This window comes from Narcine bancroftii, chromosome 3 (genome assembly GCF_036971445.1).
Source record: "Narcine bancroftii isolate sNarBan1 chromosome 3, sNarBan1.hap1, whole genome shotgun sequence".
NCBI classification, from domain to species: Eukaryota; Metazoa; Chordata; class Chondrichthyes; order Torpediniformes; family Narcinidae; genus Narcine; species Narcine bancroftii.
Window position 1 is genome coordinate 165,941,223 of NC_091471.1, and position 72,089 is coordinate 166,013,311.

Here is a 72,089-nt window from a genome sequence, read left to right on the forward strand (position 1 = left end):
ATTAATTTTCCCTGAATTATGCAAAAAGAATCATTTCTGTGGACTTTTTTTTAAAGAGTCATAGTTGACAAGTATAATATTAATGATTGAGAAAATTGCCAATCTCAATTAATGGTACTTTTAAATGCCAGATGGCTTGGAGCTCTCTCAATCCATCCAGCTGTGCTGGGTGGGTCACGTCTCCAGAATGGAGGACCATCGCCTTCCCAAGATCGTGTTATATGGCGAGCTCTCCACTGGCCACCATGACAGAGGTGCACCAAAGAAAAGGTACAAGGACTGCCTAAAGAAATCTCTTGGTGCCTGCCACATTGACCACCGCCAGTGGGCTGATATCGCCTCAATCTGTGCATCTTGGCGCCTCACAGTTTGGCGGGCAGCAACCTCCTTTGAAGAAGACCGCAGAGCCCACCTCACTGACAAAAGGCAAAGGAGGAAAAACCCAACACCCAACCCCAACCAACCAATGTTCCCCTGCAACCGCTGCAACCGTGTCTGCCTGTCCCGCATTGGACTTGTCAGCCACAAACGAGCCTGCAGCTGACGTGGACTTTTACCCCCTCCATAAATCTTCATCCGCGAAGCCAAGCCAAAGATTTGAGGAATACAAAAACCACATTAGAACTGAAGTGCTGTCTAGAGCCCATTTCAGGTGGTTTTGCCTGGGAAATGCGACTCTGGAGCCAGATGTGGGTGTGAACTTTCCAGGTGGCAGTGCTGAAGGTGCGGTTCTGCCACCTGAAAGGTCCACAGCGGGGAGAGGTGCCACGAGGCAAACTCTGGCTCCTGGGGCTGGGGCGGCTGGCGCAGGATGTCAGGGCTGGGGCAGCTACCCGACAGCCCCTTGGGGCTGGGGTTGCCGACGCAGGACCTTGGGGCAGGGGCATCCTGCACCAGCCGCCCCAGCCCTGATGTCCCATGGCGGGGGTTGTCAGGCGTGGGGAGTTGGATCACCAGCTGATTATCATCAGCCCGCCCCCTGCTAGGCAGCTGAAAGCAGCTAGCTACTTTGCCATGCCGCTTTCAGGTGCCTAGGGGGAGCGCTCGGAAGCAGAGAATATACCTCCCTGAGGTGGGTTGAGTAAATACACCTCGGGGATGGGTTCTCTGCTTTCAGGTGGCCTCCCGACAGCTGCATTTGGGTATTTTAGGCAGCTTTACATTTGGGTATTCTGGCCACCTGAAAGCGACTAAACAGAGAAAACACTAAAAATAATCAAAAATCTGCTAATTCTTTAAATATGGAATTAAAAAAAGATATGAACACAACAGTTCAAACACTATGCATGAAAAGAGGAAAATGATAAGTTTCAAGTTGATCATAGAAAGATTAGATGTTTTCTGAATATTCTTCCCCCAAATATCAAAAAACAAGCAGTACAACCTAGCCAGCTTACACTGAATGATGCAAGTTCCATCAGTCAGTGTGTACTGAATGTTAATCATTCTATGTGTGGTCTCTACACACACACAGTCAGTCTCTCAGAAATATAAATAGGTGTATCTTCTCTCTTTGGCTTGGCTTCGCGGACGAAGATTTATGGAGGGGGTAAAAAGTCCACGTCAGCTGCAGGCTCGTTTGTGGCTGACAAGTCCGATGCGGGACAGGCAGACACGATTGCAGCGGCTGCAGGGGAAAATTGGTTGGTTGGGGTTGGGTGTTGGGTTTTTCCTCCTTTGCCTTTTGTCAGTGAGGTGGGCTCTGCGGTCTTCTTCAAAGGAGGTTGCTGCCCGCCGAACTGTGAGGCGCCAAGTAGCAAGCAAGTAAACACCTGCTCACAAACTGAGGAAGACTGACACACATCCTCATGTCCACACCAGCCTCTTGCACACAGCCAAATAAAACAGAGGCAGGATCAGCCTATCCTTCAGTGGGCAAATCTCAAAAGACACATTCAAACACACATGCCAGACATGTATACACCTGCCAATGTTGCGCACAGAGCTCTACAAAAAGATTCTTAGAGTCCGAACAAAATCAGACAGCGCTGTTAGGCACGCATGCCTACAGACAGACAATAGCACACGCACAGTCATTGACATACAGATGCGGGCGGACACAGGCACACACAGAGTTCAGACGCAGGGTTGGACACACATCCACAGCCACAAATCTCATGCCGCGTTTCCTTTTCCTATTTCAGGCCCTGTTCGCTGTTTTCTGTGCACCGCGAGCAAGCAATACTCATGGTTTGGTCAAAGCCAAGGCACCGCTGGGCTGCAGCCTTCTCGATCACCCAGACGCGCCAGCAGCCGGAGTGCTGGAGAGCTCCCAGCGCGCCGCACTGCCACCGACCGACCAAGCGTGACTCCGGGAGGGAGCAACATTCCACCTGTCCCACACCCCTCGGTCCTCGGGATTTGTCTGGACCGAGCCTTTTTAACTAGACGCCCACACCCCGATGCATTTGGATTTCCCCTCCCAAAAGTAAGAGGGAAGTCTGTTTTGCACAAATGCCAACATGCAATCGTGCAACCGAGCAGGAGAGACCCCGCAGGGAAGAGACTGCGGAGAAATGCAGGGAGGGAGGCAGGGTCCTTGAAACACACTTACCAGGCTCCTCTCTCTCACTGCGTCTCTCTCCAGCCGTCGTCACTGCCTTTCTCTCACAATCAGAGCCCGACCCTCCCGGCTCCTCAGTGCAAGAAAGATGAGAGACCTGTCCGTAAAACCCACGAAGGATTTTCCTTCTTTTACCAAATTCAAACAGGTTTGCTCTTTGCAATTTTAAAAGGGCTCCGTGCACTCAGCGCAATCTCCAGTGCAACAAAAGAAGCCAATGAACGTCACTGATCAAGGAGCCGGGACGAAGACGTCAGGCATAGTGCACCAACCGTGCCCGTTCACTTCTGCGTCCTTCGAGACTGAACGCTCGCGTTCTGTCCTCAACTCGAGCGAGACCCTCCGGGAGTCGATCTCTTTAGTGCTGCCTCCCTCGCCCCACACCAGACACAAAAGATTGGGGTCACTGAGTAGGAAATGCTGGAACCGCTCAATACCCTTGCAGAGGGTTACATTGCATGTCAGGTCATTGGCCTGTTAGCAAAACACTTCTGGTGAAAAGTCTGCTATTTCTACTCTACCTCTTTCTCCTTCCAGCCTATCGACAGTAAATCAGGCCCTTCGTGCCTATCAATAACCCATCTGAACAATGGTTTACAAGAGAGGCTTGCAATATTTTGTGGGTTGCTCCATCTAAATAATCCAGCCTATCACTTTTGATCAGTACCTGTTGTTCCTTGGTGATTCGCATGTTGATCCAGATGCTTCATATTCCTTGTAAGAGTTACTGCCTCCCCTACCACCAGGGCTGAGATTCCTGTCACGCAGACTTTGGGACATAGACTGGCAGCCCAGGTGGTAAAACCGGCAGGTGCGCCATGGTGTTAAATAGATACAACTTCAAACATCTCATGGTAGTAGTTCAGAGGAAATCAGACAAATCACTATCCATCACAGATGTGGAAAGAAGCCAGTGCCTCCAAAGGTAACCTGGGTGGCCATAGTGAAAATGTGCAAGCTCCACGCCTGAAGCCAAATGGCGTGGCAGCAATGGTAGTACCACTATATTGTCCACATCGAACAGACGGCAAAGTTATTTGATTAGTTATTGAGGTTGTTAAGGTACAAAATCCATTCAAGTTGCGTATTTCCATCTGTTTATCTACAGGTACACTAGAGAACCAGAATAAATTTGTTATTAATGCACAGCTCAGTTGTTTTTAATATCTAATTCTCATTAGCTGTTTACCCCAGTAACTGTAGAGTGCATTTTTAAATGGTTTCCATGGTTGCTGATAAGTTATCTTCTCTTAGCAGAATGCCAAGTTTGATTATATGATCGCTTCCCTCACCTGAGTCAGCACTCCCATCTATCATACCCAAGCAAAACAGATTTAAACCCCTCACAGTGTTTAGAAAACACTGCCCTGTGCATAAAACACAGGAAGTGGGCCTAAGCCCACGATGTTAGCACCAAACATAATGTCAAATTAAACTAAATCTCTTCTGCGTGCAGTTCTTGGGAAGTGCTGAAGTGTCAGAAGTGTAATCTTTCAGATGAATTGATGAACCAATGTATATTAGATTTCTCTACTCTGAAAATAATTCACTGGTTGTTAAAGTGTTTGGGGAAGATCCCGAGATTGAACTTAAAAATTGAAATAGGTTCACCAACAATGTTACACAATGATTCTTATGAACAAATCCCTCCATGTTTTTTTTCTCCTCAATATATTGCCATACACCATTAAGATTCAAGATCCAATTTATTATCATAGTACTAAAACAGTGTCAAATTATATGAAATTTCTTTTTGCCTGCTGCAAGGCAAACACATTCACTACCAGCAGATATTGCCTAACCACCATTTGTAGTCAAGCTTGCAGTCAGGGAGAGAGAGAGAGAGAGGCAGAGACAGAGAGAGACAAAAGACAGTCTCCTCCAGAGTCACCTAATCTCCATAGATTCATCTCCAGAGTTTCCACTCCCGAAATTTTCTCTTTAGAGCCTATAACTTGATCCTGCTTATACCAAATATCCAATATATGTTTTAATACTGGTAATTTATCAAGATCTGAACCTCAGACACAGTCAGGAGGTGCCATACAAGCTCGTGAGTTATGTTATGACAGGGAAGTGGCCATTTGACCCATCATGTCTACACTGGCACCCAGTGGTGCATTCCCATTTGACCAATTCACCCTCACTTATTTCACTGTTCCTCTTGTTCTCACATCCAGTCAGCAATTTTTGATTCTTCTTCTCATTATCTTGCATGAAACATTTACACTGGTCAATTGACCTACTAGCACGTCTTTGGGATACAGATGAAAACTAAATTAATTTTAACCTCATTGTTTATCGGTGACAGCTGCACCTTTTTCTTGGATGGCTGTCAGTGTTTGGAATTCTTTACCAGACAGTGGAGGTCGAGCCATTAAATATATTTCTAAATCAAGGGTTATGGGTCACAGGATGGACAATAGAATTGTGACAAAGATCAGACCAACCATGATCTATTCTAATGGAATGATTTTGCAGCTCAAGGGCAAACTCCTGCTCCAGTTTAACCACTTCACATTACTCCCCCACTTTGGGATGCCCTTCAACATTTCACATCTGATCACCTGCCTGGGCATCACTTCAAGATTGATGATGCCAACCTGGTGTTATTGCTGTATATGAGCCTGATGATACTGAGAGAAAAATTACAAAGAAGGCATGAAGAAGGTTTTGATTTGGCCTTGCTCATTCTGTGGTGGCGTAAATATCCTAAATGAAGCAATGACTGAAGAAAGTGAAGGATGCTACAGTGGTCAGCCTCAAAGTCCCAGAGACCTAGTTTGATCTTGGTTGTTGACCCTCTCTGTGGTTACGTGGGTTTTTGAAGTGTCCTCCAGTTTCTTTCCTCATGCCATAGACATGCTGAAGGTTCATTGGCCATAGTGCAGGCCAGTGACAGAAACAAAAGGAATTTTAAATTTAGACATACAGCACGGTAACAGGCCCTTTCAGCCCATGAGGTCGTGCTGTCCAATTACACCTAATTGACATACAACCCAGGTATGTTTTTGAAGGGTGGGAGGAAACCAAAGCACCTGGAAGAAATCCACACAGATATGAGGAGAATGTACAAACTCCATGTAGACAGCACCAGACATGAACCCCGGTTACTGGTGCTATAACAGTGTTGTGCTAATCTCGACACTAACTGTACCACTTTGTTTATGCACAACAGAATGTATGGAGTGGTAGGGAAGTGAAGACAGACCAGCAGGACTAATTGGGCTCCTTGTTTGTGAGTGGCATGAACATAATGCGGGTGAATGGCCTCCTTTTTCATAATAAGTAAACTAAATTAAGATTTGAGTGTATGGCTAACACAATGATGGCTGGGTAATCCATGTGCAAGTCTAAATAATAAGTTAGCCAGAGGACCTTTAATTGTAGACAACACCTCAAAACAGAACAGCCTCCGTAAGAACAACTCTTACAATTTTAAGACAAATTCCATGCAGCAAAGAACATTTTATAAGATGGACTCAAACTTGAAATCTCAATGATAGGGGACTTGATTTCAGGACAATGAAACTGAACATGAATGACAGTCAGGAAGAATGTCTTCACATGAAGAGGGGAGAATGTTTGCAAGTCTCTGCCTCAGAAGATTCTGGAAGCTCAGATATAGGTTGTATCTAGGGCTGGCGTTCACAATTTTTGAAATTCAGGATGTTTAGGAAGGGACATTTGAACTGAAGGAGAAGATCAGCGTGATCTTATAAAAAAAATCATAGGATCAGGGGACCATGTGGTTTTCACCTGCTCCTGGTTGTATGTGTTTATGTGAGCTGAGTTGTGGACAATATTTTCAAAGGACTCCGCAGCAAGTAGACCAGCTGGAAATATGGGGAGAGAAATGGCAGACAGAGTTAAATCTAGACAAGTTTGTGATGGTGCTCTTTACGAGTTCAGATGTGAGAGCAAAGTTACAGTAAATAGGATGACTCCCTTAGGAGTATTCAAGTACAAAGGATCCTGGAATACAAGTCCATAGCTCTCAGGAAATGGCAACACCAGCAGGAGAGGTGTTGAAGAAGATGTATAGCATATATGTCCTTCAGTTGGTTCACTGAGAATTAAAGTCAGGAAGTCACATTGCAGCTGCATTAAACTTCGATAAGACTCTATTTGGAGTAATGTGGAGGCTTTGGAGAAAGTGCAAAAGAGGTGCACCAGATATTGCTTGGATTAAGGCAAACACTCATCTGTAAAGGTGGAGGTTCTTCGCCCTCAAGCCTAAAGACTTACTTCTCTGAATACACCCTGGCCAGCTCTGAGGCACCAATTCCAACCCTTCTCAGGAAAGGATCATCAGCGGAGCGCTGTGCTCCGCTGCCTGACCTGACTGTACAACCGCTGCAAGCAGCTGGTTAGGGGTGGGCTGATGGCATCTCCCCACTTACCCTTCTCTCTCCATGACCCTCTCAAGGCAGGGGTGGTGGGCGGGAGCTGTTGGGGCAGCAGGGGCTGGCAGGAGCGGTCAGGGCAACAGGGGCCGGCGGGGGTCATCAGGAGGCAGCCAGTGCAGGCTGTGACAGCCACACCGGGCCACTTCAGCCTTTGGTGCCACTCTCTGTGGCTCAAAGTGTGGCAGAGCAATGGCTGTCTTCCCTACCCATAATCCCCCATGCAGCTGGAACTGTTCTGTCGCTTATTTATGATGGGTGGCACTATGGCACCAGTCACCCCTCCTCCATCGGATCCAGAGGGCACTATGAGGCACTGTTCAGCCTGAGTGTGATGCTGGAGCAGCCTTTTAGGGCTACTGCCTGAAAGGTAAGTTTTGTTTTTGATCCATGAAATGACCTTTTGAGAGTATTCACTATAAGGAAATACACGAAAGTGCTGGAGAAATTCAACAGGCATGCAACATCCACAGGAGGCATAGATATATAACCAGCATTTGAGTCCTGAGACCAAACCTTGAATAAGGCCTCAAGCCCAAAGCATTGATGATATTTTTTTGACTTCTATGGATTCTGCAGGACATGCTGAGATTTTCCAGCACCTTTGTGTATTTTCAACAATCACCGCATCTGAAGACTTGTTTCACTTCATTTGCTATAAGAAGATATTGTACAAACTTGAATTGGTTTTGCTTCAGCTGCAGAGGCTGAAGGGCGATCTGACAGAAGTTGCAAAATTATGAGAGGCTAGTTAATAGGTAAAGAGTTGGATATTTCCCCCAAGGTGGAAATGTCAAATATTAAAGGGTATAGTTTCAGATAGGAAGGTTAAAGAAGATTTACAGGACAAGTATTTTACACAGAGAGTGGTAGGTGCCTGGAACATGCTGCCAGGAGAAGTGGCGAGATCAGATACAATAGCAAAGTTTAAGATGCATTTAGACAGGTATATGAGCAAGCAGGTAAATGAGGGCTAAAGACTATGTGCAGGCAGATAGGATTAATATAATTTTGCATTGCGGTTGGCACATTCATTGAGCACTGAACAACCTATTTCTGTGCTGTTACTTTGCTGTGTTTTATGTTACAGTGATCCATGCTTTGAGTATATTTAGAGCATGAAGGAACTCACTAGGTCTTGCAACAACCATGGGTTGAAATGGATCCTGATAAAGTGTTCAGACCTAAAATGTTGACTGACTGTGGACGCTGGCTGATCTGCTAAATACCCTCCATTGTTTGCTTTAAATCTGTTTGTTTCCCTGCCTTTTCAGTACTCATTTAAATGTCATTAGTGATGTAGTTTTGCACATGGCATTGCAAAGCATATTTAGTAAATGTGTAAAATTTACTAAATATGCAAATACTTGTTAGCACTGGAAATAAAAATTAAGATGGTAATATTGTATCAAAGTATTCCCAAATGATTTAAACCATTAAGAGGATTAAAAGAATTGAGATTCAGCACTTCGATCTCAATGTAATTTTACATTTCTCTCTGGTGGTTGTGTCTTAAATAATGAATGATTGCCATAGAAACCATTGTACCAGATATCAATGACATCTGTTATATTCGCACATTTCATAAAGGAACCACAAATGTACAAGATTCTCAAAAAAAACCTGTAGGAATTTTTTTTGTATATACACATGAGGAAGAAGAGCTGCATTAAAGGTGGTGATGCTATAGTGAGCCATAAAGAATGATTTTAAACTTCACCATTCTGTCTTCCCCAACGCTTGAATGGACTGCAAAGAATTTCAGGTAATGACATTATTGAGGAATGAATTTCATTATCAGGAAAGGCACTGAAGGAGATTAAGGGATTAAAATGGTCATTATTAATGGTTTGAGCAGAGGCTCTTTCAGAGCACATGGTGCTTTTGGGGCAGACTCTGGTGGGTAAAAGGATCAATGAGCAGTGCAATGAATAGGAGCAAATTGGCACAGTGTTAGCTTCAAGTGCAATGCCGCAGTTCAGAAGTGATGATGGTGCAAAAAAGTAACTAAGTATGGGGGAGCTGGTAAAGATTTTCTGACAAACACTATATTATATAAAGTTGACTTTGAAAGTGCAGATCACCAAAGTGCACCTTGCGCCATGTGGAAATCCATGGAGACTTTCAGTGACCTTGATACATGTAGGAAATGTCCCTGGTTACAGTAAAGTTAAACAAGAAAGTCTGCATATGCTGGGGTCAAGGTCAATTCACAAAAGTGCTAGAGAAACTCAGCAGGTCCCACAACATCCAAAGGAAGTAAAGGGTAACCAATGTTTCAGCCCTGGGCCCTTTGTCAGGGTATAAGAAAAAAAAACAAACACCTAAATAAAATGGTGGAAGGGAGGGGGAGGAGGAATGGAGAGGAGGGAAGGTGAGAGGGGGAACCACAGGCTAACAGGTAATAAAGGTGGGAGGGATGAAGTGACAAAAAGTGAAAAGTGATAGGGGAGCAGGCAGAGGGTAGTTGAAGCCCACACCTGGTTGTGGGCTGCTGGAGAGGTATCAGGATAGGTTTCCATGAGGATGTCGATGGCAATTAGAGCTCCAGAAAGACTAGAGGGTTAACAAATTCGTGATTGTATCCAAAGTTCGGAATCAGGAGCTCAGGTTCAACACGGAAATGGGTGGGAGGTGATGGGAGTTCAGGAGGCAAACCCATAGGTCTCTCTTCTGGCTCTCTTTCTCTTATTGGTGGGGGCACCAGGCTAGTAGCACCCACTTGTCTGCCTTTACAGCAAACACAACTTAACATGGTAATAAAGGAACCTTAAATCAGAAATTAAAGGAAGAAAACTGAGAGAACAATTTTGACATTAGCTAATTATATGGCCATAGATGTGATCCTGGCATAGTACACTGCATCCCTAATGCCAGTATCAAACATAACCTAATGCACTGCCAAACCGAGGCCATCCACATATTGGAGAAACAACACCTATAATGTGTCTTGGCAGTCTCCAACCAAATAAAGGATGAGACATCAAGACACTGATCATATGTATGAGTTAAATAGAACTATAAAAGGGAATGTAGGTTTGACTAATCTATGAGAGTTCTTTGATGTGTATCTAGTAGAAGGAGAATAACTTGCGGATATGGTCCACCTGATTTTTCAGAGCGTTTTCCGTCAGGTCCCACACAGGAGGTTAGTGAACAAAGGAAGACAAAGTGGAATCATGGGTAACATACAGATGTGGATTAAGGCTTGAATAACATATCAAAAAGAAAGGAAGAGTAGAAATAAATGGCAGGCTATGTTTAATGGGTGACCACAGGGATCACTGTCTGGATCCTAACTATCCATGTCGATTGACACCAAAAACTGGAACTGCTGGCAACACTCAGCAGGTCAGACAGCACCTGTGGATAGAAAAACAGAGTTAATATGTCAGCAGGTTCAAGATGCTTTTTTTCAGATCTGGGCAAGAGTTAAAAACTAATTGACTTCAATTACTGAGAAGGCGAAGGAGGGATGTGAAGTGGAACTGGAATATTCAGGGTGAGGTCAGGATTGCCAATGGGGAAAGTTGCAGTGGTCAAATGGGATAACAAAACAATGAGAGGGTGATAATATGGGTGAATGTATGTCTGTGGGGCATACAGGTCAGGCTGTACCAATGAGCCAGTGTCACAGATGGACAGTTCAGGTACATATAATTTGGAGAATTTGACATTGAGTCCAGAAAGACACAGAAGATGAAGTGTCCCAGAAAACTCCCATGTAACTGCAGGAGGCCACAAGTAGATGATCGGAGCTGGAGTAAGATGGAGAATTAAAGTGGCAGGAAGCAGGAACTCAGGGTTGGCCTTTGCTCCACTAAGCAGCCACCAAAACTGCATTGTTTCTCTGATGTAGAGGAGACCACATTGCTCACCAAATGTGGCCCGCTAGTTTGGAAGGAATACAAATGAAGCAGTTATGCACTTTGAACATAGAACTCTAGCATAGTACAGTCCCTTTGGGCCTCAATGTTTTGCTGACTGATATATTCCTACCAAAAAATCAAAGCCCTTTCTATGTTGTAACTCTCATAAGTATTTAAGAAAAATATTTTCATCCATGTGCCTGTCTAAGAGTCTTTTAAACGCTCCTAATTTTTCAGCCACACCTGGCAAAGGATTTTTTTTTAAACTTACCCTGATATCTCTCCTAAACTTTTCTCCCTTCACTTTGTACAGATAACCTCTGCTGTTTTCTTCTCCTGCCCTGGGAAAAAGTTGCTGCCTCTCAGGATTTTGTAAACCTCTATTCAGTCATCTCTCATCATTTTTCACTCCAAAGAGAAAAGTCCTATCTCTGCTAATCCGGCCTCATAAGACATTTTCCAATCCAGGGAACATCCTGGTAAATCTCCTCTGCAACCCCTCCATAGATTCCACATCCTTGCTCTAATAAGGTGACGAGAACTCAACACAATACTCTTAAGTGTGGTCTCACCAGAGATTTGCAGAGATGCAACCTGAACTCTCAACTCTTAGAAAGAGCCTTTGAGTCCCTGGATAGTGGAAAGGGAAGAGGTGAATGTGCAAACAATCAAGGGGAGAATGTGTGAGAGCAGAAGAGAGGGATAGAGAATAGATAGTCAACAGCCCTGTTAATATTGATAGGAGGTTGTGGTTTGCATTGTAGTTGTCCATCAGATTAAATATGAAAATCATATTTTTATTATTTATTATATAAAATTAAACTATACATTTAATTAGAATGACTTGTTTTCTTTATCTATTTCCTCTTCTTTCAATTATTTTGTACTGGTTTTTCAATCTTCAATCACTGCCTCCTCTCCTCTCCCACCACCACATGTGCTCTGAAGCACAAGCTCTGCTGCTCAAGCAGCTTGTGCAGAGCCAAAGTTAACAGTTCAGACTGGAAAAAGATAGGAATTTAAGAGTTTGTACAAGCAAAGAGAGGGGTAATAGGGAAAGAGGAGCAAGGAACAAAGAACATTCCACTGTTGACTGATTCTGTCATAGCACACAGAAACTGGCTGTACAGCCCTCCATGTTCCTGCTGACCACCAAGAATATACCAATCCCAATTACTTGATCTGAAGCTTTCTGTGCATTGGCAAGTCTCGCACACATCTGCATAATTCATACAAGTTGCAAGTTCCTGCCTTCAACCACTGGCAATTTGCCACAGTCTCAGTATTTTACATACCTTGCCTTTCTATCCTTGATCCACCATCTACTGCAAATGGGTCTTTTCTTTACCTCTCCATTTGCTTCACCTGTCAAATCTCCCATGTTTCTAATTTGATTACCATTGTTTGCACTGACATTTTTCATCAGAATCAAATCAGTTTAGTTGCCTGTCTTCATTTTACTCAGTGATTAAGGATTTCTAAGAATCAGGCAGTATTGCGTGATGTAATGTTCCATGGTTCTATCAGAAGCAGGAATCAGTAATTAAGCCCATAAGCTCTTTTTGGCAATACTATGTTTTCATTTTATACATGTTGGTGAAAAGAAAGATTATTGTGGGTCAGTCTATAACTCCTTCCCCACTGAAGTCAATGTGTCAACAGTTCAAGTTCCTTACACCAGGGACTGAGGTTATAATCTTGACTCACTCATCAGCTTCGTGCCATCATTCGATAAAGTATCAAACTGAAGCCCATTTTCCCTCTTGCGATCAACATTAAAGATCCCACAGTGACGTTAAAAAAAAATTCCCAGAGTTCTGACAAAGATTTATTCTCCAATCAATATTACTGAAATTGGTTGTCCAGAACCTTGCCATGCACTAATTGTCTACTGTTTTCTACAATGCATCAGAGTCTTGTTTGAAAGCACTCAATTGTCCATAAAGTGATTTGAGACTCTCTGAGGTGCATCCTTCCGTTAATAAACATGGTTGGAAGATATAACTAAAAGAGGATGCTTGTTCCATCAAATGACATGATGCAAGTGGACATCCTTGACACCACAGTGAAATCTAGAGGCAAACGGATGCTGACCTACTTTCTACAGCCTGTGTAAACTCCCTGTAGGATTGAAATGACAGCAGCTTTGCTTTTCTGGTGAAAGCTAGCTGGAAATGTTACCATAAATATGCACAGAAGAAGACAGTCCTTCAAGGAATTTACTAAAATCAATTTAATATAAAGAAATGAAATGCAAGAGAAAAAGAAAAGCAAATTGATATTGAGTAATGGAAAGAAATTAGACAGAACGGTTTGGGAGAAATGCAGTTGATGGAAATGACTGTGGAGTGCAAGTGATAGGCAATCATTATATTATGCATGTTAATGTATTCACTGGTTTTTAGCCAGCTGCCCATAGTCATTGAGAGAAAGCAAAAAATATCAAGAACCTGAGATAAATGGGTACTGGTGCTTTTAAAACTGGAGTCCAAATCAAGTGGACTACTTCCAACATCCAGCATGGAAAGGATTTATGCAAGTACGTCAAGTGTCTTCTCCACATCACTGTCACTACTGGCCTTCACTAGGGTTTGCACCATGGGTTTATACACCAAGCCATAGAGATTCAGACCTCAAAGGGCGAGTCCTCTCTGCAGAATCCTGTTGAGTGAAATGTGTCCACTCCCTTGGCTCTGATAGAAGGAGGGTGGTTAGTTAATTCCAGCTACCAGAACATAAAACACAGGACAGGACATTCGAGCAGAAAGAGGAATGTGTGCTCCATCAATTATGAAAATAAACAAACATAAAGAATGCAGGTGGCGGAATCCTGAGCTGCTGGATGAGGTCAGTGGGTCAGGCAGCATCCAAGGATAGAAATGGTGAGGTAACATTTCAGGTCAGAATCCTTAATCTAGAGACAAGTAAAAGGATGGTGATATTGTATATTTAAAGGAAGGAAGAAACTGAGGGAGGGGCTGAGGTGATAGGGTATTGCATGGAAGATATGAGAGGTGGAGATGCAGTTGAGGGAAAGACCACTAGGAAGGTTGGGAGGGGTGAAGGTAGAAAGAAAAGTAAACAAGGTTCAACATTCCTTTTATCATCAAGTAATAAACATAAAAATAAAATATATATGATATACTTCAATTTTTGTCTGCCATAAGGCAAACAAAGAGTGGCCAGGAGCATTGCCTGGTGCCTTTAACAATGAAAGAAAGAGAAGCAGAAGAAATTCCCTTCAGAGACACTGAGCACCCGTGGATTTGCCTCCAGTGTTCCTGCAGCCTTTGCAACCTCACAGACTCCTGGTGAATCTATTGGCAACCTGAAAACCAAGTCCAAACCTCCAATACATTCAGGAAGTCTTCTGAGCCTGAGACACTTCAGGAGCTCTTCTTGCCCTCAGCACCCTCTCAAATCCTGGTTCCAGCAGCCTGCAGCTTGTGTGGGTCCTTCAGCCACTGAGCCCCTCGCTGGTCTGCTGTCATGGTCACCTTTCCTGTAGGGTTATCTCAAAGGTGAGGGGGTGGAATGTGGTGTTCTCTCTGATTTTGGTGCCTTGTGCTAGTTCGCTGCTCTCTCATTATGCTGCCTGGCTCAGGCATCGCCTTCGTGGGTACAGACCGCAATGATTGCAGGATTTGAAAAAAACACTATTGCTCCTTTCACAGACCATTTAAAGACAGTATGGAGCACTTGGAATCAGGGCCAGACAGTAGGACTCTGAGGAGCAGCACTGTGTATCCTGCTCTCCCAGGTATGCAACAGCAGTACCGCTGCCGTTACAACCAATACAAGAGCTGATGAAAAAGAATGCAAGTAGGAGATCCAGTGGAGGTAGGTGCTTCCTAACATTGGTAAAAATCAATATTCCTGCTATTAGGTTTACGACAAGCCAAGAGAAATATTATGTGTTGTTCTTCAAGTTTATTTTAAGTTTTTCCTGCTTCACAACTTTATCCATATAAATGCCACATCACCTTATCCTGAATTCCCTAATATCGTCTATCCAACAATTTACCAATCTCAGTCTGGAGTGCACTCAGGAACTGAGCATTATCTTCCCCTCGCCTCCAAAGGCTTATAGCCATCTGACTTAAGAAATCTCTCCCTGACTGCATGCTGAATGATTGTCATCATACTGTGAGATGTCTGATCCTATCTCTAAATTCTCCAGCCAGAGTAACAGTGGCTCAGTATCTACCCCGACTATTCATTTCAGAAGTCTGCAAGAATCCCTTCTCTTTCTTCATTGAGGTCGACCTATTCAAACCCTACTCACTGGACAACCTTCCCATCTCAATAGTTTTCAGCATCGTGACTCTAGGGCAAGCATTTCCTTTGGTTGCAGGAATAACTGCACATTCTGCTCCAGTTGCAGTCTCATCAACTCTCCACGGGGATGCAGCAATGCAGCAAAGGCTCTTCTATTCTCTGCAATGAAGGAGATTTAGTCTGTTCCTACTCTATGGGTATTGCCATCACATCTAGGAGTTGCCTGGATCATTCTTCATTAAGTCAAAAGCCACCATTGTCACAGCCTCTGATTGCCTCAAGACCAGGGAATGAGCCTGATTGTCTGACAACATGGATCTTTTCACGAGTGTTCAGCGAATGATTCATGGAAAGTAATCTCTTAAACACAGAACATAGAACATTGGCCCATGATGTTTGCTGACCTATATAAGCCTAATCCACAATCCAAACACTCCCTACCTCATACCCCCATAACCCTCTATTTCTAATGCATCCATGTGCCTGTCTTAAGAGTCTTTTGAATGTCCTTATTGTATCAACTTTCACCACCACGCCAGCAATGCATTCTATTACTCTCATTATAAAAAAGCATTCCTGACATCTCCCCTAATCTTTCTTTCCCTTACCTTATATAGATGTCCTCTGGTATTTGTGACTGATTCCTCAGGAAAAAGGTGCTGGCTGTCCACACTATCAATAGCCCTTTTCAGAATGGCTAACCAGTAGATTGGTCGTTCAGTGAACCAGTTAAGGAAGGCGTTTTTGCCTTCCACACTGGACCACTATTAACCAGTTCTCTGTGTCTTGTCACACTCATCACAAGCCATCCCCAGAGATAGGGGATTCTATCCTCCAACGGTGACGTCTGAGTGACGCATTGAGCAATGGTGGACCGGCCCTAAATCTTGATCAATGTATTATGATCTTGTATTTAAACAAAATTATTCATGCTTAATTATAACATAATTAAGCATTATGTACAGCATGGTATGAGCCCTTCAGCCCCTTATGTTGTAAAAGACTGTGGGAAGGTAGAGCCACACAATTTATATTTACTGTGGGAAAATTCTAGCGGCAATAGTACACAATTTATAAAGACTGAGAGAAAGAGCAATGGCAGACCTGCCCTCCCAGAATTCTGTGCGGCAGGAAAAGGGCTATATTCACAGAGCACTCATGAAAGGTTCCTCTGCCACACGGAATTCTGAGAGGGCAGATCCGTCAACTCTCTCTCTCCCACTGCGACTTGCCCATGGTCCTTCCGTCATTTATAAAGATTTATATAGGTCGGCAAAGTTTATACCTTTTTAATCTTTTGTTTTCTTTACATTCCTGCACTTACACAAAAACGTAATCAACGTGTCACTACCCTATGTCCCTTTCAAACTGGGCTAATTGGCACGTAGACATCAACAGATGCTGGAGATGATATTACCTACTTAGGTAGTAATACCCATTATTAATGACTCCAAAGGCTGAGTGAGGAACGATAGGCTTTAATACACATTAGATTTCAGCTGGCCCAACTCCTTGTGCTCAAATGAATGGAAGGGAGCTCGACCTTTATGGCCAGGGCACAGGGGGAGGGGTTACAGGGGATTGAGTCATCAGTGGGTATGCCAGCCACTTATAGTCAGAACAGAACAGTATATTCATATCACCACAGGTAGTATCATCTCCGATGTTTGACGACACCTGTGTGCTGATTAAAGACTCTTAACTGTTAGATTAGCTGTCAATTACTGGAACAAGGTGCCAGTGTGAAAGTGGCATGTACCTCTCCTAAAGTAGGAGAAGGTCTTTCTCAGGCTATATTTGTTTCCCTGAGGAACACTTCTGCTCTAGCACCACCCTTGCTGAGATATTCTGGGAACCAAAAAGCCTATTTGTTTTATTTCACCTTCACACATTATTATTGATGCTTCTCCAAGGAGACAAAACGCATTAGAGCAGGCTGGAAGCAGTCTGACAACCAGAAGAACCTCAAAGCACTTTACAGTCTGTAAAGTACATGCAAAGTACAGACCTAGTTGGATCGCAGGGTAAAGCTGACAGAATGTTTCTGCACAGAGAGATCCCAGAAATAGAGATGAGCAGACAAATTATTTTGGATGGACAGATCCCTCTGCTGCTTTCAAGGTAGCACAAAGAGATTTTGTGTATGCATCTGATACAGCAAATGAAGCATCAATGTAATGCCTAAACTGAAAAGCAGCACCTGAGAAAATGAAGTTTCCCTCACGACTTTCTCCAGTGCTCTCTGTGTGCGGAATTCTCCCTGTAACCACAAGGGTCTTCACCCACATCTCAAAAACATCCTGGTTGGCAGGTTAATTGTCTGCTGAAAATTGTCCCTGGTGTGTAGATGAGAGGTTGAATATGTGGATGCAATCAAAATGTGAAGAGAATGAGATGGTTTAGAGCCATAGAAGAGCATCACACAGAAACAGGCCCTTTGGCCCATGTCGTCCATGCCAGACTATTATTCTGCCCATTGACCTGTACCTGCACTATAGCCCTCCTTACACCTCTCAACCATGTACCCATCCAAATTTTTCTTAAATGTCAAAACCAAAGTTTGGGAAGAATTGGTAGAGAAATGACTCGTTGTGCCAAAGGGGTTGTTTCCATGACCATATAACCATACAGCACGGAAACAGGCCATGTCGGCCCTTCAAGTCCGTACCGGTTCACTTGAACAACTCCACTAGCTCCTCCGCAAACTCCTGAGGAAGTAGAGGCTTTCTTCATGATGCCATTGGTGTGTTGGTTCTAGGAAAGATCTTCCGAGATAGTCACTCCCAAGAACCTACATTTGCTCATCCTCTCAGACAATTAAAATTTGACTTTAACAGTATATGTCGTCAAATACAGTATCTCCATTGCAGTACAAGGCTCACACAAATGGTGCAAATTTGAAGGATGTAATGCAGTGGTTCTCAACCTTTTTTCTTTCCACTTCCACACCACTTTAAGTAATCCTTATGCTATTCATGCTGCATATTTCTATAACTATGACTGTACTGGGAGTAGCTATGTCAGTTAGTCATTTATTGGGACTAATCATGTAATGGATTATTAATGAAGGCTATTCAGAATTTATTGTCATGAGCAAGTCACGATATTCGTTGTTTTGTGGCAGCGTCACAGTGCAAACATTCGTATAAAACACCTTACAAAAAAATAAATAAAAATTGTGCATAAAAAAGACAAAGTAAGGCAGGGTCTTTAGTTCATTGATAATTCATGAATCTTATGGAAATTGGCAAAAAGCTGTCCTTGTGCCATTGAGTGCTCATCTTTAAGCTTCGGTACCTGTGGCAGAGTGAAGAGCGCATGGCCTGGGTGGTGGGGGTCTTAGAGGATAGAGGCTGCTTCCTTAAGACACTGCCTCTTGTTGATGTCCTTGTTGGAGTAAAGTCTGGTGCCCATGACATCACAGGCCAAGATAACAACCTTCTGGAGTTTTTTCTTGTCCTGTGCATTGGCACCTCCATATCAGATAGTGATGCAACCAACCAGAATGATCTCCATGGTACACCTGTAGAAGTTGTTGAGAGTCTTCACTGAAGTACTGAATCTCCTCAAACCCTTCACACAGTATAGCTGCTGGCAAGCCTTCTTTGTGATTGCATTGACATGGATGCTCCAGGGCAGATCATCAGAGATGTTGACACCCAAGAATTTGAAGTTCTTGATCTTCTCCACTACTGAACCCTCGATGAGAACTGGATTATGTTCTCCTGACTTCCTCTTGAAGTCCACAATCATGTCCTTGGTTTTGCTAACATTGTGCAAGGTTGTTGGTGCGATACCACTCAACCAGCTAATCTCCCTCCAATGCGCTTCCTCATTGCCATTTGTGATTCTGCCGACAATTGTGATGTCATCAGCAAATTTGTAGATAGCATTCAAATTGTGCCTGGTGACAGTCATATTGAGTGGGCTAAACATGCATCCTTTTTTTTTTATTTTTTTTAAATTTTTCACACTATGAACCATATTCTCTCTTGAATATACACAGTGGCATTTTCTCCCCCTTTTTCCCCCCCTACCTTCCCTCCCACCTTCCCACCACCCCCCTCCAAACCCATTAAACGTTCAACCTATACGATACATTAAACCCATTAAACAATGTCATCACAAAATGAAAATAAACAAGAAAATTGTGTCATCTACTTTTACACACTGGGTCAGTTCATTTCGTCTTTTCCTCATTCTGCCATTTTAGGGGGTGGAGGTCCGCAGTAGGACTTCTCTGTTGTGTTCCATGTACGGTTTCCAAATTTGTTTGAATACTGTGATGTTATTTTTTAAATTATATGTTATTTTTTTCCAGTGGAATACATTTATTCATTTCTATGTACCATTACTGTATTCTCAGGCTATTTTCTAATTTCCAGGTTGACATTATACATTTTTTTGCTGCAGCTAAGGCTATCATAATAAATCTTTTTTGTGCTTCGTCCAAATCGAGGCCTAATTCTTTGCTTCTTATATTACTTAGAAGAAAGATCTCTGGATTTTTTGGTATGTTGCTTTTTGTGATTTTATTTAATACCTGATTTAGATCTTTCCAAAACTTTTCGACTTTCTCACATGCCCAAATTGCATGTACTGTTGTTCCCATTTCCTTCTTGCAGCGAAAACATCTATCTAATGCTGTTGGGTCCCATTTATTTAACTTTTGGGGCATGGTGTATAGCCTGTGTAACCAATTATATTGTATCATACATAACCTCGTGTTGATTGTATTTCTCATAGTTATGGAGCATAGCTTTTCCCATTTTTCAATTTTTATCTTTATGTTTAGATCTTGTTCCCACTTTTGTTTGGGTTTACAGCTTATTTCCTCGTTCTCTTTCTCTTGCAGTTTGATGTACATGTTTGTTATAAATCTTTTAATTATCATTGTGTCTGTAATCACATATTCAAAACTGCTTCCTTCTGGTAACCTCAGCCCACTTCCCAATTTGTCCTTCAAGTAGGTTTTCAGTTGGTGGTATGCAAACATTGTACCATGAGTTATACCATATTTGTACTTCATTTGTTCAAAAGATAATAATTTATTTCCCGAAAAACAATTTTCTATTCTTTTGATCCCTTTTCTCTCCCATTCTCTAAAGGAAAGGTTATCTATTGTGAAAGGGATTAGTTGATTTTGCGTAAATATTAATTTTGGTAGTTGATTATTTGTTTTTTTTCCTTTCTACGTGAATCTTCTTCCAAATGTTGAGCAGATGGTGCAGTACTGGTGAATTCCAATGTTGCACCAGCTTTTCATCCCACTTATATAGTATATGTTCAGGTACTTTCTCCCCTATTTTATCTAGCTCTAATCTGGTCCAATCTGGTTTTTCCCTTGTTTGATAAAAATCTGATAGGTATCTTAATTGTGCTGCTCTATAATAATTCTTAAAGTTTGGTACCTGTAAGCCCCCTTGTTTGTACCATTCTGTTAATTTATCTAGCGCTATCCTCGGTTTCCCCCTTTCCATAAGAATTTCCTTATTATTTTCTTTAGCTCCTTGAAGAATTTCTCTGTGAGGTGAATTGGTAACTATTGAAATAGGTATTGTATCCTTGGGAAGATATTGATTTTAATGCAATTTACCCTTCCTATCAGTGTTAGTGGTAAATCTTTCCAATGTTCTAAGTCATCTTGTAATTTCTTCATTAATGGCTGATAATTTAATTTGTATAGATGGCCTAGATTATTATCTAGTCTAATACCTAGGTATCGGATTGCTTGTGTTGGCCATTTAAATGGTGATTCTTTCTTAAACTTTGTGAAATCCACATTATTCATTGGCATCGCTTCACTTTTATTTGCGTTGATCTTGTACCCCAATACTTCTCCATATTCCTTCAATTTCTTATGTAATTCTTTTATTGATAATTCTAGTTCTGTTAAGTATACTATGATGTCATCTGCAAATAGACTGATTTTATATTCCTTCTCTTTTATTTTTATCCCTCTTATTTTATTTTCTTATCTTATCAGTTCTTCCAAGGGTTCTATAGCTAATGCGAACAGTGAGGGAGATAGTGGGCTAAGCATGAATCCTTGAGGTGTAAGTAAGGAGGAGACGTTGTTTCCAATTCATACTGACTGTGGCCTTCAGATGAGTAAGCCAAGGATTCAGTTGCAGAGGTGAGTGCAGAGGCCCAATGTTTGGAGCATATTGACCAGCACTGAGGAAATAATGATATTGAAGTCTGAGCTGTAGTCTATGAAGAGCAGCCGTATGTATGAGTTGTTGTTTCGAGGTGATCTAGAGTAGAGTGGAGAGCCAGTGATATTGTGTCTGCTGTGCAGCGATTGAGATGATAGGCGAATTGCAGTGGGTCTGGACCTTTGCTTAGCTACGTGTCCTTGATGAACCTCTCAAAACATTTCTTCACAGTGGATGCTCATGCTAGTATTGATCTAGAGGCAAGATGACAAATACCATCACAGCACCTTGATAACTTAAACTCAAGAAATTCAAAACATCTAAATGCAAATGGCCAGGAAATTTTTGTATTGTAAAAATTCATCTGTTTATCATTGTCCATTGGGGAATGAACTTTGGCATCATTAAATCCTTGGCCTACATGTGATTCTGGATCCAACACTGTGGTTGCCTTTTAATTGTCTCTGAAACAACAAACCAATAATTTCTGTAGCCATTAGAGCAGAAGTAATAGGCTGGAAAAAAAAATGACTTAAAAAGTATCTACACCAGGGTTTGAACCTACAGCTGTCAATCATGTGAGCTGATTCACTGAATCAAAGGCAGTGTCTCATTTTATTATCATGACCTTGTTATTGCTCAACCATCTTCTTCAATCAAACTGCTCATTTCCAGGGAGGCCCAACTACTAAACAGACCTTGGGCAAATAGTCGAATTAAAAGTGTTCTGAGTGTTTCAATTTTAATGCAGGAGCTCAGATCCGCTCGGAGATTTGATTAATGGGGTTCGTTTCTGATGCCTGCAAGCCCTAGGAACTGTGTCCTAGTTTTGGATTTCAGTGCTGTTGGCTGGCATGGAAACAGGCTGATGATTGGACTCTCTCTCAGACACCTTCCTTTGGTCTGAATGTGGCAATAAGATGTTAATCTGGATATGTCATTTGTTCCAATGGATGAGTTGAGGAAGATTATCATTCAAAACTTTCAGCGTCCATCTCAAGATCATTATCACTTGATAGTACGTATACAATAAGATCAAACAGTGTTTCTCCAGAGCGCACACAATACACAGCACATAATAATTATATATATAATTTAAAATGAATATATAAAAATACTGTATATTGGAATGATTTACTTAGATATCTTTATGTACATATATGTAATTATTATGTGCTACAGGAAGAAGCTCATTCCCAGCCAAGCTGTCCTGATTTTGATCCTCCTGTACCTCCTTCCTGATAGTAGTAGATCGAATACTGTGTGCCAAATGGAAAGGGTCCTCAGTAATTGTTTGAGCCCTCTTTAAGCAACTCTCCAAGTACATGTCTTCAATAGAGGAAAGGGAGATCTTTTTGGCTGTTTTGATTATCCTTTGTATTGACTTCTGGTCTGATGCTTTGAGGCTATTGTATGATGCACAATGATGTAGCAAGAGTCTGGAAAACAACCACCTGAAGAAACACACAAAGTTCAGCGTGTACAGAGCCATTGTCATACCCACGCTCCTGTTCAGATCTGAATCATGGGTCCTCTACCGGCATCACCTACGGTTCCTAGAATGCTTCTATCAGCGCTGTCTCCGCTCCATCTTCAACAGTCATTGGAGTGACTTCATCACCAACATCGAAGTACTTGAGCTGGCAGAGTCCGCAAGCATCGAGTCCACGCTGCTGAAGATCCAGCTGCGCTGGGTGGGTCACATCTCCAGAATGGAGGACCATCGCCTTCCCAAGATCGTGTTATATGGCGAGCTCTCCACTGGCCACCGAGACAGAGGTGCACCAAAGAAGAGGTACAGGACTGTTTAAAGAAATCTCTTGGTGCCTGCCCCATTGACCACCGCCAGTGGGCTGATATCGCCTCAAACCGTGCATCTTGGCGCCTCACAGTTCGGCGGGCAGCAACCTCCTTTGAAGAAGACCGCAGTGCCCACCTCACTGACAAAAGACAAAGGAGGAAAAACCCAACACCCAACCCCCCAACCAACCAATTTTCCCTTGCAATCGCTGCAACCATGCCTGTCTGTCCCGCATCGGACTTGTCAGCCACCAACGAACCTGCAGCAGACGTGGACATACCCCTCCATAAATCTTCGTCCGCGAAGACAAGCCAAAGAAAAAGAAGAAAGAAGAAAGAAGAAAGATGCAGCCAGTCTGGACACTCTAAATTGTGCACCTCTAAAATGCTGTCAAGATTGTCACTTTGTGTAACCCCCTTGTGTTCATTGAGCTGGCTGACTGTCTTCCAGTGGATCAATTCTGATATGATTGTAGGCTGCTAAATGTTAACTCAACTTTGACCAAAGCAGAGTGTTTCTAAGATGAAACACTTATTGTCCTGATTGTCAGCTGTAACACCTTACTTACTTTTAGTGGCTCGTTGGGTGCAGGTGATTATCGCACAACTTGGCAGTGGTCATACACGTCTCTGATATGGCTGTTGCGGCGTTTCCTTCCACCAAGGAAATATAGCCTCCAATCTTAGAGATAAATTGACAATGATGAATATAAAATCATAGATTTTATATTTAATTAAATAGATTTTATATTCAAAATCATAGATAAAGTGAATAGTTACAGTCTTTTCTCAAGGTAGAGGAGGCTAAGACTCAAGGGCCTAGGTTTAAGATGAGAGGGGAAAGATTTAAAAGGGACCTGAGAGGCACTTTTATTTACCTATATAGAATAAGCTGCCAGAGGAGGTGGATACAGTTACCCACCTTTTTTCCTCAAAAACCATCCTGGGTCCTCAATGCAAAGGTGACATTTTGGTGCCATCATTTTGCAAGATGGCAACAGGAGGAAAGCACTCAAACTATTCACCCATGCTCTCCGGAGTCGCTGCCACCGCCGTTCACTTCCCCCATCAACAATCACAAAAGGCTGATGTTGTGAAAATATCAGGCTTTTATTAACTAAAGATAGGAACTACCAACAACCTCATCAATTGATCGAAGCATAGAGAAAGGGAAACATGCAAGGGGCTGTGGGTAGGATCAGTCTCAGGAGGCTTGTCCAGCCGGCAGCAGCCAATCATGGCATAACAAACAGGTAAATGAACAGGGAAGGTTTGGAGGGATCCAGGCCAAACACAGCTATATAGAACTTGCTCACAATCAAATTGAAGCAAGAGCCTGTCTCCATACACTTTAGCTCTCTAAACCTTTGACTATTATTCTGTTACAATGTGTAACGTGATTGACAGTACTCAGAGACTTGTGCGGAGCACAAACACGCTTTTATTAGTTTGCAATTAACGGCCAGTATCTACAATGGTCTTCAGGTAAATTGGAGGTAAAGCGGGAAAACAGGGTTTATATTGCGACCAATGGGGGTGGAGCCAAGAGGAGGGGCTGGTCATCTAATCTACCTATAAACAGTGAATTCCAGTTCACTGCACAATGTAAAGGATAAAACACCTAACTGATTAACTTCGAACTCCTGGAAAGACAGAGCAAGAAAATGTGTTCTGGTGAAGCTGACAGAGCAAAATTCGAGTCATAAATCCTTTGGCATTAACATGAAATCTTTTAAGCTTCCTTCAGACTTTGAGTCACTCTCATCCAAAAGATAGAATGAGAAAAGTATCTCTAGGTCAAAGGTAATGCAGCAAGCAGGTTGCATTTATAGCATGAATTCCATTATGTTGGACGTAGATTCCTTCTATTGTCAAAGTAAGAGTAATTAAAGCTCAAGGTTTGCTGGTGAGAATTAAGTTGGATTGGGTTGTCAGTATGGGAGAAAATGAAAGCAGGCAGTTGTCACATTTGTGGCCCGAAATGTGAAGTAAATAACACTAATAACGCAGGTTTTACCAGTTAAACATCTCCGTGTCTTTATTCTCCAGCTTTCATTGTTCCTCCACTTCGCGCTCTTCTCTCTCTCTCATACCATGTGACTTCCGGTCAGGTGAATACATCTTATGCATATTCATTATCATGACATCCCTCCTTTTACCAGAAATAAACTTTACACCTTAATGTTGAAATGTAAACACCGTCACCTTAACAATATCCCTCGGAACCAACAATGTCTCACAAACAAACAAACAAGTTAAAACTCCTTCTACACACAATGTAACATGAACGTGTCATAACTAACTGTAATACAATAACTCAACTAAATAAAATGTACTACATACAGCACTCATACACGCACTTTATGATATATGATCAAATTACTGTCCCAATGTTCTTTTATCATTCCAACCGTCACAAACTTTCCCTTTTGTGATAATGCGGGCACAATTAGAAATACGGCACAAAGTCTTCGTATCGTTTAGGTGCTTTCCTGTCTCGTTTCGGCCTTCCTGCGATACTATCGTCGCTACTCGGTTGTTCACTCTCAGCGTCGGGAACACTGCTCGCCACGGCCTCGGGTGCTTCTGGCCCTCTAGTCACTTCATCAGGAATGCTGGTAACCGCCTCGGGAACATCATCTGGTCTCTCAGGTTGAGCATCTCGTATTGGACTTTCAACCACCTCGCTCGATGTCTCTCTGGACTGGTACCTTTTTACACCTGACACATTTCTTTTGTACAGGATTCCAGCCGGAGACTTTACTGTTACCATACTGCCACTTCTGGATATGACAGTGTAGGGTTGATGGTAATAAGGTGTGTCTAGCTTACCACCATTCTCATGCCTCACCAGAACATTATCTCCAGGCATGATGTCTGAGTACCTGGCTCCACGTCTCGAGTCTGTGTACAGCTTTGCTGCTCCTTTCTTTTCAGCATCGTGGTCCCTCATCTCCTGGTCGTCCCAGATTTCCTTTATTTCGGGCATTTTTGTGCGGATTTTTCTCCCAAAAAATGCTTCTGCAGGACTTTTTCCTGTGGTTGCATGGGACGTTGCCCGATAGACAGCCACATAAGATAGCAATGCTTCTCGCCAATTTTGTTCTTCTGCGTGAGCAATCCGTAATCGTTTTTCAATAGACTGATTTTGTCTCTCTACTTCCCCGTTGGCTTGCGGCCATTTCGGAGTTACTTTATGATGGTGGATACCTGTGGTCCTCATGTATTCAGCAAATGTCTCTGAAATGAATTGTGGACCATTGTCAGAGTATAGCGTAAAAGGCAATCTATATCTTGCGAAGATCTCTGCTAATGCTTGTATTGTTTTTTCAGTGGTCATGGACCTCATCACAGCGTACTCATAGTATCTGCTGTAGTAATCTATCACTACCATGATTGATTCACCAGTCGGTAAAGGTCCAAGAAAATCAATGGCTACGTCGATCCACGGTCCTGTCGGGAGTTGCGTACTCCGGATCGGCTCTGGCGGATTACTCCTACTTGTGATTTGACATCCATGGCAAGTTTTGATGAATTTCTCTGTGTCTTTATCACAACCTGGCCACCATACTTTACTCCTGAGGTTTTGCTTGGTACCAACAATACCTAGGTGTCCTTCATGAGCTAAGGATACGATCTTCGGTCTAAACCTCTGTGGTATCACCAATCTACAACCTCTCAATACACACTGTCCGATGCAACAAAGTTCGTCTCTAATGGGAATGTAAGCCTTGTGAGTACACTTATCCCATTGTCCACTCTGGATACATTCTCTCACTTCCATGAGTTCTGGGTCATGTTCGGACTCTCTCTCGACTTCCTTCGTGGTCACAGCTTTCGGTGTCGACTGAATAGCTACGAAGCGTACAAAGCTCTCTGCTTCTGTCCCCAATTCTGACTTGGATTGTGGGCATCCATCCTTCACCAATCTGGACAGCGGATCAGCAATGTTTGCTTTCCCGGCAATGTGAACTACTTTATATTTGTAGGGTTGGAGTCGGAGTACCCATCGCTCTATTCTGGCACATGGTTTGGATCTAGCGGCATAGATCACCTCTATGCCGAGTGTGAGGTGCTTCATTTTGGTAAGAAGAATCAGAACAGGACATACGTGATAAATGGGAGAGCATTGATGAATACATAAGAGCAGAAAGATTTAGGAGTAACGGTACATCGTTCCCTGAAGGTAGAAACTCACGTGAATAGGGTGGTGAAGAAGGCTTTTAGTATGCTGGCCTTTATCAATCATTGCATGGAATATAGGAGTTGGGAGGTGATGTTGAGATTGTATAAGATGTTAGTGCGGCCTAATTTGGAGTTCTGTGTGCAGTTCTGGTCGCCTAATTATAGGAAGGATATAAACAGAGTGGAGAGAGTGCAGAGAAGGTTTACCAGAATGTTACCTGGGTTTAAGCATCTAGAGTATAGGGAGAGATTGGACAGATTAGGTCTTTATTCTTTGGAGCATAGAAGGTTGAGAGGGGATTTGATAGAAGTATTTAAGATTATGAAAGGGATAGACAGAGTGGATGTGGATAGACTATTTCCGTTAAGAGGAGGAAAGATTAAAACAAGAGGACATGAGTTAAGAATTAAGGGGCAGAGGTTTAGAGGTAACATGAGGGGGAACTTCTTTACTCAGAGAGTGGTAGCTGTGTGGAATGAGCTTCCGGGAGAAATAGTGGCGGCGGAGTCAATTGTATTATTTAAGAAAAGGTTGGACAGGTATATGGATGAGAAGAAGATGGAGGGTTATGGGCATTGTGCAGGGAGGTGGGACTAGAGAGGGGTGTTTGGTTCGGTGCGGACTAGAAGGGCCTAATGGCCTGTTTCCGTGCTGTAATTGTTATATTATGTTATGTTAATGGCTTATGATCTGTGATGAGTTCAAATTCAATGCCATACAAATATGCATGGAAACTCTCACAGGCCCATACAAGTCCGAGTGCTTCTTTCTCTGTCTGAGAATATCTTTTTTCCACATCTGACAACGATCTGCTGGCGTAGGCAATGATTCTTGGTCCTACATCATGTATCTGGACCAACACGGCTCCTAAACCAACGGGACTAGCATCCGCTATGACTTTGCTTGGTGCAGCCGGATCATAATATCCAAGAGTATTAGCTTCTGTCAGACTTGGCTTCAGCGTTGTGAACGCTTTCTTCTGCTCCGATCCAAAATGAAATGGTACACCTTTCCTGGTTAGTTTCCTTAGTGGTTCTGCCACTGTAGCAAAATTAGGGATGAACTTTGCACAATAATTGACCAATCCTAGGAAACTCCTCACCTCCGTTGCGTTCTGGGGTGCACGTGCATCTGCAATAGCCTTCACCTTGGCCCCTGCTGGGTTTAGTCCTTCCCGTGTAAGTCTGTGTCCCATGAAGTCCATTTCTGACACACCGAACTGGCACTTGTTTCCATTCACAGTAAGGCCTGCCTCCTGTAGTCTAGATAGTACACGCCTCAACCGTCTGTCATGCTCTTCCTTTGTAGGTGCATGGACTATGATGTCGTCAGAAATGTTGGCAACTCCAGGAATGCCTTGAATCACTCGATGGATTTCATACTGGTAGATCTCAGAAGCTGCATTAATGCCGAACGATAGTCTCTTATATCGGTACAATCCACAGTGAGTCACAAATGTTGTTACGTCTCGGGATTCTGGGTCCAGCTCTAATTGATGATAGCCCCATTTTAAATCAATTTTTGAGAATATCTTACTGGTAGTTAACTCTTGAAGTATTTCCCCCACTGTTGGTATAGGGTGTCGTTCTCAAATTATAGCTTCATTGGCCATCCTCATATCAACACACAGTCTTATGTCACCCTTTGGTTTGGACACAATCACTACTTGGCTGACCCATTGTGTCGAATGTTCCACAGGTTCAATAATGTCTTGCTCGATCAACTCTTTAATTTTGGCTTCGACTTTCCCACGAAGTCCAAACGGAGTTCTGCGCACTGGTTGCACCTTGGGTTTGACCGTTTTGTCCACCGCTAGCTTTAGTTGTCGACCTTTCAGCTTTCCTACTCCTTGGAAGACTGTGGGGAATTCTTGCTTCATATCCTCGTATGACTGAACTGAATTGACACGAGCTCCAATATGAAGTATTGCCAGGTCTTACACTGTGCGTCTACTCAGCAATGGTTCTCCCCTCTCCTCTATGACAACAAACTCTGCTTTGGTGTACTTATCACCAGCTTCAACAGTTGCAGTAAAACATCCAATGGTCTGCAATGGCTTGGTTGCTGTGTATGGATACAATTTCTTGGAGCACTTCTTTGAGGTACAGATGATCTTTTTCCTTTTCAATTTCTCCCATAAATGTCGATCAATTACATTACTGTCACTGCCTGAGTCTACAATGACCTGAACTGTCACACCACCAGTGATCACTGGGACCTTCTCTTGATGTACATCATTCAATGTAAATTGATAATATCTCTGTCCATCCTGGTTATCATCATCATCATCACTTTCTGGGTCACCGTCTATATGGCGAATAGTGTCTTTCTTTCCAGGATACTTTCCTTTCCCCCAAGCTTTGCCTTTGGAAGCTGTGCTCTTCCCCTTCTGGTCTGCATTGGACTTGCTTTTGCACTTCTTTGCAAAGTGGTCCTTACCTCTGCACTTTCTGCAAACTTTGCCTTTTGCTGGGCAACATGGGTCTTTTCCAAAATGGCCTCTGTTTCCACATCGATAACACTCCACGTCATGTGTCGACGAATATCTTGGCTGGTTCTGGCGATGCGAGAGCCTCTTAACTTGCTGGCTTGAGTTGTCCTTCAGGGTCATGGTATGAAATTTCCCCTCAACAGCCTCTAATGCAGCAGCAATGGCTAAAGCATCGGTGAGCTTCAACTCACTCCCTTTTTCCAGCAGACGTCTCCTGAGCTTGTCTGATCTGCAGTGCTGCACGACCTAATAATTGGTTGTCCAAATCAGCTGGCAGGTAATTGCATCCAACAGCCAGCTGGTGCAATCTCGTCACGTACTGAGCAATTGTTTGTCCATCTTCTTGTTTCGTTCTCCGAAACAAATGGCGTTGAAATGTAGCGTTCGGTGTCACTACATAGTGTGCATTCAATGCATCGATCGCTTTCTGGTATTCATCCTTCCTTCCTGTATTCAAAAGTGTCTTAAAAGTTTCCCGAACTGCGGGTCCTGCGGTGAAAAGAAGTAACGCCCTCCTCTGCGCTTTTTGTTCCACCGTACCGCTATCGAGAAATAGGCCACGACTGTCGGCGTAGGCTTCAAATTCTTCCAGCCATGCCTTCCACTTCACACTCACAGTGCTTGCATCACCCGTTGGGTCAAAATGAGGAACACCTCGAAGTGTTAGAAAGTCAGCTTCTGCGCCTGCCATGAGGAAACTTTTTTCAGCCCAAAGCCACTGAATCAAAGATCAAAATTCTTATCACATTGAAGTTCCAAAATGTTGTTTAAATCCTCGTCGCCAATGTCACATTTGTGGCCCGAAATGTGAAGTTAATAACACTAATAACGCAGGTTTTACCAGTTAAACATCTCCGTGTCTTTATTCTCCAGCTTTCATTGTTCCTCCACTTCGCGCTCTTCTCTCTCTCTCATACCATGTGACTTCCGGTCAGGTGAAAACATCTCATGCATATTCATTATCATGACAGCAGTTTGTGGGAAAAGATTACCACCTGATGCATTCAGTGGGCTGGATAAATTAAAACCGGAGTTATTTGAACCTCCGCAGAAAGGCCTGTTGGTGATGAACTGTTGTTTGGAAAAATAACTTAAAAAAAAAACAAGAGAATGCTAATCTTTCCCCTCTCACCTTAAACCTATGCCCAAGAAGACACTGAAATAAGAGTCAATCATGACTTTCAGGATGCAAATGCAGAGGAAATTGAGAGCAAATACTTTGCACTTCAACATGGAGAGGACCTGGGAATTGAGACCACATCATGTGACCCTGCTGGAGTTGATGGGCTGAACCTCTTCTTGTACCAAACAAAACAATGATCCTTCATAGAACATAGAACAGTACCATGCTGGAACAGGCCATTCAATCCATAATGTCTGCACTGAATGTTGCCAAACTAAACTAAATCTCTCCTGCTTGCACATAATACATATCCTCCCATTCCCTGCATATTTGTCCATCTATTGAGAAATCTCTTAAATTGTGCCATAATTCCTGCTTCAGTCATTGCCCTTGGCAGCCCAGTTCAGGCACCAACAACTCTAAAAAAACCTTGTCCCTTAGAGAAAAACTACATCCAAATCAGAACCTGTGTTTCATGTTAATTAAATTCCTTCGATATCAAGATAGAGAGAAAATATTGAGCCTTGTGGCAGAAGCGGCAAGAGCAACGAAATTCCTGCTTAAGTATGAAGTTTGTTCTACCCTGATTTAAGTGCAGATCTATTGAAGAGAAGAGAATTTAATCCTGTTAAGAAGGCTCTTGTAGAAAACGGGTATTGATTCATGCTACGTCATCCTGCAACCTTGAAGATTTCCCTGCCTGGAGGTCAAAATAAATTATTTTTTGAATTTTGTTCAAACAGAATAATTTGTGCAAAATCTTGAAAGAGTGCAGGTGGAATGAAGAATTGGGAACTCAGTTGTTGCTACTGTGTCCTAGATGGACTAAATTTTTTCTAACAGCTCTGTAGAACAGTATTATTCAGAATAATGATTATTCTCCCTTTGCTGAATTTGGAAAGTTTTTCATTTATGAATTAAATGATTAAAGATCATATGGTAAATACCAGGGGGGTGGGGGTGAAAGATGAGGTAGTAACTTCTATCAGATTGTGTGTGGAAGCAGCCCATAAAATAGGTAGTATTATGTATTACTCAAACAACACTTGCTGGGGTGGGAAAAGGGGGTCCTAACTTTGTCTATATATAGTTAGAAATGTTGTAATATATATCCTTTAATTGTATATCTTTTTTTCTTTTCTTTATTTGGATTGCCGGAGGAAGTGTGAATTGACACATTGGACATTGAGTAATGGAGTTAGGGGGAGGAGATTTGGAGGTGGAGGTGGAGGAAATAAAACTAAAGGGACTGAATCTGGATTATTAAGATGAGTAATATTGTGAAATTTGTAAATTTTAATGTTAACGGGTTAAATGGACCAGTGAAGAGAAAGAGAGTATTAGCATATATAAAGAAAATGGAAGTTGACTTGGCTTTTCTGCAAGAAATCCATTTAATGAAAAAGAACATATGAAACTAAAAAGAGAGAATGGATTGGTTATGTAGTGGCTTCTTCGTTCAATTCTAAGGCAAGAGGGGTGATGATTTTGTTGAAAAATAATCTTTCAATTAAAATTCAAAATGTTCTGACTGACCCTGCATGGAGATATGCGATGGTACACTGTCAAATATATTTGGAATTATAAACCCTTTTGAATTTGTATGGCCCTAATGTTGATAATGCAAAATTTATTCCAGAAACATTTCTTAATCTAGCAGATGCATGTGAAAATATACGAGGATATTTTAATTTTTGTTTGGATCAATTTTTAAATAGATCTACTAGAGAAGTGAGGTGAGGTAAAGCAGCAAAGATTACATTGGTATTAATGAGAGATTTGAATTTAATAGATGCATGGAGAAGAATTCATCCTCGAGAAAAGGATTACTCTTTTTATCCGAGTAGGCATGAATCTTTTACTAGAATTGATTTATTTTTAATTTCAGCACAGATGCAGGGTAGGATTTTTATTTATTTTATTTTATATTTTTCACACTATGAACAATATTAACCAAAATACACACAAACATTTCCCTCTTAAATATACACAGTGTCATTTTCTTCCCTTTTCCCCCCTCCTTTCCCTCCCTCCTTCCCACCCCCCTTCCTACCCACTAAACGTTCAACCTATACGATACATTAAACCCATTAAACAATGTCATCACACAATGAAAATAAACAAGAAAATTGTGTCATCTACTTTTACACAGTGGGTCAGTTCATTTCGTCTTCTTCTCATTCTGTCATTTTAGGGGGTGGAGGTCCACGGTAGGACTTCTCTGTTGTGTTCCATGTATGGTTCCCAAATTTGTTCCATTACTGTGACGTTACTTCTTAAATTATTTGTTATCTTTTTCCAATGGAATACATTTATTCATTTCTATGTTCTCTCAGGCTCTCTTCTGTTTACATGTTGACATTATACATTTTTTGCTACAGCTCAAATTATCATAATAAATCTTTTTTGTGCTTCATTCAAATCGAGGCCTAGTTCTTTACTTCTTATATTACTTAGAAGAAAGATCTCTGTATTTTTTGATATGTTTCATTTTGTGATTTTATTTAATACCTGGTTTAGATCTTCTCAGAACTTTTCCATTTTCTCACATGCCCAAATTGCATGTATTGTTGTTCCCGTATCCTTCTTACAGCGAAAACATCTATCTGATACTTTTGGGTCCCATTTATTTAACTTTTGGGGCATGGTGTATAGCCTGTGAAACCAATTATATTGTATCATGCGTAACCTCATATTTATTGTATTTCTCATAGTTCCGGAGCATAGTTTTTCCCATTTTTCAATTTTTATCTTTATATTTAGATCTTGTTCCCACTTTTGTTTGGGTTTACAACTTATTTTCTCATTCTCTTTCTCTTGCAGTTTGATGTACATGTTTGTTATAAATCTTTTAATTATCATTGTGTCTGTAATCACAAATTCAAAGCTTCTTCTTTCTGGTAACTTCAGCCTGCTTCCCAATTTGTCCTTCAAGTAGGTTTTCAGTTGATGATATGCAAACATTGTACCATGAGTTATACCATATTTGTACTTCATTTGTTCAAAAGATAATAATTTATTTCCTGAAAAACAATTTTCTATTCTTTTGATCCCTTTTCTCTCCAATTCTCTAAAGGAAAGGTAATCTATTGTGAAAGGGATTAGTTGATTTTGCATCAATAACAATTTTGGTAATTGGTAATTTGTTTTTTTTCCTTTCTACGTGAATCTTCTTCCAAATGTTGAGCAGATGGTGCATAGGTGAACTCCTATGTGTCACATTTGTGTCCCGAAATGTGAAGTTAATAAAACATTAAACACAAGTTTATCAGGTAAACTTCTGAGTGTCTTTATTCTCCCGTTTCCTTTGTTCTCCTGCTTGTGTTCTTATCTCTCTCTCTCATACCACATGACTTCCGGTACATCTCATACATATTCATTATCATGACATCCCCTCTTTAATCAGAAATAAACTTTACCTTCACTTACCAATATCCCTCGGAAACATACAAACATCGTACCTAATGGTAATACTATAACTCAACTACATAAAGTTTACTTCCTACAGCATTCATACATGCACTTTATGATATAAGATTAAATACTATCCCAAAGTTCTTATTAAAACTATGGCACAAAGTCTTCGTATCGTTTGGGCACTTTTCGGTTTCGTTTCGGCCTGCCTGCGATATTGTCGTCGCTTCTCGGTTGTTCACTCTCAGCGTCGAACATACTGCTCGCCACGGCTTCGGGTGTTTCTGGCGCTCTAGTCACTTCATCAGGAGTGCTGGTAACTGCCTCTGGAACATCATCAGGTCTCTCAGTTTCAGCATCTCGTATTGGCCTTTCAACCTCTTCACTCGATGTATCTCTGGACTGGTACCTTTTTACACCTGAGACATTTCTTTTGTACAGGATTCCAGCCGGAGACTTTACTGTTACCATACTGCCACTTCTGGATACGACAGTATAGGGTTGATGGTAATAAGGTGTGTCTAGCTTACCACCAGTTTCATGCCTCACTAGAACATTATCTCCAGGCATGATGTCTGAGTACTTGGCTCCACGTTTCGAATCTGTGTACAGCTTTGCTGCTCCTTTCTTTTCAGCATCGTGGTCCCTCATCTCCTGGTCGTTTCGGATTTCCTTTATTTCTGGCATTTTTGTGCGGATTTTTCTCCCAAAAAATGCTTCTGCAGGACTTTTTCCAGTGGTTGCATGAGTCGTTGCTCGATAGACAGCCACATAAGATAGCAATGCTTCTCGCAAATTTTGTCCTTCTGCGTGTGCAATCCTCAATCGTTTTTCAATGGATTGATTTTGTCTCTCTACTTCTCCGTTGGCTTGCGGCCATTTCAGAGTTACTTTATGATGGTGGATACCTGTGGTCCTCATGTATTCCGTAAATGTCTCTGAAATGAATTGTGGACCATTGTCAGAGTATAATGTAACAGGTAATCCATATCTTGCGAATATCTCTGCTAACGCTTGTATTGTTTTTTCAGTGGTTGTGGACTTCAACACCACGTACTCATAGTATCTGCTGTAGTAATCTATCACTACCAAAATTGATTCACCCATTGGTAAAGGTCCAAGAAAATCAACAGCTACGTCGATCCATGGTCCTGTCGGGAGTTGCGTTCTCCGGATCGGTTCTGGCGGATTACTCCTACTTGTGATTTGACATCCGTGACAAGTTTTAACAAATTTCTCTGCGTCTTTATCACAACTTGGCCACCATACCTTGGTCGTGAGGTTTTGCTTGGTACCAACAATGCTTAGGTGTCCTTCATGCGCTAAGGATACGATCTTCAGTCTCAATCTTTGTGGTATCACCAATCTGCAACCTCTCAATACACACTGTCCGATGCAACAAAGTTCGTCTCTAATGGGAATGTAAGCCTTGTGAGTACACTTGTCCCATTGTCCACTCTGTATGCATTCTCTTACTTCCATGAGTTCTGGATCATGTTCGGATTCTCTCTCGACCTCCTTCGTAGTCACAGCTTTCGGTGTCGCCTGAATAGCTACGAAGCGTACAAAGCTCTCTGTTTCAGTTCCCAATTCTGACTTGGATTGTGGACCACCATCCTTCACCAATCTGGACAGCGGATCAGCAATGTTTGCTTTCCCTGCAATGTGGATTACTTTATATTTGTAGGGTTGTAGTCTGAGTATCCATCTCTCTATTCTGGCACATGGTTTGGATCTAGGTGCATAGATCACCTCTAATGGCTTATGATCTGTGATGAGTTCAAATCCAATGCCGTATAAATATGCATGGAACCTCTCACAGGCCCATACAAGTCCAAGTGCTTCTTTCTCTGTCTGAGAGTATCTTCTTTCCACATCTGATAATGATCTGCTGGCATAGGCAATGATTCGTGGTCCTCCATCATGCATCTGGACCAACACGGCTCCTAAACCAACCGGGCTGGCATCCACTATGACTTTGGTTGATGCCGCCGGATCGTAATATCCAAGAGTTTTTGCATCTGTCAGACTTTGCTTCAGCGCTGTGAACGCTTTCTTCTGCTCAGATCCAAAATGAAAAGGTACACCTTTCCTGGTTAGTTTCCTTAGTGGTTCTGCCGCTGTAGTGAAATTAGGAATGAACTTTGCACAAAAATTGACCAATCCCAGGAAACTCCTCACCTCTGTTGCGTTCTGAGGTGCACGTGCCTCTGCAATAGCTTTCACCTTGGCCTCTGCAGGGTTTAGTCCTTTCCGTGTAAGTCAGTGTCCCATGAAGTCCATTTCTGACACACCGAACTGGCACTTGTTTCCATTCACGGTAAGGCCTGCTTCCTGTAGTCTAGATAGTACACGCCTCAACTGTTTGTCATGCTCTTCCTTCGTTGGTGCATGGACTATGATGTCGTCAGAAATGTTGGCAACTCCAGGAATGCCTTGAATCACTCGATGGATTTCATACTGGTAGATCTCCGAAGCTGCATTAATTCCAAATGATAGTCTCTTGTAACGATACAATCCACAGTGAGTCACAAATGTTGTCACATCTCGGGAACCTGGATCCAGCTCTAACTGATGATAGCCCCATTTCAGATCAATTTTTGAGAATACCTTGCTGGTAGTTAGTTCTTGAAGTATTTCCTCCACTGTTGGTATAGGGTGTCATTCTCTAATTATAGCTTCATTGGCCATTCTCATGTCAACACATAGTCTTATGTCACCCTTTGATTTAGGCACAATCACTACTGGGCTGACACATTGTGTCGAATGTTCCACCGGTTCAATAATGTCTTGTTCGATCAATTCTTTAATTTTGGCTTCGACTTTCCCACGAAGTCCAAACGGAGTTCGGCGCATTGGTTGTGCTTTGGGTTTGACTGTTTCATCTACCGCTAGCTTCAACTGTCGACCTTTCAGCTTTCCTACTCCTTGGAAGACTGCGGGGAATTCTTGCTTCATATCCTCATATGACTGAATTGAATTGACACAAGCTCCAATATGAAGTATTGCCAGGTCTTGCGCTGTGCTTCTACTCAACAATGGTTCTCCCCTCTCTTCTATGACCACAAACTCTGCTTCGGTGTACTTATCACCAGCTTCAACAGTTGCAGTAAAACATCCAATGGTCTGCAATAGCTTGGTTGCTGTGTATGGATACAGTTTCTTGGAACACTTCTTTGAGGTACAGATGATCTTTTTCTTTTTCAACTTCTCCCATAAATGTCGATCAATCACATTACTGTCACTGCCTGTGTCTACAATGACCTGCACTGTCACTCCACCAATGATCACTGGGACCTTCTCATGATGTACTTCATTCAACGTAAATTGGTAACAACTCTGTCCCTCCTGGGTATCATCATCGTCACCATCTATCTGGTGAATGGTATCTTTCTTTCCAGGATACTTTCCTTTCCCCCAGACTTTGCCTTTGGAAGTTGTACTCTTCCTCTTCTGGTCTGCATTGGACTTGCTTTTGCACTTCTTTGCAAAGTGATCCTTACCTCCACACTTTCTGCAAACTTTGCCTTTGGCCGGGCAATATGGGTCTTTTCCAAAGTGACCTCGGTTTCCACATTGATAACACTCCACGTCCTGTGTCGACTTATATCTTGGCTGGTTATGACGATGTGAGAGCCTCTTAATTTGCTGGCTTGAGTTGTCTTTCAGGGTCATGGTAGGAAATTGCCCTTCAACAGCCTCTAATGCAGCAGCAATGGTTAAAGCATCGGTGAGTTCCAACTCACTCCCGCTTTCCAGTAGACGTCTTCTGAGTTTATCTGATCTGCAGTGCTGTACGACTTGATCCAATAATTGGTTGTCCAAATCAGCTGGCATGTAATTGCATCCAACAGCTAGCTGGCGTAGTCTCGTCACGTACTGAGCAATTGTCTGGCCATCTTCTTGTCTCGTTCTCCAAAACAAATGGCGTTGAAATGTAGCATTCGGTGTCACTACATAGTGTGCATTTAATGCATCTACCGCTTTCCGGTACTCATCCTTTCTTCCAGTATTCAAAAGTGTCTTAAATGTTGCCCGAACTGAGGGTCCTGCAGTGAAAAGAAGTAACGCCCTTCTCTGCGCTTTTTGTTCAACTGTACCGGTATCTAGAAATAGGCCACGACTGTCGGCGTAGGATTCAAATTCTTCCAGCCATGCCTTCCACTTCACACTTACAGTACTTGCATCACCAGTCGGGTCAAAATGAGCAATTCCACTATGTGTTAGAAAGTCACCGTTTGCACCAGCCATGAGGAAATATTCCAGCCCCAAAAGTACTGAGTCACAGAGAAAATTCTTATCACCTTGAAGTTGTCTGTAAACCTCTGTAATCTTGTTTAGTCTTTAATTTTCTTCAAGTTTCTTTTATCCTCGTCGCCAATGTCACATTTGCGGCCCGAAATGTGAAGTTAATAAAACATTAAACACAAGTTTATCAGGTAAACTTCTGAGTGTCTTTATTCTCCCGTTTCCTTTGTTCTCCTGCTTGTGTTCTTATCTCTCTCTCATACCATATGACTTCCGGTACATCTCAAACATATTCATTATCATGACACTATATTGCACCAGTTTTTCATCCCACTAATATAGTATATGTTCAGATACTTTCTCCCCTATTTTATCTAGCTCTAATCTGGTCCAATCTGGTTTTTCCTTTGTTTGATAAAAATCTGATAGATATCTTAATTGTGCTGCTCTATAATAATTCTTAAAATTTGGTAGCTGTAAGCTCCCTTGTTTCTACCATTCTGTTAATTTATCTAGCGCTATCCTTGGTTTCCCCCCTTTCCATAAGAATTTCCTTATTATTTTCTTTAGCTCATTTAAGAATTTCTCTGTTAAGGGAATTGGTAATGATTGAAATAGGTATTCTATCCTTGTGAAGATATTCATTTAAATGCAATTTACCCTTCCTATCAGTGTTAGTGGTAAATCTTTCCAATGTTCTGTCATCTTGTAATTTCTTAATTAATGTCTGATAATTTAAATTGTATAGATGTCCTAGATTATTATCTCGTCTAATACCTAGGTATCGGATTGCTTGTGTTGGCCATTTAAATGGTGATTCTTTCTTAAACTTTGTGAAATCCGCATTATTAATTGGCATCGCTTCACTTTTATTTGCGTTGATCTTATACCCTGATACTTCTCCATATTCCTTCAATTTTTTATGTAATTCTTTTATTGATAATTCTGGTTCTGTTAAGTATACTATGACGTCATCTGCAAATATACTGATTTTATATTCCTTCTCTTTTATTTTTATCCCTTTTATTTTATTTTATGTTCTTATCAGTTCTGCCAAGGATTCTATAGCTAACACGAACAGTGAAGAATATAGTGGACATCCCTGCCTAGTTGACCTGCATAATTTAAATTGGTTTGATATATATCCATTTACTATCACCTTCACCAATGGTCCCTTATATAATGCTTTAATCCAATTAATATATTTCTCTGGTAGTTTGAACCTCTGTAATAAATAATTCCATTCTACCCTGTCAAAGGCTTTCTCTGCGTCTAAAGCAACCACCACTGTTGGCGTCTTATTTCCATGTAATGCATTGATTAAGTTAATGAACTTACAGATATTGTCCGTTGTTTGGCTTTTCTTAATAAATCCAGTTTGATCTAGTTATAATATTTTTGGTACACAGTCAGCCAATTTGTTTGCTAATAGTTTAGCTATTATCTTATAATATGAGTTAAGCAGAGATATTGGTCTATATGATGCTGCCGTTAGTGGATCTTTCCCCATCTTTGGTATTACTGTAATTATTGCTGTTTTACATGAATCTGCATGTTTTGTCTTTCTTCAATCTGGTTCATTACTTCCAGGAGAGGATGAATTAATAAGTCTTTGAATGTTTTATAGAATTCTATTGGGATTCCATCCTCTCCCGGAGTTTTATTGTTCGGTAGCTTTTTTAATATATCCTGTATTTCATCTATTTCAAATGGTTTTATCAATTTGTTTTGCTCCTCTTGCAATTTTGGTAGTTCAATTTTAGCTAGAAACTCATCTAATTTGTCTTCTTTCCCTTTGTTCTCAGTTTGATATAATTGCTCATAGAATTCCTTGAAGTTTTCATTGATCTGGGTAGGATTCTTGAAGCAGAATATAAAGCAAGAATTTTGTCTGATCATTCATCTTTATTAATGATGATTGCAGTGTGTGATAAAGAAAAATTGGTTTATAGATGGAGACTGAATCTATTATTAATAAAAAGAACAGATTTTTGTGATTTTATTAGAAGACAAAATTCAGACATTTTGTGATACAAACTTGAACTCTGTGAATGATAAGATTGTAATATTGGATGCTCTGAAAGTGTATCTGAGAGGGAAAATTATAAGTTTTACTTTTAAAATCTAAAAGGAGTATATGAAAGAGATAGATCAATTAGAAAAATAAATAATGGGTTTGGAAAAGGATCTTCAAAGGAGGGGTTCTGAAAATAAATGTAGACAACTAATTAATAAAGAAAATTAGTATAATATATTATAATCAGTAAAATATAGAAAGCAATCACATGAATGAAACAGAGGTATTGTGAATTAGGCAAACAATCACATAAAATACTTGCATGGCAATCAAAAGTGGAGCAGGATTCAAGATTAATTAAGAATGACAATAATTTTATTAGTTTTAAACCTCAAGAAATAAATGAATCTTTTAAGAGTTTTTATTCTAAATTATATAGGTTGGAATCTTTAAATGAAGATAATAAAATAGATAGATAATTATTTCAGATATATTTTCCAAGACTGAGTATGGAAGAATAGACAGAATTGAGTGCCACCCTCACATAGATAGAAGTAAGGGAGGTAATGAGTTTATTACCATGTAATAAATCTCCAGGAGAAGATGGCTTTCTCCCTGAACTTTATAAATAATGTAAAAATTTATTAATTCCTATTTTTATGGAAATGTTAGATCAGATCTCAACAACTCACACTCTCTCAGAATCATTTTCAACAGCAATAATTACTGTGATACCAAAAAAAGATCAAGATCCTTTAAAACCTTCATCCTATTTCATATTAAATGCAGAATATAAGATTGTTGCCAAAATGTTGGCAAATAGGAAGACTAAATTATTACCCAAAAAATGGATCAGACAGGTTTTGTGAAGACAAGACATTGGCTAACAATGTGGTTAGACTATTTAGTATTAACATTTAGCGTAAAAAAGAAGAGATCTACATCTTGCAGTGGCTCTAGATATGGATAAAGCATTTGATAGTTTGGAGTGGGACTCTTTGTTTAAGGTGTTGGGTAAATATGGATTTTAAACTGGATAAAGGCATTATATAATGACACTAAAGCTAAAGTAGTGACTAATGGACAAATATCTGCTCCATTCCAAATGATGAGATCTAGTAGACATGAATATCCCTTATCTCTCGCTTTGTTTATATTAGCTATATATTATGAGTGATTTGGAAATTAAGGGATTTAGGATTAGTCAAGAATAGCATAAAATTAGTTTACTTGCTGACAATGTTCTAATATATTTGTCAGAACCTGAGACTTCCTTATGAAAATGACATTTTAAATTGAAAGAATATGGAAAGATTTCTGGTTATAAAATAAATTGGGATAAAAGTCCCTTATGGAAGGGGAATACAGCCAATGTCAAAGAAACACCCAATTCAAATGGCCAAAAATGGGGGTAAATATCTAGGAAATTCATATAGACAATAATTTAAAGATCTTATATAAATTCAATTATTTACCATTATCTAAAAAGATTGAAGATTTGAAAAATGGATAATTTTACCAATAACCTTAGTAGGAAGAGTTAACTGTGTTCAGATGAATATATTCCCAAAAATACAATATATTTTTCAAACTTTACCAATATTACTAGCTCAAAAGGTTTTTTTTTCAGGAATTAAGTAAATATATAAGGAAATTCTTTTGGAAAAGTAAGATGTCAAGTGTCTCTATTGGAAAGTTAACATGGAAATATGAATTTGGAGGCCTGCAGCTTCCTAATTTTAAGAATTGCTATCGAGTAGTCCTAAAGCAATTTCTTCCTTCTTTTTTGAAGGTGAAGAAAAGATGGCATGGGTTAAAATAGAAGAGAGATTAGTAGGGGAATTTATATGCAAGTGGGATTCAAAATTAATAATTTGTGTTATAGAAACACAATTATTGAAGCATTTGATTAATGTTTGGAATAACATGGTGTTATTGTCCCCAACCCCGACCGCATGCATCCCCTTATGGAGCTCCCAATACCACTCAATCCCAAAGTGCTAACGATGCCTGGGATTCTTTTCTAACTATGCCCAATGGGTGCCCAATTATGCTGATGAGGCCTAACCCTTAGTAAGGTCCACAATGTTCCTCTTATTGGCAGAAGCCCGGGCAGCATTCAAACAAATCAGGGAAACATTGTTAAAGCCACATTGCATGCCGTGAACGAATCTATCCCATTCCAGGTGGAGAATGATGCCTCCAACTTCACACTGGCCACCACTCTCAACCAGGTGGGCAGGCCAGTAGCATTTTTTTCTTGCACCTTCCCTGGCCCCGAAACACGACACACTTCAGTCGAGAAGAAGACACAGGCGATTGTTAAGGCCGTGCGCCACTGGCATCACTACCTCGCCGGGAAAAGATTTACCCTGCTGATGGACCAATGTGCTGTCACCTTCTTGTTTAACACAAAACTGCGGGGTAAAATCCAGAATGACAAAATCCTGAGGTTGAGAATCAAACTCTCCATCTGTAACTAGAGTATCCTGTACCAACCAGGCAACTCAATGATCCCCCAAATGCCCTATCCTGCGGGGCATGCGCCAGCATGCATTTGGACTGCACGCAGTCCCTGCACGATGACCTCTTCCACCCTGGAATCATGACGTTGTTTCACTTCATAAAAGCCCAGAACCTCCCGTACTCCATTGAGGATGTCAGGTCTCTGACCAGACTCTGTCGGGTCTGCGTGGAATGTAAACCACAGTTCTTCAGGCCGACAAGGCACACCTCAAGGTCACGCACCCCTTTGAACGACTGAACGTCGATTTCAAGGGTCCCCTGCCCTCAACCAATAGGTACGTCTATTTCCTTAATGAGTTCTCCAGATTCCTGTTTGTCATCCCCTGTCCCGACATGACCTCTGCCACAATTATCAGGGCACTCCACACCATATAGTCTGGGGACCCGGATCAGGGGTCCTGTTCATGAGTGACGAGCTGCGACAGTACCTGTTGGCTAGAGGTATAACCACTAGTAGGATCACGAGCTAGAATCCCGGGGAAACAGCCAGGTAGAGTGAGAAAACACCACCATTTGGAAGCCAATCCTCCTGGCCCTTGTCAAAAGGCCTGGTGGTGTCTCACTGGCAAGAAGTCTTGCCAGAGGCATTCCATGCCATCCGATCTCTCCTATGCACTGTGGCAAATATGACCCTACATGAACACATGTTTTCCTTCCGCAGGAGGTCGGTGACCGGAACCACTCTGTCACCTTGGCTCTTAGCTCCGGGACCCGTCCTGCTGAGGAAACACGTGAGGGACCATAAGACTGACCTGTTGGAGGAAGAGGTGCAGCTCCTGCACGCAAATCCACAATACGTTTAAGTCCTGTAGCCCGATGGCCATGAAGATATTGTCCCTGTCAGGACCTGGCACATGCCAGAGACACCCACCCATCCCTGGCCCCAGCCACTGCATACACGCATCGTCTCCTACATGGACTTGGTGCAGGCTAGCGACGCCCCCCAGGCACCCACACCACATGCCCCAGGACCCTCGCTCAGCCGAGCCGACCACCACCACCACCCCCACAGACAACTAAACCCCTCCCCATACGGCAACAACCTTCCTCCCCCGCCACCTCAAGACATCTGACCAGTAACAGAGCTGACCAGTACACCACTGACTGAGCTGCACAGGTCACAGTGGCAGAGGAAGCCACCTGACCGGCTGAACCTGTAGGACTGGGTTTTGTTTTTAAAGAAGGGGTGAATGTGGTGATATGTATATATGTATATAGTGTTGCTGCTCTGTGTATAAGTGGCTGGGCCGTCCACTGATGACTCGATCCCCTGTAACCCTTCCCCCTGTGTCCTAGCCATAAAGGCCGACCTCCTGCCCCCTTCCATTCATTCGAACACATGGAGTTGGAATAGCTGAAATCTAATGTGTATTAAAGCCTATCGTTCCTCACTCAGCCTTTGGAGTCATTGATAGAGCACATCAACCAGGATGATGGGGATTTTTTCTGATGTAGGCTGCCTTCTTGAGGCAGCAGCTCACATCGAAGCCTGCAGTAGATGGAAGGTCAGAGTCTGTGATGCCTTCAAAATTCCTGCACCCCTGAATTACTAAACCAGGCTGTGGTGCAACCAGTCATTACACTTTCCTCAGTGCACTTGTAAAAGTTTAATTGAAAAGAAATGGCAGCACTGTGGTTGGAGAAAGCAGCATTTCATTAAAATGAATCATGTCAGCTGGAACTCAGTATTGCAGAGAAAAATTGAAAGTAACTAAAGAAAAGCCAGCCAGGGTGTTTACTTAAATCTTCCCACTGAGAGGGAAATGCCTGCAATGAGCCTAGTACTTCAACCTAAACAACAATTCCAGCAATCTCACCAAAAAAAAGGCGACAACTTTAATCATTTGGTGAAGCTCTGAGTTAAATGGGGCAGGGAGTGTTGCAGATTGAATCTCCTGGCTGGAGTCAGTCAGCTCATTTTAATGTTCTAACTGAGCACAATACCTTGTAGGTATGCCACAGCAGAAATCGGCTCTACAAGCCTGCCGTATCATTGAATATAATCAAGATGTATCCTCCGCCTCAGCAACTTCTTTCCTGTCCAATCCCATCTCACTATACCCTCAGTCCAAAAATCCATGACAGCCTTGGACTGCCTAATTGCCAAAGAATTCCAAAGGTGTAAAACATTCCCTAATGCTAATGTCCACTTGCTGTGAAACTCTGGCCCATAGTTCTACAATTAAGAAATGGAAAGGAAGGAAAGAGAAAACCTAATTATCTGTGGAAATGGAAATCCACGTCACAAGATTTCCAAAATCTCACTTCTAGTGCAGCTTGGTGATAAAGCATTCATGTGTGAAAGGCACTGAAGGTTTAACACACCAACATTTGGTGTGTTAAACCTTTGACAGGATCATTCAAATCCATATCACAGTGAACTTCTGTGCACTTCCCTAATTATTGAGTTTTGGCCCAACTCCTACATGCTGACCAAGCCAGCCCTATTTGCTTGCATTCTGCTCTTATTCCTTGAGACTTTTCTTATCCATGTAGCTGTCTAAATGTCTTCTGAATATAGTAATTGTCCCCACTTCTACCATTTCTTACAGCAGCCCATTCCATATACTCACCCCCCTCAGGCCCTTTTCAATTAACCCCCTCTAACCTTCTTGTTTTAGATTCAGAGGAAAAATATGATGACTATTTACCTTAATTATTTTTTGAATAATTGAGTGATGATGAATAGTAGGGGAATTGAGGGTCATTGGCAAAAGGTTACGAGTCAATGAAATCTACAGTTTTACTTTGAATGACAGAGCAATCTCGACAGGTCAGAAGGCAGTCTCCTGCTGCTATCTCTTGTGTTCTTGTGTTCTAAGTCCTGTATAATTTTATAAACCTCTGCTCATTTCTACTTCTGGTATTGACCACCTGTTGGAAAAGCAAAGCAATGTTAACTTCTTTCCCCAGGTCAACAGCACCCTGCTGCCATGCCTGACATTTTATTGACCTCAACCAGTTCTGTTTGGCAAGTAAGATGTCCCACCTGCCCAACACCAGACTCCTGAAGCAAGTTCAAGTTTATAATCATCTCACTGTGCAGACACAACCAGATGAAATGGCATTTCTTCCAGAACAAAGTGCACACACGCATGCATATACATAAAGATATAACATAAATACCAGTATATACAAATATTTTGGAATAATTTGCTTATTTTGTTTATAAGAGACCCAAGATTACAGGATTACCATTCATCAATCTTACAGCCTCCAAGAAGAAGCTATTTCCCAGCCTAGTAGTTCTGATTTTGATGCACCTGCACCTCCTTCCTGATAACAGTGTGCTGGATGGATGGAAAGAGTCCATAATAATTATTTGAGCCCAATTTAAGCAACACTCCCCAGTGAATGTCATCAATAGAGGAAAGGGAGACCCAAGCGACCTCCTTAGCCGTTTTGACGATCCTCTGTATTGACTTCAAATCTGATGCTTTCCAGCTACCATATCACACAATGACCCAGCCAGACAGGTTGTGCTCCTGTGAAATGTTGTCAAGAGGGGGCAAGCATTCAGCTCTAAATCCCCCCACTGTGAACACTTTTCAAGAAGATAGAGAAAATGGCATCCTTCAATCCTCGATAAGTCATGGGAATCCTCAGCTCAAATCACACTCACAGGCATTTATGAAAAAAAAATGCATCAAAAGAAAAACCTGGAGGCTGAACACAAGCCACAAAGGAATCCATTCACCATTCCTGCAGGTGAGTGGGAGAATCCGGGAGGCACGTGAGAAGAATATAACTGGGAGTAGAATAAGTGAGAGTTGGATGGTTGCCATGGACGAATGGCCAGAGTCTATGTTTCTGTTCAGTATGTCTCCATGACTCAACGATAACAGGATTTTGAATTGGGTTGTACAGTGTCACTACTAGTAGTCTAGCCATCATATAATCCAGAGTTCAAGTTTCAATCCTAACTTCTAGTCCAAACGCAGATTGGATGACTATTTTGCTGAACAACTGAACTCCCAGTAACTGGCCCCTCACACCACTCCCACAAAGACATGTCTGTCCTTCGCCTCATTCATTGCCAGGGTGAGGCCAAATAAGGAACAACATTCCTCCTGGACAGCCTTAAACCCAATGACATCAACATTGTTATTTTTCTTCATTTTAATTAATTCCCACCCATCTCTTATTTACTGTTCATATTTTTCCCTTTAACCTTGCCCCTTTCCAGTGATCCACCTGTCTGTCTCTCCACCCCTCCCACCTCCCCTCCTGCCCCTCCCAGCTTCTGACCCTCTTGATATTCCTAATATCACCCCATCCATCTTTAGTCTTGATGAAGGGTCCTGACCCAAAACATGACCACCACAGATGCTCCTTGACCCAATGAGTCCCTCCAGCAACCTGCTCTTTGCTCAGGATTCCAGAATCTGTGGTTCTTGTGTTTCTCTGGTGCTGCCTATGTGGAGCTTGCATATTTTCCGTATGACCCCTGTCCAGATTTCACAGTTTTCACTGCTGCCATCAGGAAAGAGGTACAGGTACCGCAAGACCACCATATTCAGGAACAGTTGCTACCCTTTCACCATCTGACCCCTAAACAACAGACTCAATCAGAGTCTTATTCTGTACATTATTTGTAACTGCATTTTTTTCCTGAATTCCACAGACAATTTTGGTTACAGTTCCTTCTTTGTCTCATTTTTTGTATGCATATATTTTTCTTGAGTATAGTTTTCTTGAATACAGTTTACAGAACAATCATGTCTGCACTCTGACCATAAACTTGAATTTTGAACTTTGTGCTTTGATTTCTTTCCACAATCAGAATACATGCCAAGTTGCAGATTGATTGCCACTTACATTACCTCTCGTGTAGGTGAGTGCAGGTGGGAGGTAGAGTGATCAGGCTGTTTTGATGAGAATAGATTACAGAGAAATAATTGGGCATCTTTTTGCCCCTTAAGTAAGTTCAAAGTTCAGATTCATTATCACAGTACATTCATGATATCACACACAAACCTGAGATTCTTTTTCCTGTGGTCCAGGCAGAATTTCTACTTATCAGTTGTGCAAAAAAAGGTACATTTATTTAAAAAAGAGAGAAATGTAAATAATGAAAGAAATGTAAATAAACTGACTGTGTAATACAGAAAAAAAGCTTTCAGTCATAAAAAAAATGTACAAAGTTAGAGTCCTTAAATGAGTCTCTGATTGTTTTGTTGTTTTGAAGTCTGATGATGAAGGATTAGCAACTGTTCCTGAAACTGGTGTTACGAGTCTTGTGGCACCTATACCTCTTTCCTGATGGCAGCAGCAAGATCAGTGCGTCTTGGGTGTGGATCTTTGACGATTTTTTGCTGGTCTCTAATGGCTGCATTCCATGTAGATTTTCTCATTGGTATAGATTTGCCTGTGATGTACTGGGCTGTGTCCTCTACCTTTGGCAGCAATTTCTGCACAGAAGTATTGGTGCCCCTCTACCAGGCTATCACGCAGCCGGTCGGCACACTTTCCACGATGGATCAGTAGAAGTTTGCCATGGGTTCTGATTTCATACCGAGTCTCCACAAACTCCTGAGGAAGTAGAGGTGCAGACATTCATTCTTCACAGTGACATCAGTGTGTTGGGTCCAGGAAAGGAGAGAGTGATCCCCAAGAATTTAAATTTGCACGCCCTCTCACCTCGGATTCTCCAAATGATCACTGGATAATACACCTTTGCTTTTTGCTTCCTAAAGTCCACAATCAGCTCCTTGGTTTGGTGATATTGCATGCAAGAATGTTTTTAGTACGCCATTCAGCCAAGTTTTTGATCTCCCTCCTGTATGCTGATTCATCACTCCTTTTTATACAACCCACTACTGTGGTATCATCAGCACATTTGCAGATGTTATTGTTGTACCGAGCCTCACAGTATAGGTGTAGAGCAGGGGGACTAAGTACACAACCCAGTGGCACTCTGGTACTGTTGGAGATTGTGGAGGAGGTGTTCTTACCAAACTTCTCTGATTGGGGTTTAGAGGTGTGGAAATCCAGGATCCAATTACACTGTAGAGTATTGAGGCCCAGGTCTTGGAGTTTGCTGATCAGTTTTGAGAGGATAATGATGTTGAATGCTGAACTGTAATTGATAAAGAGCATCCTGATATATGGGTCTTTGATGGCCAGGTGTTCCAGGGTTTTGTGTCAAGCCAGTGAGATGACATCTGTCATAGACTGTTGCTGTGGTAGGCATTGGAACAGACCCATACCAATGCTCAGACAGGAGCTGATAGGCTTCAACACCAGCCTATCAAAACAATTCATTTGAGTGCCACTGGTCAGTAGTCATTCAAGCAGGTTACCACACTCTTCTTGGGCACTGGTACAATTGAGGCCTGTTTGTAATACCATGCCCTGTCAAAGTGAGATGTTGAAGATAGCTGTGAACACATTGGCAAGTTGGTCTGCACAGGCTTTTTGTACTCGGCTGGTTAATCCTTAATGACTGGATGCTTTCTTTGGATTCACTCTCCTGAAGGCAGCCTGCACATCATCCTCAGATACTGATAGTAGAGATGAGGCTTTGCTGTCTCCTACTGCATTGGAATTGGTTTTGTGAGAGATGAGTAAAACTATGAAAATATGAGAGATGAAGAAAGCTAGTATGGATATATGTGTAATGAATAAAGCCAGTATGAATAGGATAAGGGTAGATAATAGAATGTAGGAAGTAAAGTTAGTCTGAATAAGATAAGGGTTTTCTAGCCTTAGAGAGAGTCAGCAAGTTCCGCATATGTAATTAGTAAGCCTTAGACAGAATTAGCAAGTTCTGCATATAAGAAGTTAGTGAGCCCTGAGAGTCGGGAAGGTGTGAATAAGGACAATGACATGATGGGACACAGACAGGATACCCCTTGGTCCTCCGTTCACAGAAATAGCACATAGGCAGACAGGATTGCCTAATGCCAAACTTATCCAGGAGGCAGAAGAATCTTAGTGGGGGGGAGGGTACCTCTACACTGAAATGAACTGTATAAAAGTTGGGTGAGCCCCAGTATGTGTGTGTATTCCCAGGGTAAGGGGAAGCACCCAACTTTGCATTGTTGTATAATAAATGTACTTTGTTCTCAATTTTTGTCTCGAGCAAATTCTGTGAAGGTACTTCTGTTTCTCACAAATGGGGGCTTGTCCGGGATCCCACTCCCTCCACTGACAGAGTGCCCGACGACGAGGGTAGGTGCACCCCGGCTGATTCAGCTGGACTCACGGACGACGGGTGACTGGTCAGTGGATGAAGTGAGTGATATCCGAGAAGAGGCACTGAGAACAAATGACGGGAAAACGTTAAAGAAGCGCGCTAGGAATAGCTACTGGATCCCGGTAAGAGGAATTTTACTTACCTGTTAGTATGGGAGGTGTGAGTTGCAAGGGAAATAGTCATAAGGAAGGACAGGACGATCAGATAACTAAGCAAAGTCCGTTAGGATTAATGCTATCTGATTGGGGTGCGGGGAGAACCCGTGGGAAAGACAAACAGACCATGGTCAGGTATTGATGTCTGAAATGGGTTAAAAAGCCAATAAAAGGGAATTCGGTATATTGGCCAAAGTTCGGATCCGATGAAGACTGGATGTGTCAGGCATTGAACATCTGGCTCTATCAAAATCAAAGAGATAATATTGAGAGCAGAGAATATGCAACCTGCTGGCTCAGTGGATCGGTTGATCAACTGGTTTTGAATGAAAAGGAATGTAAGGACAAGAAGGATGAGGAACCTTTTGTCCCTGAAACACAAGGATGGGATATGTTATATTCCCTTCCTCCACCTTATGCTCCTCCTATGCCGGCTCCTATCTTTCCCCTCTCTCCTATGCTCTACCCTTCTGCACCTTCCCCTCCTCCCCCACAGCTAAAGAAAGGAGAAGAAAGTAGGGGTGGTATGATGATCCGTTCACAAAGTACTAGAATACCACCTCAATTGACAAGAGAGGGAGGAGACTTTGATTCAAAACAGTGTGAGACCCTCCGGGAGGGAAGGGCAGAACCCTTTGATTCATTTCCCGGAGAGCAGGAATCTAGACATTATAAAGGAGAGGATAAGCCAGAAATTAACTGGATGAGACCTTTACGAGAAGTTCCCATGGGAGGGGGTCTCGGTTTCGTAAATGTGCCCCTGACTATTACAGAGGTGCGTAATTTTAAGAGAGAATGCCCAATAAACAGAAAGGAAAGGCTAAGATTTTGATGCAAGCAATCAAGGAAGTCGTGGAGGGACAGCAAGGAAAGGGTAGGGGCTGTGTGCCAGCTCCTGGACATTGGGAGGAGCTCCGGGAGTGGGAGAGTAGAGACCAGAGCAGGGGAAAGGGTAGAGGGGAATTCCAGGGACGACGACCGTTCCCGGGACCTCGTGGTAATCCCGGTAGGAATTGGAAAACAGGAGCATTAGTTTGCTACCATTGTAAAAAGGAGGGACATTTTAAGAGAGAATGCCCAATGCGAGCCAGGGAGACGCGATCTTACGCACTGATGGAAGCAGATTATGAATAGGGGGGTCACGGTTCTCAGTCAATACACACCGTGGGGCTGCACGGAGAACCATTGGTAAATTTAAGCATAGGACCCCACAGTGACAAGATGACCTTTTTAGTAGATTCTGGGGCAGCCCAGTCTAGTATTTTACAACCACCCGAGGGTGTTAAGATAGAGGGGACAGTGATGATTTCGGGAGTAGGAGGAAGAGATTTTACGGTCCCTGTATTAAGGGATGTAAGAATACAAATGGGAGAGAAGATAGTAATGGAGGACATTCTACTAGTTCCCCAAGCTGGAGTTTGTTTGTTAGGACAAGACTTACAGGACCAATTGGCTATCGGCACCAGACCACAGGAATCAGGTATCGGGGTTCAATTGTATGTATTAACCGAGGAGGATCGGGAACTAATAAATCCTGGAGTATGGGCAAAAAGAGGCAATAGAGGAGTGCTAGATATTTCTCCCCTGCAAGTTACTTTAAAAGATCCTGAGCAAGTAATTAGACGAAAGCAGTATCCAATTCCGATGGCTGGCCGAAAGGGGCTGCAGCCAGTAATTGACCAGTTGGTGAAAGGTACTTCTGTGAAGGTACTTCTGTTTCTCACAGTTTTATAGCAGGTTATATCATTTAGGCCCTGCCACAGCTGTCAGGTTTCCTTTATTGTTTCCATTCTCGTCTGGAATCACCACCTTGCTCAGGAGATGGCTTTTTGTAGGCTGCTCCTTGTGTAGTGTTCTGGATCTCTAGGATTAAATGCCAGTGATTTGACTGTCAGCAGGTTCTGGATTTCATTGTTCATCTGGATCTTCTGGATGGGGAAAACCCTGAATGATTTAGTGGGGACATACTCATCCACAGATGTTTTGGTAAAGTCTGTAATGCCTCGAGTGTAATCGTTCAGATCGTCATCTGAGTTCTTGAACACTGCCCCATCCACTGACTCAAAGTAGTCCTGTACTCATTCTTCACTTTCCTGCAACCACCTTCTGGCTCTCCTGATCTCTGCAACCTCTCTTTTTAGGCTCTGTCTGCATGAAGGCAGAATGAGCACAGCCAGGTGATCCAACTTGCCAAAATGCAGACTTGGGAAAGAATGGTATGCCTTCCTTATTTTGGGTGCAACAGTAATCAAGAGTGTTGGGGCCTCTGGTGCAGCAGATTATGTGCTGGTGTTCATTGGGCAAGTTGTCCTGGGAAAGTCCTGGTTAAAGTCACCTGACTATGATTTGTTATGCATCAGGGTGAGTCATTTTTTGTTTACTGACCACGTCATGCAACTCTGAAAGTGCTTGTTTGTAATCAGCATCAGGGGGGGATATAAACTCCAGTAAGAATCACTGATGAGAACTCTCAGGGTATAAATATAGAAAGACTTCTTATGAAAACTACAAAGCAAAACCACACATTCGAATAATCATTTCTGCATGACCAAAAAAAACGTTTCCTACAGTGTTCTGCAGATGGTGAGAGAAACTCTTCCTTGCAGATAGTTACCCTAGTAACACCAATTCCATTTTGAGACCAGGAGAGCAGAAATTTGTGGAGCACCTCCCTGAAGACTGAGCAGTGTGATATGAAGGGAAAGAATGAGAACAGGCGTGCATTGCCACAGACCAAGCCCCAATGCATCTGGGCTAACAAAGAATGCTGTCAAACGAGCAGTAATGACTCTTTGACCTTCCTTCTTAGGCTTGGCTTCGCGGACGAAGATTTATGGAGGGGTATGTCCACATCTGCTTGCAGGCTCGTTGGTGACTGACAAGTCCGATGCGGGTCAGGCAGACACGGTTGCAGCGGTTGCAAGGGAAAATTGGTTGGTTGGGGTTGGGTGTTGGGTTTTTCCTCCTTTGTCTTTTGTCAGAGGTGGGCTCTGCGGTCTTCTTCAAAGGAGGTTGCTGCCCGCCGAACTGTGAGGTGCCAAGATGCACGGTTGGAGGCGATATCAGCCTACTGGCGGTGGTCAATCTGGCAGGCACCAAGAGATTTCTTTTTCATGCTCTGACCTTCCGGGAGGCAGTAAATTAACCATGGTTGATGTAGTCTCTGCATTTGTCAGCAATGTTGTCAGTGTGAGTATTTCTTTACAACTTTAAGCAAAACATTATTTAAACAAAGGGATATGTAAAAAACATTTCCAATGATAGAGTGAAATAACCAGCACTTAAATTATTGCTCTTTAAATACCTGGTCATTCCAAACAACTTTGGAGCAAAATGAGTTCAATTATTGACATGTTGAAATAAAGAGAAAAATTACCCAGAGCATAATTCGGCAAACAATCTGTTTTTTTCCAGTGATGTTTGTTGAGGGATAAATGTTACCCCAGCCAGCAAGGAGAACACCTCCTGAGAGGGCAGATGGTGCCCAAGTTTAAGGCTATGTCCAAAAGGGAACATGTTCAAAAATGCAACATTCCTTCAATGGCTGCGTTAATCACCTTGATTATGAGCCAACTTTGTGAGTGGGATTTGAATGCACAGCTCTCTAATTCTTCATCAGGTAAGGTAGGAGACAAGCCAAGAAAACAAACTGGTAGGTCAACGCAACAGATTGGATGGAGTAGATTAAATAGGACAAAAATAATTTTTGGTGGGGAGTCTGCTGCTGGATTTTATAATGTGTGGAGGATTTATATTTTCCAGCAATGTACCCGGGACAAGTTATATTCCATTTTTGTTGGTAATTGTGTTTCTTTGATTAAATCGAGGATGGTGCACAAACATCCCTTTTAAAAGGAGAGTAGTATTTTTATGGACTGAAATGAAAAGTCTGGAGGCCCTGTTATTATAGGTAACTTTGCAGGACCTGCTGAGTTTAAATGAGAATTTTTAAAATTAAACATATAGCACAGGAACAGGCTCTTCCGGCCCACAAGCCCATGCCACTCAACTATACTACAACCTCCATATATTTTTGGAGGTGGGAGAAAACCAGAGCACCCAGGAAAACACAAGCAGACATGGGGAGAACATACAAACACGTTAAAGACAGCACCGAGTTACAGGCACTGTAATGGCATTGCACTAACCACCTCTCGAACCATTTTTCCAGCTCTTTGTGTATTAGTTGCATTTTTGTAGTACCTATTCATCATATATCAGTGTTGGTTTTGTGCAATTGCTTAGAAAAAGGTGTAAGGTGCTCCTTCCCTCTGATAACTTACAGGGCACCCTTGGGCAAGGTGTAGTATCTATTTAGCCTCCCATTCAGTGTCACGTGAAGATGGTGGATTGTTTTTACAAGCAGATTCTACGAATTGGAATTTATGGTTGTAAAACTAAAAATGCTGAGCAGATGAATCTGCTGATCAATGGCCAGGATTATCCATCTAGTATGGACTCTTCAACTGAAGAAGGTAATGGGAAACCACTTCAGTATCTTTCCCTTGTTCAGGTACAGAATCCTTTATCCAGACATCTAAAATCCGGAAAGCTCCTAAATCTGGCAAGTGGGGACCAGCAGTCGGGGGAGATGGCCAAGGGACCGGCGATCGGGGGAGGCAGCTGAGGGACCAATGGTCGGGGGAAGCGGCCGGGCGGCCGAGGGACTGCGATTGGGGGAGACAGTCGAGGTATCGTGGTTGGGGGAGGCGACCAGGCAGCCAAGGGACCAGCGGTCAGGGGAGGTGGCTGGGTGGCCAAGGGACCAGAAGTCGGGGGAGACTGCCGGCAGCCGAGGGACCGGTGGTCGGGGGAGACATCTGGATAGCCGAAGGACCAGCGGTTGGGGGAGACATCTGGGCGGCTGAGGGACCGCTGTCGGGGTAGATGGCTTAGGGACCATGGTTGGGGGAGACAGCTGGGTGACTGGAAGGGGGTGGGGGTGGATACGCCGCACAATTCAGGTGGGCTTTCCGAAATCTGGAAAAATCCAAAATTTGGAACACACTGTCCCCCAAGGATTCCAGATAAAGGATCATGTACCTGTATAATCATGAACTCAACATCGATTAAGGTCTCAGCTCAAAGATGGCGTCTTCGCTGAAGGAGATCATGGTAGGCAACAATTACAATTTGGAGGGTCAGAGATCGTGACAGATGGAAAGACATGATCACCCATACCGAACGGCAAGGCACCTGAATGGTGATGATCTTCATATGTAATATACTCCCTAAATACAATGTGTTGATTATTATTTGACATCATTTTGATTACAGCTAACCATCAGGCCCATCAATGCCTCTCCAGAGTGCAGAAAGAGCCTGATGAAGCATTCTTTCCTAAAAGAGATACTGACCATACAGCATTCCCTCAGTACTGGACTAATACTGTAGGCTAGATTGTAGTGGTAAGCCTCTTGAGTTATTTTGTTTTAATGCTCAATCATTTAGATGATCTTCATCACAAAATGATGTCCAGTGACATTGGAATACAGCAGATTCCAGAGGCAAAAATAACAAGTGACAGAAGGCCCTTTTATGGAGAGATAAAAAGGCAAATATCTTTACATCACTGCACTTATCTCCATAAAAGCTCCAAAGGCAGATGGGCTGCTGGAATACGTTCCAGCTTCCATCCACTTAGGGAGGTACACTTAAAGGTGGAGTATAGTCACTCCTTCTCCTCCATAAAAGGAATACTGCTGAAAGCAGCTGCAAAGGGGAGGGCTGATGATATCACAATGACGCCATCACCCTGCAACCCAGGAGGGCGAATTTTAAAAGACCCATATAGTTAATAGAGGTTATTGCACAGGAGATCTGCCTGAGTCCTAAAACTGCTTGCACAGACCTTACCTTCTCTTCAGTTTCCATTGTCGAGTATAGGCCGCTTTCCTTTCTCAGCATGCAAGTTTTACGTTACTATGGCAGGCAGTGCTACTGCACAACTCGTCCACCTCCCTCAGCTCTGAAAGCTATCTCCCAACTCAGCTGCGCATAGAGACACCATGGGATCTGCCTTATAGGTTGTCAGTATAAAAGGCGATTTTAACTTGAGACAGCTATAATGCGGGAAGGGGGGGGGTCACCATAAAAAGCCCTAGAGAGTTCTGACAAAAAGTCTTTAAATTGAAACATTAACTCTGTTTCTCTTCCCAAATTGTGATCTGACCTCCAGAGTAGTTGAATGTTTTATGTATTTGTGTAACGAAATACTGGATACTGGCTTCCAGTTACCTGAGCCATTTCTTTTGGTTGAGATTTGCCTAGAATAGTCATGACAGAGAAAGATACCATTTGTGTCATTCAGGATGTACTAGTCGAGCAAACCTGCCAGGGTATCTGGCAATTACATGAGACATACCCTGGTGAAAAAAATCTGCAACCTCCAATTAAAAAAGTGAACAAAAACAAATTGAGCTAGATATGGCTGAAAGTTTGAAATTGAGATTCTAATGTGAATAAGAAAGTGCTCTGTTTATTTTTGTGCACTAAATTCAGGGCAATTCAGCACTCCAATGCCCACTCTCAGCCCTTTCATGCCAAGCCTCCACCTGGAGGCCAGCAAAAGGTGTGGAGTGAAAACATAAGCTTACCTTTCATGGATCGGCCCTAAAAGGCTGTTACTGCGTCGCATTCATGTTGAACGGTGCCTCATAGCACCGTCTGGAGCCAATGGAGGCAGGGTTACTGGTGTCTTAGCACCACCCATCATAAATACACAGCAGAGCAATGGCCGTCTTCCCTACCCATAATCTCCCACACAGCTGGAACCGCTCTATTTCCCAGAACAGTTCCAGCTGCATGGGGGATTATGGGTAGGGAAAACAGCCATTGCTCTGCCACTTTTTGAGCCTCAGGGAGCATCCCTAAAGGCCGAAGCAGCTCGCACCAGCTGCCTCGTGACAGCCTCTGCCCTGATGCCCCCCGCTGACCACCCCTGCCTTAATGCCCCTTTCCCCACCGCCTGACGCTCGGGTCGACCTCGCCGGCCACCCCCCCAAGGGGTCATGGAGGGAGAGGGGTGAGTGGGTGGGAGGGAAAGGGAAGATAGGTTGCTGGCTGATGGCATCATCACAACGTCATCAGCCCGCCCCTAACCAGCCACTTGCAGTGGCTGTACATTCATGTGAGACGGCAGAAATTATCCTACCCCAAGAGAGATTGCAGTCGGCACGTTGGATCCGGCCACAGTGCATTCATAGAGGTACGTTTCCCAACGTAAGGGCAGAGAATCTACGCCTTTATAGTCAGGGTTTTTCACTGCATGAAAGGGCCTTCTGTCTCTGTTATATATTCAGCTATGTGTTTGAAATTTACTTTTTTGATGGCCTAATACTAGAGTTTGAATGGATAAAAGTGAAAAAAGAAATCCCACCTTCAGAGACAACTATTAACCCAGCATTCAAATATAGTCCAGTGTGAACAGCAGTTTAAGAATAGCCACATCTGTGGCCTGATTTAACCCCCAAAAAATACAATCTTATCAGTAAAATGAGTAACACTTTGTAATTAAAATTGCTCAGCATACCAGCTCATGATCTTTCAAAATTTATGTAGTTGATCGAGTGGAAAAGGCTTAAAGACACCAGATGACTGCTATTTGTCTCTGAAAACAATTGGTCATAGGCTTTGGCACTTCAGATAAGTGACTGCAAGAGCGTAAGGAAGGTTTCCTTTTGTTAATGCATTCTCTTCAATTTCATTTAGCAGAGTAAACCTTTCTGCAATAAGGGTAATAAACAGATTTATAATGTCACAGCGTATTTGTGGTATCATTTTTAATGTTCAGCTGAACTGAAAATGTTTACTAAGAACGGGCTCAGGAGGGTGTGAACTATGGGGAGATTTATGAAGCAAGACGAGAGGTTTGAATCTGATACATTGCTTAACATTGGTCAGGTAGTAAAAAGGGTGATGGGTGAAGGGGACTTGCTGTGATTTAAGAAAAGTCATGGAGGTTGGGTGAAGCTAGCTAGGAGAATGTTGGAAAGAACAACAGCATGAATGAGGGCTTCAGCATCCCAGGATGAAGTTAGTTCTTATTACATAAGTGGGAATAAGTTATTTTACAGATAGCACAGGTATGTGATGTTGACAGATCTGAATAATAATGTACAGACAGTAACTATTCCATGTTATTATTAATCCAAGCACCATGAGGAAAAATCAAAGAAGTGGTTGTTAGGGGAGTGTCAACAGGGAGGAGAGGGAGTTTATTAATGCACGTGGTTATTGCAAACAAATGTACTAATGAGATGGTGGTGAGTAGATGCAATAATAACTTTCTAAAAAGAATTAGAATTGGAGTCTGCACAGACATGGGCAAATTGAGTGAGTGAGCAACTCATTCGGATGGAGCATATTGTGGGAAAAGGTGAGGTACTTTTGATTTAAAAAAGAGCCTGTGACGAAGAGTGCAAAACTCAAATGGGCTGGAGAGGCTGAGCAGGTCACACAGCATCTATAAGAAGTAAAAGGGTAAACAAGGTTTCGGGCCTGAGCTCTTTGTCAAGGTGTGAGTTTTTCCAGCCCTTTTGTGAACTGCACTACAATCACAGCATCTGTAGATTTGCCTGTTTAACACCAATGATTAATTTTTTTGAAGTTGTAAGAAGCCTGTATTATGTGGGTTTACATTGAGATCTTGTAGTACAACACATTAAAGATAAAAATTTAGCTCATAATTACAGCAGGCAGTTTGCAAGGCAAGCTAATGTTATTGAAAGAGCTTAGAGTACAATGGTGGCTACCAACTACTCAAGGGATTTTGATAAGACCACACTGGAGGCAGGTACAGCAGGTAGTTAGGATGTCATGTGACATATTGGTCGAAGTTTAGAAATAGATAAGTACTGTTTTAATTGTCCAGGGGTTGGTAAGGCCACACCTGGAATACTGAGCACAGATTTGGTCCCTTATTTAAGAAGCAGTTAGTGTAGCAAGCTCCCCACCATGACTGCCAGCCCACCCCCCTCACATCTCCATCGGGCACACAAAACTCAAAACGGTCAACCAGTTTACCTATCTCGGCTGCACCATTTCATCGGATGCAAGGATCGACAACGAGATAGACAACAGACTCGCCGAGGCAAATAGCGCCTTTGGAAGACTACACAAAAGAGTCTGGAAAAACAACCAACTGAAAAACCTCACAAAGATTAGCGTATACAGAGCCGTTATCATACCCACACTCCTGTTCGGCTCCGAATCATGGGCCCTCTACCGGCATCACCTATGGTTCCTAGAATGCTTCCACCAGCGTTGCCTCCACTCCATCCTCAACATTCATTGGAGCGACTTCATCTCCAACATCGAAGTACTCAAGATGGCAGAGACCGACAGCATCGAATCCACGCTGCTGAAGATCCAACTGCGCTGGGTAGGTCACGTTTCCAGAATGGAGGACCATCGCCTTCCCAAGATCGTGTTATATGGCAAGCTCTCCACTGGCCACCATGACAGAGGTGCACCAAAGAAGAGGTACAAGGACTGCCTAAAGAAATCTCTTGGTGCCTGCCACATTGACCACCGCCAGTGGGCTGATAACGCCTCAAACCGTGCATCTTGGTGCCTCACAGTTCGGCGGGCAGCAACCTCCTTTGAAGAAGACCGCAGAGCCCACCTCACTGACAAAAGACAGAGGAGGAAAAACCCAACACCCAACCCCAACCCACCAATTTTCCTTTGCAACCACTGCAACCGTGTCTGCCTGTCCCGCCTCGGACTTGTCAGCCACAAACGAGCCTGCAGCTGACGTGGACATTACCCCTCCATAAATCTTCGTCCGTGAAGCCAAGCCAAAGAAAGAAGTGTAGCAGTTAGCACAGTTCCATTACAGCACCTGCAACCCAGGTTTAAATCTGGCTCTGTCTGTAAGAAGCGTACCATTTCTGCATGGTTTCCTCCGGATGCTCCGGTTTCCTCCTTCTTTCCAATGGGATTAGTAGGTTAATTGGTCACATAGATGTATTTGGGCAGCATGAATTCCTGGGCCAGAAGGGGCCATTACCATTTGTATCTCTAAATTAAAATTAATTTATTTTAAGGATATATTGGTATTATGGAAGATATGCACTCTGCATTTGAGGAAGATCTTATCTTCCCTGGAGAAATTGTTTTGTGGATTTATTCCTTGGATGAGGAGATTATACTAAAAAGAGCGACACACACCCTGGAGCTGAGAATAATATTTAATTGCAGCCTTTAGGATTCTGAAAGTGATTATCAGGCAGATGATGGGAATCTTTTCCTTTGACTAGAGAGTCTAAAACAAAGAGAGACGATATGAAAATGGGTGTTTTAGACTGAGTTGAGAAGAAAGGTCTGAACTCAGAGGGCTGTGGATCTTGGAATTCCCTACTTCAGATGTTAATTGATAAATATGATTTAGATCTGGAGATTTTTAAGATATCAAGGGATCTGGACAGCAAGCAGGGATGTAGTCTTAATCTAAAGGAAAAGACACAATCTTGTTGAATGGAGGAGCAGTCTTCAGATAGCTGTTATTCCTCTAATTTCACTTAAAATTAGGATCTTTAAATATAATTTTTTGTTCTTTTAATTGGATTCCCGATAACTCCATCAAGCAATATGGCCAAGTCATTTAGGGGTTTGCCTGAGATTGTAAGCGTGATATGTTAATTAATTTTAATAGATGTGACACTGTTTCTTTCTCTTATTCACAACATGGAACCTGGGATGTCGGGGCTACACCCAACCAAGTAACTAAAGATGACAATGCAGTGCTCCACACCAGGACTCAGTGCTTTGCATTAACATGGAGGATAATCACGGTGATAAAACATTGAGAGTGAGGGTGAACATGCAAACGACAAGGAAATTGCCTTCCTACAATTTTCCTCAGGAGAAAAGTAAATCCATAGAATTGACCTACAAGAAATTAAATTAAATGGATGCTCCGTCCATGGAGTGATGTGACATCTGGAATCTCTGCAGTCCTCTGAAATGAATGTAGTTAAGACACTGCACTGGAGAAACTCAGTAGGTCCTGCAGCATCTACGGGAGCCAAGATATAAAAGAAACATTGGTTAAAAATCATTGCTTCCTATGAATGCAGCGGGACCTGCTGAATTTCCCCAGCACTTTTGTGTATTAAAAATAAATTTATTCTGATTCTCATGAATTACTTAGAAACTGAGATGTTTCGGAAAGTATACATTCCCGTTGCTGCAATGCTTGTGAATAGGATATAATAATCTCAGCATACCCATTATCTCCTAACCTAGCATGGAGCAATGTGTACTTTGTACATTGTACATATCTGCATATTGTAGTGCCACAACATTGCAAAAGAGATATTGTCAATATACATGGGGTCTACATGGAACTTCTTGTATTCACTAAATATTTAATCATTTGTTCCAAATAAGTTTCAGGACCATTACATTTTGTCTTGTCTCTTACATTTGTCACATCACTGTGGCTCTTCTATTCTGTTCCCTTGTCTATCAACCTAATTTGCCTCTCTATTGAGAGTCTATTAGGCCCTTGTCCCTGGAGCCCTCTTTGCCTCTCCCTTCTTTAGGGTACTATTTTGCTCACCTGCCCTCTTGTCACATACCCCTTTTCTCCACACCCACCCCCTCCCCACCTCCACCAATTGCTTGTCAACAATTTATTTTTCTGAATGCTCTTCTGCCAAACACCTAAGTGCAGTTTGCTGGACAGTGATGCTTTATGAATGCAAGTTGCTTTTGTAGGAAGAGAGTTGTCTGCATTTGTTTGTTTGACATTTGTGCAGATCTCAATATAACTTGGCAATCTACTTAGCAGATCTCTCTTATAGAAGAGCACAGCACATTAAAAATTTATAGCATTTGCCTCATGTTTACTAAATTAGATTAAAATTATTAATTGGATGAATTACTGCAGTACACCAAGCAACGATTTCAGCTGAATTGCTTAGGAGAAGCTTCAAGAGAATGCAAAATACATATTGTGAATGGAAGGAAAATTATCAGTAAGTCTCTGATAATTCTATAAGCCTTAGAAAAAATCTCAAGCTAATTCAAATATTGTCAATCATTATATATTTTTTTCCAATACCTTATTTAATGGGGCTCTTTTAAAAGGTAAGGGAGACATGTTATTTTTCAGTGAATAACAAAGCATATGAAGCATCCTGCCCAAAATATTTTCACTACAATATTTTCATTGCTCCCCTAAGCCTGAGATACAGGTACACAATCCTTTATCCGGAACCTTTGGGGGACAGTGTGTTCTGAATTTTGGATTTTTCCGGATTTCAGAACAAAAGCCAGCTGCCCCAGATTTAAGCCCACCTGAATTGTGCTGCCATATCCACCCCCACCCCCTTCCAGTCACGCTGCCATCTCCCCCAGTCGCCCGCCCGAGTTCCATTGCCATCTTCCCCCCCTCGCCTGCCCAAATCGTGCTGCTGTCTCCCCAACTCGCCTGCCCAAGTCACGCTGCTGTTTCCAGCCCTTGCCCGTCTGAGTCGCACTGCTATTCCCCCCACGCCTGCCCAAGTTGCATTGCAAAGGATTGTGTACCTGTAGTGGTCTCAGAATTTGCTATAATTTTTGTTCTGCAAATATTCAATTAGAATAGATTCAACTTTATTGTCATTGTGCCAAGTAAAATACAAAGCCAATGAAATACAATTAGCATCTAATCAGAAGTATAAAGAATAGTGTTATTTACAAGTAATTCCAAATAAAAGAAAGTGCTCCGGCAAACAAACAAGTATAAAAGTACTGACAGCAGAATACTGGGACAATACTGCTCAGTGCTGTGATGCAAGGTTCAGCAGGGTCACAGCCTCAGGAATAAAGCTCTTCCTCAACCTGCTGGATTGGGAGTGGAGGCTCCTGTCGCACCTACCAGATGGAAGGAAAATAAAATGTCCATAATTATGGTGAGATGCATCCTTGATAATGCTTTTCGCCCTGCTCAGGCAGAGATTCTGATAGATCTTCTCAATAGTGAGCAGTTGGATGCCGATAATCTACTGGGCAGTTTTCACCACCTGCTGGAGCGCTTTACGATCTGATAAGAGACAGTTGCCCTTCCACACTGAGATGCCATAGGTAAGTATGCTCTCAATAGTACCAATAGTAAAAATCCAACAGTATCCTGAGACAGAGGGGAACTTTCTTAATGCTCCACAGGAAGTAAAGGCACTATTGCACCTTTTTGATCAGGATGGAGGAGTTCAGGGACCAGGTGAGTTCATTAGATGTATGGACACCAAGGAATTTAAAGCTTAATGCATGTTCCACTACAGCTCCATTGATGTAGATAGGGTATGAGAGTGGTTTCCACCACACCTGAAGTCCACAATGATATCCTTGGTCTTCTAGGTGTTAAGAGCCAGGTTATCGTCAGCACACTACACAGCCAGGTGCTGGACCCTGTCCCTGTCGGCTGTCTCATTGTCTCCTCTGATCAGGTCCACCATTGTTTGCGAACTTAATTATGTAGTTAGAACCATGTACAGGAATGCAATCTTAGGTGAAAAGGGAACACAGAAGAGGCCTCAGCACACAGCCCTGGGGCACGTAGGTGCTCAGTATGAGAATGGAATAGGAGAGATTGTCTAACTTAACAGGTTGGGGTCTGTTAGTCAGAAAGTCCAAGGTCCAATTGCAAAGGGATGAGCTGATACAATGCTGGCAAAGTTTGGTAATCACCTTGGAGGGAATCACAGTACTGAATGCTGAGCTAAAGTCAATGAACAGCATTCTGACATAAGAGTTGGGGATGTCAAAGTGGGTCAGGGCAAAGTGAAGAGCCATGGAGATGACATCCTCAGTCGACCTGTTGGTGCAATAGGTAAACTGATGAGAGTCCAGGGTGGTGGCCAAACAGGATTTCAAATGTGATAGAACCAGTCTCTCAAAACACTTTGCAATGTGGGGGTGAGTGCAACCAGACAATGCAGTCTCCTAAGCTGAAGAAGTATTGTCAATGCACAAGAACAAAATATTTGGCCACATCTTCATTGATAGTTTTAAGCAAATGTGGCTCCAAAACTGTATTAAACTGTGGATCTAAGTAAAATGATTGTACGGAAAATCTCAGTCAGGTTCACCAGTCAATCTTTAAATTAAATGATGTGATATGAACCTTATACAGTCAGGTTGAAATGAGAGAATAATGTTTTGAAAGGAGTGTTAAATAATCCTTTAGTGTACAACAGCTAAAACTACCCTCATTTTTGTGCTTCCATTGATTTGAGCTTTATTCAACTTAAGAATTGTGCTCAGCAGGAATAGGGATTTTCCCAAACAAAAGGGAGAAATGTTTCATGTAGAAATATAGGATATACCACAACAGCTTTCTAATCACATCAGGAGTTCAGAACCAAGAGCTGAGGAGATTAACACGGATGCCTGGAGCTCAAGTTAAACACTGAACAGACAAGAAGTTGCCCGGCTACAGAGGTTATGGGAGGTTATGGCACCGGAGGTGGTGGCGGGATCCACAGACACAATGTCTCTGAAGGAACTCTCTTTTGCTTCTCTTTCTCTTCTTGGTAGGAATGCTGGACAATTGGTGTCTCTTTGCATAACTTTAGGGGCAAGCAAAAAAAAACATATTTTTGTGTACTTATATTCATGCCAATAAAGGAACCTTGAACCTGGTGAAAGACTGGGTTAGCAATGTTCACTTTCTGCCATTCTGAAAGTTGTTCAAGTTCAGATTTATCATCTCAATCGACAATTACACACACACACACACACACACACACACACACACACACACACACACACACACACACACACACACACACACACACACACACACACACACACACACAACGCAACACATTACAATCACATATAAAAGAGAAAATAAATATAAATGGACAGTTTGGAATAATTTTCTTGGTTTTGGGATACCATTCATCAATCTCATAGCCTGTGGGAAGAAGCCTGGCAGTCCTGATTTTAATGCTCCTGAAACTCCTTTTTGATGGTAGTAACTAAAGGATACTATGTGCTGGATGGAAAGGGTCCTCAATAATTCTTTCTGTCTTATTTATACAACACTCCTGGTGAATGTCGTCAACAAAGGAAAGGGAGATCCTAATGATTTTCTCAGCCGTTTTGATGATCCTCTGTATTGACTTCCAGTCCAATATTTTGCAGCTATCATTCTACACAATGATGCAGCCAGACAGGCATTGTGCCCTCTGTAAAAGGTAGCCTTGATCTCCTCAACATCCTTAGGAAGTGCAGATGCTGCTGCGCCTTCCTGATTAATGAGGAGGTACTGCGGGTCCAGGATAGGTTGACCGTTATATGCACACAAAGGAACTTTGTGCTCTCCACTCTCCTCAAAGGAGCAATTGATGTATAATGGAGAGTGGTCAAACTGTTATTGTTTTCATCACCCAAAAACCATCGCACTTACCTCTATCAATTGATCTATAGCTGAGCCAAATAGAGTAGCTTAGAACTTCACCATTCTTCACAGAGCAGGAGTTATTGGTCACCGCACTATGTGCCAATAATTATTTGGGTCATAGAACTGCTGCTTGGAAACTCAGCAGTGCCAAGGACTAAGGTGTGGTGTTGGTCAACCGACCTTACTCAGCACCTTACCATCATGCACTAAACCAGAACACAGAGGCAAAGGAGAGTAGAAGAATCTGGAACCAGGGTCAAGGAATTACAGACGTAGAGGTGTTGTAAGATTTTGAATCACTGGATTTGGGCAAAATGGTTATGGTTAATATGTTTAAAAAAAATAATTTGTAAGAGGTATTTTAGCAATATGTAGCAAAAGTTACTTGATAATTATATAGGTTCAGAAATGGAAGAAGATGAAGCTGTACTTGATTTAAATGGGGTAAGAAGTAGCTATCCTATATATATTTGAAAATATGAAACCTATATTTGTGAATTGATGTTTTTGAATGTTTAATACAATGATGATGAGATATAATGATTAATATGAGATGCAACATTGTAAAATCAAGTATAATTATGTTGAGATATAATGGAATTTGACAACATAATGCTGTAATTTTAACTTGTTTTTTTGTATCTATGAAATTCATACTGACACTCCCTGGTCTTGGTAAAGTCAAGAAAATGAGATTCTAGTATGGATGATAATTCTAAGATATTTCTTTTTATTTCTCTTTCTACGTTCTTTTCCGACTTCAATTTGTGGATTTAAAAAAAAATCTTTTTCTATATGGAGGGAGGGGAAAGGGTAGTTTAGAGTTTTAAAAACCATCATGTAACATGATTATATATCAATATATTGATTTTGAATTTTGAATGTGAATGCATGTATGATTCAAAAAATTCAAAATAAAAATTTTATAAAAGGAATTACAGATGTGAAGGATGGTAGATGAGGCTAGTGTATTGACAGGAGGTTAGGGGTGAGAGTTCATTTGATACTCAGGAGTTGGGGGAGGATGCATTGATGTATTACGGCCATCTGCTTGACAGGTTGTGGCAGTTGTGCATGAGAGGAACAATTGGGAGGGGTTTCTTTTTTTTAAACTTTATTTAATATTTTCAAAACAGAAACTTTTACAAAGTCCATAATATAAAAATGAAAACAACACCTAACCCACCCCCTTCCACCCACCCTCAGCAAACTCCACAAGGGAAGCATTAAGAAAATAAAAGAAACACATACAACCATTTAAGATACTACTAAATTCATACATTTCAAATAAGGTGACCACATCTTAACAAAAAAGTCATAATTATCATGCAAGTTATATGTTATTTTCTCCATATAAATACAGGATCTCAATGATTTACATTTATCTCAACTTCGTCTTTCCATGAAATCGCACCACATTTACGTGCTATAGCCAATGCTAAACAAAGAAATGCTGAGTGAAACTTATCTAACCCCAAATCCATAAATGGAGCAGTATAACACAACAAAATTTTTTTTAGGATCTAACAAAAATTGGATCTTAAACAAAGTTTGAAGAAATTCCCTAATTTTATGCCAAAATGATTGAACCTTATCACAAATCCAAACTGAATGTAAAAATATTCCTACACATAATCCACATCTAAAACACATCTCTGAATTACTAAATCCATATTTTTTTCAATTTTTCAGGGGTTAGATATAACTGGTGCAAAAATATTATAATTAATCGTACTATATCTTACATTAAGCAATTTAGTCACACCATCAAAACACATCGTCTCCCAATCGGCCTGATTAATATCACAAATTAAATCATTTTCCCATTTAATCCTAGATTTATCTAAATTTGTTTTATCCATAGTGTCTTGTAACAACGCATACATCTCAGAAATAAAACCTTTATTTAAAGAATGAGAAATCATAAACTCAAATTTCATTAACTTAAGGAATTTTCATTTCCCAAAATAATTTGGAGGGGTTTCTGTGGAGGGTTAAATGACTGCACTGGTGGGAGAGGCATCAGGAGCTCCAGTGTGGATTTGATGAGAACAGCAGCATTGATGAAAAGTGAGAGTGAGTTCTGCTACTGGTAAATGAGAGCCTGCAGTAAGTTAGTGAAGAGAACCTACCTGTGTGAGGCTTCCTGGACTGTGCTGGAACCTATTTAGGAAGATGCCTTTGGTAACCAAGCAGACTTGAAAACCAATTGGACCAATCGGGTGTAGTTTGTCTCAGAGCCACATGAACTCCTTTCTCCTGGCACATGGAAAGTCACTTCATCATGTGTGCTTCCAATTGGGGACTAACTAGCACAAGTTTAGATCCTCAATTTTGAGAGCAACCGAAAGTATCTCAGATGTTAAATTGACCATTTGACCTCGAAGAAGAAAAAAAGAGAAGACTTTGCTGATATCACTCGAATTTTGGGATCTCCAGCAGGGAATTCTGGGGGTAAATGACATGATAGCGCCAGTGGGTTATTAACTCTCAGAGATAACTCATAGAAATAAAGAATGCCATGGGATCAACAGTGAAATGGTAATAACTGTTTAGCATTGAGATTATGACCAGTAAATTTCTTTTAGTTTATGGATTAGATTTGAACTATCACTTATATACATAAATTTTTATAATTTATAACAGTTAAATATTTGTTATCTTTTGTTTTAATTACTTTACGATATATAATGTCTCAGGCAAGGTCTGATGAAATGCTCTATTCCTCTTTTAATGTAAGTAAGATCCTGTAGATAAATCCAGGAGCTAAAACCACTTACTGATGGTTATCCAAATTCATTATCAGTAATGAACCAAGATATCAATGATAATTTTAAGGCCATAGGAATATAGGAGCTATGTGACTAATGTTTACACAGAGGTCAAAAAATGCCAGCAAAAAAAACGTCTAATGGAATGTACCTTGCTTTGCTTTCACAGATGTGGAACTATTTTTGCAGAGATTTCTTCAACTGGGGAATCACAAAGTCTCAAATTAATCAGCATTAAGCATATCGCTGAAGTTCCAGGAGACTACCCTTGTTCAATGTTGTATCAGGAGTTCTTGCTGGAATTCTAGGCAAAGTTTTTTTTTTCCTGAGTACGATCTGCAGAGCTTTAAAATTCTTTTCACGTTAAAGTTGTTCTGAGAGTACAAGTTATTATTGTTGACATTTTAGTCACCATAACAATTTCATATTGATACTTTCTTTCAGTTGCATTGTTAAATATATAATTTTGGATTACTTTGGTGAAGGATTTGAAAGCTGTAACTGCTGGAAACTTGATCAAATTAGTAGCTTTTGTTTTTGAAGACCACAATCTTCAAGGATGTGAGCACAATACAGAGTGTCCAGTCTGGCTGCATCATTGCCTGGTATAGTAGCGAAAAGCATCAGAATGAAAGTCTACACTGAGGGTCTGGTATGGTAGCTACAAAGCCTCAGAATGAAAGTCTATACAGAGGGTCTGGTATGGTAGCTACAAAGGATCAGAATGAAAGTCTACACTGAGGGTCTGGTATGGTAGCTACAAAGCCTCAGAATGAAAGTCTATACAGAGGGTCTGGTATGGTAGCTACAAAGCATCAGAATGAAAGTCTACACTGAGGGTCTGGTATGGTAGCTACAAAGCCTCAGAATGAAAGTTTATTCAGAGGATCTGGTATGGTAGCTATAAAGCCTCAGAATGAAAGTCTATACAGAGGGTCTGGTATGGTAGCTATAAAGCCTCAGAATGAAAGTCTACACAGAGGGTCTGGTATGGTAGCTACAAAGCCTCAGAATGAAAGTTTATTCAGAGGGTCTGGTATGGTAGCTACAAAGCATCAGAATGAAAGTCTACACAGTTGGTCTGGTATGGTAGCTACAAAGCCTCAGAATGAAAGTTTATTCAGAGGGTCTGGTATGGTAGCTACAAAGCATCAGAATGAAAGTCCATACAGAGGGTCTGGTATGGTAGCTACAAAACATCAGAATGAAAGTCTACACAGAGGGTCTGGTATGGTAGCTACAAAGCCTCAGAATGAAAGTTTATTCAGAGGATCTGGTATGGTAGCTACAAAGCCTCAGAATGAAAGTTTATTCAGAGGGTCTGGTATGGTAGCTACAAAGCATCAGAATGAAAGTCTACACAGAGGGTCTGGTATGGTAGCTACAAAGCATCAGAATGAAAGTCCATACAGTGGGTCTGGTATGGTAGCTACAAAGCCTCAGAATGAAAGTCTATACAGAGGGTCTGGTATGGTAGCTACAAAGCATCAGAATGAAAGTCCATACAGAGGGTCTGGTATGGTAGCTACAAAACATCAGAATGAAAGTCTACACAGAGGGTCTGGTATGGTAGCTACAAAGCCTCAGAATGAAAGTTTATTCAGAGGATCTGGTATGGTAGCTACAAAGCCTCAGAATGAAAGTTTATTCAGAGGGTCTGGTATGGTAGCTACAAAGCATCAGAATGAAAGTCTACACAGAGGGTCTGGTATGGTAGCTACAAAGCATCAGAATGAAAGTCCATACAGTGGGTCTGGTATGGTAGCTACAAAGCCTCAGAATGAAAGTCTATACAGAGGGTCTGGTATGGTAGCTACAAAGCCTCAGAATGAAAGTTTATTCAGAGGGTCTGGTATGGTAGCTACAAAGCATCAGAATGAAAGTCTACACAGAGGGTCTGGTATGGTAGCTACAAAGCCTCAGAATGAAAGTCTATACAGAGGGTCTGGTATGGTAGCTATAAAGCCTCAGAATGAAAGTCCATACAGAGGGTCTGGTATGGTAGCTACAAAGCATCAGAATGAAAGTCCATACAGAGGGTCTGGTATGGTAGCTACAAAGCATTTGAATGAAAGTCTATACAGAGGATCATTAAAACAGCTGAGAGGATCCATGGGGTCTCTCTTCCCTTTGTCGATGACATTTAAATAGGGCTCAAGGAAATATTAAGACCCTTTCCATCCAGCCCACAGTATTTTCAACCCACTACCATCAAGAAGGTGGTACAGGAGCATCAAAATCAGAACTGCCAGTTTTGTTAATACCTTCTTCCCACAGGCTGTGAGATTGATGAACCGTGTCCTGTATCTGTGGAAAATCATCCCAAATATTGACACATATTCATATTGATTATTTATGTGATTTTTATGTACTGTGTATTGTGTGTTTTTGTGTGTGCCCCATGGTCAGGAGAAATATTGTGTCGTCAGGTTGTATATGCACAATCAGATGATCATAAATTTGAACTTGAATAGTGAGTGCATCAAAGCTAAATTATCAGGTAAGTAATTCTGATACCTGGATTAATAATTCAGAGATCTGAGTTCAATTCCCAGCATGGTAGCTGCGGAAATTGAATTCAGTTAATAATTTGAAAAAGCAACTACTCTGAAGTGATGACCACAAACCACCTGATTGTTATAAAAATCCATTCAATTCACTCAATTGAGGAAAAAAATCTTTAATCCTTACCAGGTCAAGCCCTCACATGATCCAGATCACCTGCTTGACACTTAATCAGCCAATCAGTTCAAAGGCACTTAGGAAATGAACAATGTTTTAGCCTTCAGTAATATGAGGATAAAACATGGAGCAGTGCAGTGCAGAAGCTGACCCTTCAGCCCAAGGGTTTATGCCGAACATGATATCCAAATCAAATTAAACTAAGCTGCTTGTACTTGAAGATATCCCTTAATCCCATTCATGTGTCTTATCTCAGAGCCTCTTGAACATTACTATTGTACCTGATATCTCAATCAATGTGCATGAACATGAGTAGCCAAACATCCTCTTCATGAATTGCACTTTTTTTAATGATTCCCATGGCAATAACAAGATGGGAGAACTCAGTACATTAGAAAGTTGTACCAGCGTAAGATACAAAGTGGAGTAGGTCATTCAACCAATCATACTTCTTCTGACATTCAAAAACATCATGGCTAAAATGTGACCTCGCCCCATTCATCTCTTTTCTCTGTATCACTCCAATATAATACAATATATACAATAGCATAATGTAATACAATATCAATAAAGATCTTCCACTTTGAGACCTGACAGCAGTTGCAAGACTCAGGATACAGGGCATCAGAGAGAAAGTCTAGGGCTTTGAGAGTCAGACGTTATATGGAACAGTCAGGTAAATAGAGCTCACAATCATTGAATGGTGGAACAAGCTCAAAAAACCAACTCGACAACTCTTCAGTCTGTTAACTTCTTCACTAAACTTTCACAGGAATAGCATTAATCACATCACTCCACATTAGCCGA

At 41.8% G+C, this 72,089-nt stretch overlaps 1 long non-coding RNA gene across 1 annotated transcript; it reads left to right on the plus strand.

Moving 5' to 3' along the window:
- The first annotated feature begins 8,564 nt into the window (after window positions 1-8,564).
- LOC138756282 (uncharacterized) lies at window positions 8,565-44,470 on the plus strand. The gene is made up of 3 exons (XR_011352945.1): window positions 8,565-8,734; window positions 14,513-14,678; window positions 43,741-44,470. It is a non-coding gene; the product is annotated as an uncharacterized lncRNA (long non-coding RNA).
- Window positions 44,471-72,089: the final 27,619 nt, after the last annotated feature.